Source organism: Mesocricetus auratus, unplaced genomic scaffold, assembly GCF_017639785.1.
Source record: "Mesocricetus auratus isolate SY011 unplaced genomic scaffold, BCM_Maur_2.0 Super-Scaffold_100003, whole genome shotgun sequence".
Taxonomy (NCBI): Eukaryota; Metazoa; Chordata; class Mammalia; order Rodentia; family Cricetidae; genus Mesocricetus; species Mesocricetus auratus.
The window spans coordinates 88,563,479-88,634,843 of record NW_024429188.1 but is presented as its reverse complement, the minus strand read 5'-3'; the positions used below and the strand labels follow the sequence as shown (position 1 = coordinate 88,634,843).

General features: G+C 43.2%; 2 protein-coding genes and 1 long non-coding RNA gene across 6 annotated transcripts; 1 reads left to right on the top strand and 2 right to left on the bottom strand.

Moving 5' to 3' along the window:
- Nucleotides 1-14,524: 14,524 nt before the first annotated feature.
- Slc25a5 (solute carrier family 25 member 5) lies at nucleotides 14,525-18,191 on the bottom strand. Its single transcript, XM_040744550.1, has 4 exons — nucleotides 17,978-18,191; nucleotides 16,502-16,988; nucleotides 15,463-15,603; nucleotides 14,525-14,941 (listed from the first exon to the last, which is right to left on the bottom strand). Exons 1-4 carry the CDS (start codon nucleotides 18,086-18,088, stop codon nucleotides 14,784-14,786), a joined length of 897 nt encoding a protein of 298 aa, XP_040600484.1. The 5' UTR covers nucleotides 18,089-18,191; the 3' UTR covers nucleotides 14,525-14,783.
- Nucleotides 17,437-49,440, top strand: LOC110343396. Of its 3 annotated transcripts, XR_005876853.1 has the most exons (5): nucleotides 17,437-17,637; nucleotides 21,230-21,300; nucleotides 39,857-39,936; nucleotides 48,015-48,135; nucleotides 48,997-49,440. It is a non-coding gene; the product is annotated as an uncharacterized LOC110343396 (long non-coding RNA). The 3 variants fall into 3 exon arrangements; XR_005876851.1 differs by lacking the exon at nucleotides 39,857-39,936; XR_005876852.1 differs by lacking the exons at nucleotides 39,857-39,936; nucleotides 48,015-48,135; nucleotides 48,997-49,440 and adding an exon at nucleotides 21,785-22,084.
- Nucleotides 27,749-61,775, bottom strand: Slc25a43 (solute carrier family 25 member 43). 2 transcript variants are annotated; one of them, XM_040744548.1, is made up of 5 exons: nucleotides 61,415-61,775; nucleotides 54,296-54,537; nucleotides 49,032-49,204; nucleotides 30,516-30,650; nucleotides 27,749-29,042 (listed from the first exon to the last, which is right to left on the bottom strand). In XM_040744548.1, exons 1-5 carry the CDS (start codon nucleotides 61,687-61,689, stop codon nucleotides 28,860-28,862), a joined length of 1,008 nt encoding a protein of 335 aa, XP_040600482.1. In that variant the 5' UTR covers nucleotides 61,690-61,775; the 3' UTR covers nucleotides 27,749-28,859. The 2 variants fall into 2 exon arrangements, with proteins under 2 accessions (XP_040600482.1, XP_040600483.1); XM_040744549.1 differs by having other exon boundaries at nucleotides 27,749-28,933.
- Nucleotides 61,776-71,365: the final 9,590 nt, after the last annotated feature.

Below are 71,365 nucleotides of genomic sequence, written 5' to 3'. Positions count from 1 at the left end.
CCAGCACTCACATGGCCACTAATAAGTGAACTTCAGTTCCAGGGGATTGGACACTGTATTCTGGACTTCATGGGCACTGCATGCATGTATTGCACTGACATATATGCAGGCAAACACCCATACACATAACATCAATGCACCAAGCAATGAATGAATGAATACTGAGGCTAGAGAGGCTACTCCATCCAAGCCACCCTTTCTTTCCAATCACTTCACTCACTTCTTAGTGTTTTGAAATGAGCAAGGCAATCTCCTGACAAAACCTGACTGGTCCTGGGCTGGACTTGGATGGCCAGACATCTGCTCAGTCCCATGACAATAGACTCTGTCCTTGTTGACAGTGTATATTCACCAGGGCCAGCCCAGTAGACACTCGCCATTCCTTCAGCATGCCCACTTTCCCTCTGCCTGGAATGCATTCCCTTCTCGGCTTTCCCAACTTCAGCTCCTCCATTTTCACCAGCTCTGGGTAGCCTCCACTCCCCCGCCTTTTGTACCTTCCAATTGTTCCACATTCAACATATTCAGCAGAACCGCATTGCTTTGTTCTAACTGCCAACAAGAACAAAAATCCCTACTGGCGGTTCCTAAGGCTGACTGTGTGGAAGGCATGATCTCATCTCTGCACGATCTCGTTGACGATTCACAACCACCCTCCTGAGATGACTACTAGTATTATTCTCCCCATTTTACCAATGAGAAACTGTGGCTCGGGAGGGCAATGAGCTCAGATGGCGAAGTGGGATCTGAACCCAGGTCTCTTTGACCCCAGAGCTGTGCTCTGAACTCTCATAGGCTTGTCTTTTCTTTATTGCCCATTCAGTTCATTAAGAAAGCCTCCATTTCTTCTGGATTTTTCAGAACACTGTAGCCTGGGCTTTATTTGCAAGGGGCAAATGCCTGAAGGATCTGTTTGTAGGAGTTTTGCTTGCACTATCCTCAGGTTCACTGGGCATCACTCTGTCCCCTTCTAGCCTTGCTCGAGAGATGTAGGCAACTGAGCAACTGTGTGCTAAAGACAGGAGGAAGACTAATTCATCAATAATCCAATGGCCTCACACACCAGCCAGGGCTTTCCCAGTGCTAAGCTCATTGACACATCTCAACTCAAATGCCTCTGTGACTCACGTCCCTTTTAATAGGGAGAAGGAATGTCTTCAATGTCCATTTTTGTGCTTGTTCAGATAGCTAGAATAGCTGAGGGAAGAGCGCCTTGTAAACATCACTGAACTGTTGCTGAAACTGGACTTAGCCAGACATCATCTGCCCCCTTGTGGACGGTGCTTTCCTGACACTTTGAGGAAAGGCAGAGGAAATATATTCAAGCTTTGAAATTGCCCAGCAAGTATCATTGTCAACAATCTTGCAAAATCTGGGGATTGGCTACTCTGACTTTACTGACCCGCCCCCAGAATGTCCCATGTTTCTTTAGTCTGTAACAGGGGTGTTGTAGCTGGCACTCAACACTTGACTCTGGTAGTAAATTACACTTAGCAGGTGGCAGCATTCTAGCTCCTTTTCTTAATTTTCAGCCATGCCCTTAGAAACAAACAAACAAACAAACAAACATAAAACCCTGTTCTATTGATTCCCTCTTTCCTGCCTTTCCTTTCTTGCCAACTTTATGGCCACCATCCCTCCTGGAGCAAATCCTCTGACTGTTGCCTTGGTACTCCTGCCCAGACTCTACTTCAACCCATGTCTTATGATACACTACCTTTGTGTTAGACATCCAACTCTCTGTTTCGAATGTCAAGCTCTCACTGACTACAGGGAGTTAAAGTTCAAGGTCCCCACCTACCTGTCAGACAATAAATGCCATCTAGCTGCCTGCTTTATACAAAATATTCCACAGGAGTCTGTTCCCATTCCAGCCAAAAAGGTGTGATGGAAATGGTTGTTGTGCATGATTGGCTTTTTGTTTGTTTTTGTTTTGTTTTGTCAACTTACACAGATTAGAGTCATCTGGAAAGAAGGAATCTCCATTGAGAAAATGCCTGCCCTCATCAGATTGACCTGTGGGCATTTTCATGATTGCTGTGGGAAGGTTCAGCCTGTGGTGGGCAGTCCCACACTTGGGCAGGTGGGCTGTATAAAAAGTAAGCTGAGTGAGCCATGGAAAGCAAGTCATTAAGCAACACTCCTCCATAGTTTTTGCTTCAGTTTCTGCCTCCAGGTTCCTGCCCTACTTGAGTTCATGTCTTGGCTTCCCTTCAATGATGAACTGTGATAGGCATGTAGAAAACAAGTAAACCCTTTCTTCTCCAGGTTGCTTTTGATCATGGTCTTTTTTGTTGTTGTTGTTGTTGAGACAGGGTTTCTCTGTTAAAGAGTCCTGGCTGTCCTAGAACTCACTCTGTAGACCAGGCTGGCCTAGACCTCACAGAGATCCACCTGCCTCTGCCTTCTGAGTGCTGGGATTAAAGGCATGCGCCACCATCATGGTCTTTAACACAGCAATAGAAAACCAACTAAAACCACCATCCACTCTCATCAAGAGTTTCGTGTTATGTTCATTCATCTTCAGGATAATTCTGATATGGATATTATTTTTGGAAAGGGAAATGAGGCTTAGGGATATTAAGCAGCTTGCCTGAGAGTACACAGGTAATAAATAACAACCACGTCTTAAACTTAGGGCCTTTGAACTCCAGAGTCTGCCTTTGCCACCATTGCCACATTCACTTACTCCATCAGATAGTTTTCCTAGAACTTTCTCTGTATGATGGCTACTGTTCTTTTTTAACGTTTTATTAGCATATATGAATTATTTGTAATAATATATTTCGTGATGACATTTTCATCTATCTGCATAATGTATTTCAATCATATTCACCCCATTACTCTCTCTTGTCCCCATTCCATTAATCATTTTACCAACTACCCCACACACATGCACACTCCTTTCGTCTCTCTCTTTCTTTGGTGCTGGCTACTGTTCTTTATGCTAAAGATGTAGGAATGAACAAACCAGGCATGTCTCTGGTCTCTTCTTTTAGAACATCTAATCTCATGGGAGAGGAGCTATTTTTACTTAAGTAGCTATATTCTCCTAGTTTCTGCTGGTCTGCTTGTCCCAACTCTCAGAATTTGTAGGAAGCTTTGATTTCAATTAGCCAAATTCATTCTTTCCCCTCCTTCCCAGCATCCTTTTTGTCCTCCCTCCCTTTTTCCTTGATTACAGAAACACGCACTGAGGACCCACTATATGCCAGGGATGATAATAGGCACAGGGCAGAACCTTTTAAACATTAGAAGCTGTGGCTGGTGGCTCTTTCGATTCACAGCTCTTTGTGTCATCCTGCCTCTGCCTCATCAGCCCTGTCATGCCTTGAGTTTCTCATTGTCTTCAGGCTCCTGTGCCCAAATTCAAGCCAGTTTCCCGAGCCCATCTCAAATCTTGCCTCCATGGTGGAGTTCCCCTTGACCCCTGGCCACAGTTTTCTTCCACCCACTGAATTTTACTGAATACTTGGGCAACTCAAGTGTCTGGATAATGCATTTAGCACACACACACACACACACACACACACATTTGGTTTTCTCAATCCATAACTCTCCAATCTATATATGGATCTTATCTCTTGACCCACGAAACATTTACTGAGTGTTTATTATGGATTTCAACAGCGGGAAAAGTGGCAAACCTTTGTAGGGGCTCTCTCAGTTAACAAAGAGCCATCGGAGCTGTTTTATCATATGATTGTCACAAAAGCCACTTGCATTTTATCTCTCAACTAGAAAATTGTAATTCAAATTACTTCCTGAATATAGTCTCATCAGGAAAGTGAAAGGATGACAGACCTAACTACTGTATTCTTTGATCAGCACCGCTCCCATTCCAGACTCTAAGACAGAGAGGCAGAAAATTAGGCTCAGAGACAAGACACGGTGTTCCCAAGGTCATACTTAGCGCTCATGGGGGGGGGGGTTCAGACTCGGTCTCTTGCAGTTCTCATTTTCCCTGGGGCTGACTTCCAGAGGATAAGAATTTATTTGGGGTTCTACATTAAAACTGGGGCTCAGCAAATATTTTTGTTGGTTGTGGTGGTGGTTTATTTTGTTTCTTAAAACAGTGAACTCCCCTGCATGTAGTTTTGTTTTGCACGAGCGATTGCCCTCTGTGGTGGGTTACACTGACCTCCATCTGATCAGGGAAGGCTCCAAGGGGCAATTGAGGTCATTCAGGCATCCTTGTATGTGTCTCTTTTTATCACCTCGAGGCACTGTGTCATTGGGACCCTGAAAGTCTCCTTTAGCAGCTTCTATAGCAAGTTGAGACGCGCCAAGCATTTGTTGAACACGTGCCATTGAAGTAAATACTAGGTATGCTATTGTTCAGGAGCTAAGACTTGCCTAACACAACCCACACACCTAGCTGACCAGCCAGCACATGCCCAAATTCTAAATTATACAGTGCTGATGACGTTTTTGAGGGTTCAGGAGAACAAGCGAATTACTGGAGCGGTATTGGGAAGGCTTCTTGGAGGAGGTGGGTCAGACAGCAATAGTTGGCAGGCAGCTGTGCGGGGAACAGGCTGCGTGGCTAAAAAGCGCGCCCTCTGCAGGTAACGTCAGGAAGGGCGGCTAGGAATCCACCAGGAGATGGCTGAAGGGAGGCGGAAGTGACGGGTTTTCAGCTGCCACCGCTCCTAAGGCTGCACCACGCTGTGCTACCGCCCCCTTTCTTTGCTTTTCTCTAGTCCAGTCCGGCGCCAAGCGGCTTCCGATCCCCTTTAGGCCAGAAGCACGTGTGATTTCCGCTCAAGGCGTTCCCAGCTTTCTCCCCTATTCGTCCTTGAATCTAGGCGTGGCGAGCAGGGCGTTTCCTTCAACTGCTCGCCACTTTCCCAGAGGCGACCTTGTCTGCCACCACGCTGAAAGAGCCCTGAAAAACTTTCCCAGGGAAAGTCCCGGCATCTGAAGAGACCGGATGGGCAGTTACTGAAGGGACACTTAAAGCACTTCGTCTTTTAACATGCTTCTGGCAAAATACTAACTTGTTTAATCCTCTTCATAACGCTAGACAGGTGGCAATCGCCATTTTACAGCAGAAGAAACGGAAGTGCTGAGAGTTTAGTGTCTTTCCCAGAGTCTCACATCTGGAAAGGGGCAGAACCACTGCACACTCACCTCGCCATAAGGGATCCTGATGTATGTTGGGTCAGTACCCAAACAGGCTCATGTTTTGTGGTCTGAGCCACTTTCACTTTTAAGTCCTCCAAGTTATTTTCCAGACACCACCCCATCCCTCTTGAAGTGGAAAAATGTGTGTTGATTTGTTTTGTCACTTTGACACAAGCTAGCATCATTGAAGTGGAGGGAACCTCAATTGAGAAACCGCTCTCATCAGATTGGCCTTGTATGCAAGCCTGTGGGGTATTTTTTAAATTGGTGATTGATATGGAAGGGCCTGTCCCACCATGGATGGTTCCATGCCTGGGCAGTGGTCCTAGGGTGTATAATAAAGCAAACAGAGCTAGCCAGTAAGCAGCACCTTCCCTCTATAGCCTCCTGCATCAGTTCCTGCCTTGAGTTCCTATGCCTGACTTCACCATGGACTAAAACTGTAAACTGAAATAAACCCTTTCAGAAGGTGTGTGTGTGTGTGTGTGTGTGTGTGTGTGTGTGTGTGTGTAGTGATACTTTATTGCAGCAGCAAACCTGACAAATACAGTTTGCTTTCAGATTTCCAGCTGCAGGTGTTATATATGTTACCAGCTACCTCAGTTTCCCCATCTGGCAAATGATGAACACATCTGCATTGTAAGGCTCAGGTGCAGGGGTTAAATAGAAGCCACATGCAATTAGAGGAAGGTCTGTCCTACAGCAAAAGCTGGAGAAATGACGAGGTGCATCATTGTGAGAGGGAACAGCATAGAAGAAAGAACAGACCCTGCTGGCTTTTTAAGCAGCTCAGAGGCTCATCCACTCTAGGTTTTCATCTGCTTTCTGTGACCGGGCTTCAGAGTAGGCACTTTAGACTCAGGCCTAGGAACATGTCCTGTCTAATAAGCCCTAGTTAGTCACGTGGGTGTGCATTTGGTATAGCTCTAATGGCAGTGTCCCCAGGTGCTCCAATAATATGATTGCTCTTCTCCCCTTGGAGTGGCTTGAATCATCTTATGTGACAGCCAGTGTTCATTACTGTAGCCATCACAGCCAGATGCCCATCAAGTACTACATGGAGGGCTCTGTGTTAGAAGTTCATGAAGGAATAGCCATCACATGTTCAGAGGGTGGTAAAAGCATTTGAAGTGGAGTCATCTGTGGTTTACACAAGGTATGGGAGGAGGTTGTTTCATGCCCCTGCCTCTCACATTATCTAGCTTGTACAATGTAACAATGGGACAGAAACCATTCCCAAATTCCTTTTGTATCCAGGTCTTCCCTTTAAGCACTCTGCTTAAAAAATAAATAGATGTAAGCCAGAAAGGTTCTGAACATTTCATTGCAGCAGGACTCTTTCCAGATATCGAGGGGCTGGATACTGCCAAAACTCATTCATGCCAATCAATAACCAAAGGAACAAACCCTGTATTATGTCATGTCATTCATTCATTCATTCATTCATTCATTCATCCATTTCTTTCTCCAGGGAGCACTTATCACACATCTACTGTGTGTGTTAGCTTCTATGCACAATTTGAAGACTGTAAAGAGGAACAAGACAGAACATTTAATAGAGATAGACAAGGAAATCTACCATACAAGGAAACAGTTACCATAATTGATTAGTTGAACAAATGTTTCTTAAATATCTACTACTTGCTAAGTACTGTACTTCCTAGGCACTGAGGATACAACTATGAATGAAACAGACAAAATCTCTACCCTCGTGGAGCTGACATAAATAGATTGCTTTGGAAATCTGGAGGAAAGATCTGTGATTAGTGACTGGAAGAATGCAGGGAAGCTGTAGAGGAGGTGTGGCTTGAGCTGGAACTTGAAGGCCTGTTCCCTTCCTGGTAAAGAGGCAGAGAAAGGCATGCTAGGGAATTGACCTTGAAAGTAAGCTTATAGAAACAAGAATGGACAATGTGATTGGAGAATGGCAAGTGCGCATGTGCACAAGTCACAGAGCAGAAGGGGTGTGCTACAGTCTCTCGATCTGGTGTTGGAGAGATGGCTGTGTGGATAAAGGCACTTGCCCCCCCCCACCATGAAATGACTCTCATTTGGGGTGGTTAAGGGAGAGAACTGAGACAACTACAAGTCCTCTACAACTGTAAGTTGTCCTCTGGTTTCCACAGGTACACAGTGGCATGCATGCACCCCCCCGCAAATAAAAATAAATAAATAGACGCTAAAAAGAAGAGCTACGGTCAGACAAAATAGTCCAAAGCCAAAGCCTTAGCATTTCTTTTGAGTGCCACCCTGGCTAGAAGTGAAGGGTACCCAATGTCATTTGCTCATGCCCTAGTACTTGTTAATTGGGGCCTCACCCAATAGGCTCATCACTCTGGCCTCAGGCTTGTATCTCCCCCAACCCCCATCAAGAGGGGTGTAAAATTCTGGATTAAGACCCTTCATTTAAAAAGCAAGCCTGTGGGCAAAGGTGCTCATCAGCCAAGCCTGTTGACCTGAGTTCCATCCTGGCCACTTGCCCACATGCCACTAAATTTTCTTTAAAGGAGAGCCTGTTTTGGAGACTGAAGAAATTCGAATAAAATAAAACTTAAATCTAGAACTTTAGGCTTGAGCATTTTGTGCAACGATGATTCCTACATTGGTTAAAATAGAAAACTACCCACATACTAAGAATGGATTCTGGAAGCAATGCTTTTTATGATTAAAATTTCTATTTGGGACAGGCAGTGGTGGCACACGCTTTTAATCCCAGCACTCAGGAGGCAGAGGCAGGAGGATCTCTGTGAGTTCGAGGTCAGCCTGGTCTACAGAGCTAGTTCTAGGACAGGCTCCAAAACAATACAGAGAGAAACCCTGTCTCGAAAAACCAAAAAAAATTCTACTTGGTATCTGTCAAAAAGACTTTGTTGGTGGATACTAAAACTATCTGGCTTTCATTGTTATTTTATTTTGACAGGCTTTCTGTATGTAACCTAGGCTGGCCTTGAACTCAAGATCCTCCTGACTCTTTGAGTTCAGGCATTACAGGCACACCACCATGCCTTGCAGGCTTTCAGGATTCCATACATTTGATGGCTCATCCCTGACAGATAACCTTGAAGTTCTCCTTGAACTCTTCTGATGAGTCAGTACAGAGCACATTCCTGTACCTTGCTACACCTTGGCTTTATCAGCTGTTAAATGGAGCAAATAATAGCACCTATATCTCAGGGCTGCTGAGGTGAATTCATGTAAAGTGTACTTAGTGAAACACCTGCCATAGGAGAGGTCAAAATAATGGGCCATGATCCTGCTTCTGTAGCTTGGAAGGAATCCCTGGTATGTAGTAGGAGCAATTTCATCACCAGAAGCACATTTTCTTAATTCAATCTGTCTTGTTGTAGAAACCCCAAAAGGACTATAGCCCCATTTAAGAAATGAGCTGGTACATGCCTGTATTCCCCCCCCCCCAGCACTCAGAAGGTTGAGACAGGAGAATCACTAAGATTGTCAATTCTAAATTAACCTGGGGTACATACCAAGACCTGGCTCAACCAATTGAGTAGTCAATCAATTGATCAACCAATATAAACTTTGCTTCCCTGGAAAAAAGTTGCTTTCTTGGGTGTAAACACACACACACACACACACACACACACACACACACACACACACATATGGGCACAAAGTTGTTCCCAATTTTCTTTTCTTGATGGAAATACTGATGGAATGTGAAATGATTCAAGACAGACATGGGGCTGAGGTAGGATTAGAATTTCTGTGACTATTTGTCTAACTAGGGTGCTTTTGCCTATAAGCCTGAGGGCTGTCTATCCTGACCTTCACTTCTAGACTGAAACTACTTACTACAGGGCTTTTAAAAACTATTTTGCAGTGCTGAAGATTTAATCCTGGCTTGGGCTAATAGGGCAAGCACTCTACCCACTGAGCTACATTCCCACCTCGTCCAGCTTTACAGCTCACTTTTTACAATGAATGGACTCCTGAACCCTGAGCTTACTTGCAAAAGTGAAAGGAGACCATTGCCTTTAAAGATCTCAGGGGGTTGTGTCTTTGCAGTGGTTTCTTTCCTTGGGGAGTGAAATCACAGGATTGGGCAATCAGGTTAGGGCCTCAGATTCCTTGAAATACTTCGAGAGCAAAGGGAGCTACAAGGGCCCCGGTGATTGCACAGGGTTGCCTGGCTGAGTAACACACACTGCTTGGGAGGCAGGCCGGATATAATTTTGGCCTTTGGTCCCTTTCATAATCAGTGTTGTAAAATGAAACCACATGTGCCCGTTGTTCAGTACATTACAGGAGTGTCCTTTTCTTTCTTTGCAATCTTTGTCTGATTCACTTTCTATTAAACACATGTGGAATTTTCCTAAGACTGATCTTTAAACAAGAGCAAATCAGGCTGGCAATAAAGCTAGTAGAATTCTTACTTGCCATGCACAGAAACCCTAAGTTCCTCTCCAATACTTCCGCAAAAGAAAAATGTACAAATCAAGAATACATCATTTATGCTAGCTTCCCATCAGTGATATGAAAATAAAATATCTTGATAAAGCAATTAACAGTTATAATATTAAAATTGTATGGAGGCTTAGAAGTACAACCTAGTTATGTAACATGTGCCTAGCAGAAGTGAGACCTTGGTTCTGATCCCCAGCATAAATAAATAAATAGACAAATGAACAACAACCACAAAAAACAAAACAAGGTTTTCAAAAATATTCTACATGTTAATCCCTTTAATCGCTACATATTTTTCCCCTGAGGTAAGTTACATCATCATTCTTGTGCTCCAGATGGAGAAACTGAGGCAATAAAGCAGCTAGGTAAAACCCAAAACCACCGGTGGGTGGTGGCACACGTCTTTAATCCCAGCACTCAGGAGGCAGAGGCAGGTGGATCTATGTGAGTTCAAGACCAGCCTGGTCTACAAAAGCTAGTTCCAGGACAGGCTCCAAAGCCACAGAGAAACCCTGAAGCCCTGTCTTGAAAAGAAAAAAAAAAAAGAGCCCAAAACCTTGTAAGCAGTCCTGAGCTGGAGTTTGGCTCCGGGAAAGATCAAGCAATAAGGAAGTCCCAAGCTTACATCTGCCACTGCTCTGGAATATTGCTTTGGCTCTAAACCCCTTCATCTCCTCCAACTCCACAACAGGAATGAATCCAGGTCTTACAAAAATATTATCTTATGGGATTTAAGAGCCAGTTTTAAAAAAAAACCTTATGAAAATTTTACCAAACTATCTGAACACATGAATGCATTGCAGACATTTCTAGATGCATCTGTAGCTTCTTCTCGTCGGCCTGCGCCACTAACATGTCTCCCCCCTTCTCTGCAGTCAGCCATTGGCGTTCACTCAGACAGAAAGAGTTTTCTTTTTACTCCCGAAACTGGGGTCCTTGGAAGCTGACCTCTCAAGAGCTATTTAGAAGAGACATTGCTTTGGGTATGTCCATTCTGGGAGTAAAAAGAGAGGCAGTGCAATGCTTTTAATATGATCAGGTTCTAAATCTCACAGTGCTAAATGTCTTCCCTAGGTCGGTAAATGGCCTAAGGAATCAGCGCCTCTGCCCCAATCCCAGGATGGATGTTCCAGACCTGCTTCCATTGCCCACTCCGTTGACAGTCATGGGGGAAACCACAGATTAATAGGCTCCTTTAATTCAACTCAGTTTTGTCTCCGAAAAGGGTCCAGCCAAAGCAACCGCCCAATCTGTCACTTGGACAGTGTTTATATCTGTTGCTGGGATACCGAAGGCTCCTTTGAGCCTTTGGCTAAGAGGGGCACCACGGCTCTGACCTTGTTCACCTGCACACACACAGCAAATAATGGCCAAAATGATAGGAAAGCGCCTCCAAACATTTGGAGTGTAGCACAAGGCATTTCCAAATTGCAGCATCCAGTATTTGTTGTTAAAATACATTTCAACCTGCATACAGAAGTGCGCATTACACATAATAAGACAAGGCTTTGAAAAGACAGATGTTAATTATTTGTAGGTAAATAGGATCACCTCTGACCTACAACCTTGAGCTGTAATTTTGCGGCTCTGCTTCTTAGTCCTGAAATTGATGTAAATCTTTGCATTTATAATTTTACGTACCCACCCACACAGTCTGTAAATGACTGCTGTGAGTCAGAATTCATGCCGTTCCAATTGTGCTAGGTATTTGCAACTGTGCTCTGCTCTGGGAGGATTAAATCACCTAATTCAAGTCCTTTCATTGCTTCTGCATCCTATGCAAAAATGATGGAGCTGGAGGATATCTAAACTGGAAGGGATTTTAGAGTTTGTCTTCTCCCCAGACTCTCTCTTTCGCGGATGACAAACTAAGGCTCCGATGTTAGAATGGTTTGGTGTTGCCCCTTGTTGCTCAGTGATCATGACTAAAACCCCAAAAGAAAGTACTATTTTGGGGTGCTAATAAAGGGCCACACTCAGAAAATGTGCTCACAGTCTAGAAGCTACCTCTTCCCTGCCGTTTTGCCTCCGACAACATCTGTGAGTCTTGGCTCTGGCTGAATGACACTCATAAAAAAAAAAGACATTTTAAAATCCAACTCGTGAGAACATGGTTCCGACAAATCAGCTACTGTTGTAACAATAAGCATCAATTTGATGAGGATGGATAGATAGACCAGAAACTGCCAATAATGGTGACTTTTGAGGAGGGACACTAGGCATGGAAGAGGCAGATGAATGGAGAGATCTTTACTTTGCATTTTTTACCTTGTCTTTACGATTTGGCTTTGATTACGATGTGCAAACAACTATATTGAAAAACTAAAGGGCAACTTACAAACACCATACCCATAAATATCAAAGGAGACATAGAATGCACCCTAGCAACACTGATGCCTGAAAAGCTATTGTACGGTCCACAAATACTTTGAAAATACATTTTTTTTCTCCCAAAGTATCCGTAACGGCAGAGGAGACTGAATGAAGTGCCAGCAATGGTCCTTGTTTACAAGAACTCACTTTGCAGTTTAGGTTTTAAAAATACTTTCTAATTAATAAACCCCTAGTCTAGCACATCTGCATTTCTTTTAATACAAAAAATAATGGCTTAAATGACTTACCCTCCACGAAAGCTGTCCCTCTGGGAAGCCACCCCTTGTCTTTCCCGGAGGTCTGGAGCACCCGCAGCACACTGCTTCCAGAGGCAGAGTGGAGAGGCCCTCTGGAATAGGAAGTGCGCTGTGCAGGAGCTGACCTGTATTCTGGCTCTCTCACCTGGAATCAGGCTCCACGGATCCTGTTATGCATTGAATAGTAACAAAACAACAGCATAAATTAGGGTGTTGCTAAGATTGTGTACCATCAACGTTTGCATGAGCATAATGGGCATAATGAATTCTATAGCACTATCCTGCACAGCTTGGAGAGATTAAAATCACTTTGTCTTTAAATTAAATTTCAAAAATCATTGAACAACAAGAATAGCAAGAACAACAACAGAACCCCCGCACCTCATCTGTGTCAGGCACCCAATGACAGGAGGTACCACTTCTTGCTTTCTGATCATTAATGCCCAGTCCTACGTTTATTTAATAGCTGGCAGTTCGGTGAGCACACATCTATTGTAATAACCATAAAGGGGGCTTGGGTCCTCTTGTATTGTGTTTGCAACCCTAAGTGGAGAGCCTCTTATTCCCTTTCAGGAACAAAATCTATAACTGAAAGGCCTGTGCTGAAGTTTATTTTTTATCAATGCTTCGCAATATGGTATGTCTAATTTGTTTTTTTAAAGGTGGGCTTGAATTTATTCATAAATACTGCTGTACTCTGTTCAATAGAAATGGGTGCTGAATGGTGAAACAAAACCCCACATTGGGGTGTTGATTAGACACCATGTATCATACCTACTACTCAACAGGGCTCTTCATCATCACAACGCCCTACAAGAAGTATGGCTAGCATCACTATCTTGCCGTTTTACCAGTGAGGTAACTGAGGCTCTAGGAGGTTAACTGACTTGCCTGAGGTCATACCGTATGAAAATCCAACTGCTTCTTCTGATCATAGAACTCAGGAAGCTCAACTACCTCCTGATGATCACAAGTACCATTTAGGGAGTGCTTATTACATATGTTCTGGGGCATCTGGTTCCCATACACAATTTAGTCTTTGCAACTACCCCTGAGACAGGTGTCATTATCCTCATCACATGCATAAGAAAACAGAGGCTTGGAGAAATGAAGTGACTTGTCAAATCTAGACTGCAGATTTTAGCCCAGATCTCTGATACCAGAATGATATTGCTTTTAAAACACTTTCCTCAAGAAACATCTCAGCTGATGCTTTTCATCTTCCATGCCTGAACAAAGAACCACCACTGGAGATGAATGAATTGAGGCAAAGCAACACCAAGTGTTAGCTTTGCACAGGAGAATGCTGTCGCCTCCTTGTCAGCAATACAGAGCTCTTAACTAAGCTATCCTGTAACTCGGGTGCTTGGCCAGTAGGTGCATAGCAAAAACCCTAGCCATCTCCCAGGCATTATTAATAGGTCCCATTATTTGTCTGTGAACAGCTTGAACGGGACGTTTCTGAGCTTTATCTGTGCGCATGACCACCCATCTTACTTCCTATCCATGTTGAGACTTGACGGAATGGGATACTTTATTCTTCACGTAAATCTCATGGTACTGGCAAAATCCACTGGATTTCTGAGCCCCAATGAAGAGCTTCTGAACATGGTTCCCTGTGGACCCCAAATAAGACTTTATTCAATAGAAACGAACATCTCCTCACCCCAGGGCTGTTAGCATGTCAGGCAAGATGCAGGTGCTGTTTCTCCTTTGTAAAAGGAGTTCGGAGGTTGGGGCTGTGTTGAACAGCACTGAAATCTCAGCACTAAGGAGCAGCACCAGCCCTAATCCTCGGCTTTGAATGAGATTAAAACCGGCTGGAGCCAGGTGGAGATGAAAGGCAATTGAATGAAAACTGAACTGTGATTACCGTATATTTAAAGAAATCATGTAAATGAGGTGATATTCATTTGAAATTTAACTTGGCTTATGATTCTTGTTTAATAACCACAGGAGTAGGAAAAGCAGGTACATGATACTTTTGTGAAAGAGTTCATGCAGTTTTGACAGGTCACAACGGACCAAAGTGTTCAGATACGCTGGTGCCAAATTTTATTCTGTTTGTCAGTTGGGAATATTGACTGGTACATATCCCAAGTTATTCCTTGAAAAGATGGCTGACAACTAATTGGTTTTACAAATTCATCTCAGCTGGGTGGTGGCGGTGCACACTTTTAACCTCAGCACTCTGAGGCAGAGAAAAGCAAATCCCAGAGTTCAAGGCCAGGGCTACACAGAGAAACGCGGTCTCAAAAAAACCCAGAAAACCTCACCTTTATTCAAATGTAGTATTTACCCACACACAAAGCAGATTTTTATATGGAAAGAAACAACAAACAAAATTGTCTTAGATATTTTTATTTCTTCAATTTTTATTATCAGGAGTGACTGAAATAAAAAATATAATTGAGTCCCATCATTATTGTCATTATGGAAATGGCTTTAAGAGAAAACTGGTCAGATGAATATTATTGCTTCCCACTTTTCAACTGGTAAATAGTTGCCATTGATAACAGACAAGCCCAGAGAATCTGTCCAGAATGTTCAAGATATGGTGTATTATACAACATGCCTGGTCTTGGGGAGACACCTAAGACATAATTATGTGTACTTCTTGATCTCATCGTACAAGACAAGCACAAAGGCACCACCCATGCCCCTGAGAACGTTGGACCATGCACCCTTGAAAAAAGCCTTGCTTCCTTCATCACGAGCAATCTTCCTCCAGCAGTCAATTGTGCCTGTATACATGATGTCAGCTGCAAAGAATAAAGACACGGATTGATGACTAAACGAACACCCCCATATTCAAAACATTACCGAAACAGCCTGCCTTTAAAAAGTAATTTCAGTTTTTTTTCTGAGGGGGTGGGTTATGCTGAGGATGGAACCCTGGCCCTTATGCATGCTAGGAAAGCTACTACTGAGCTAGTATTCCCAAGCACTTAATGTCAGTTTTAAATCCAGTTTATACATTAGCACAATTTGTAAGTATTAATGTTGTGACGGGAGAACAGGGCTGACTTCTTAACATAAGCATCCCAACTCATAGGCATCTAAAAGGCCACTTGCTCACAAGGCAGTCGAGCAGCCTTGTGGATGTTGTCAACTTTATCCCTACACTGTCTACAGTGTTCTATGGCACTGGAGACTGAACGCAGGGCCTTGAGTATGGTGGGCTACCCCCAGCCTGCCGTTTTTAAAGGCAGCCATTACTAGTTTGTGGCCATAATTTGCCCCATGCCCATTGACTTTTAGCTTATTCACAAGCAGAACATACTTCCTTTGCGTCCAGACTGCATCATCATACGACGACGAACCGTGTCAAAGGGATAGGAAGTCAGGCCAGCAACTGCAGTGACAGACTGTGCAATCATCCAGCTGATGAAGATATGGGTATTCTTGGGATCTGGAAGCATTCCTGAAAATAAAGACACATATACTTAATCAAAATGCAGTTTTGTCAACCTATTTTCTACTACACAGAAGCATCATTTTAATCTACCTCATGTTTTATATTGGAAGAATTTGCTTTCCTTCAGCAATTAAAAACAAACAAATGTTGGCCTTCTGGAATGTTAGGTAGGCACCTTTAATCTTAGCACTCGGGAGGCAGAGGCCAGCCTGGTCTACAAAAGCTAGTTCCAGGATAGCCAGAACCAAAGAGAAATCCTGTCTCAAAAAAACAAAAAGCAACCCCCCCAAAAAACCCCCAGCTTGTGTATGATACAATCATACAAGCCTGTAATCAATATCAGGTATTTGGGAACCTGAAGCAGGAGGACCTTGAATCTAAGGTCAGCCTGGGCTACCTAGAGACCTCACCTAAGAAATCAGGGGTTTAGCGGGGCGTTGGTGGCACAAGCCTTTAATCCCAGCTCTCAGGTGGCAGAGGTAGTCGGATCTCTGAGTTCGAGGCCAGTTTGGCCTACAGAGTGAGTTCCAGGACAGCCTCCAAAACAATACAGAGAAACCCTGTCTCGTAAAACCAAAAAACAAATAAAGAAAAAAGAAATCGGGCTGGGTGTGGCAGCAGCACACAACTTTAATCCTAGCTCTCAGGAGTCAGAGGCAGGTGGATGGCTGTGAGTTGGAAGCCAGCCTGGTCTACAGAGTGAGTTCCACGACAGCCAGGGATATACAGTGAGACTGTCTCAGAGGAGGAGAGAGGGAGAGAGGAGGGAGGGAAGAGACCAACCAGGGCTTGGGGATACACCTCAGTACTCAGCACTGGATTAGCATACACAAGGCCCTTAGGTTGAGTTCCCAGCAGTGCAAACACCCAAAGCCCACAACCCCTAAGCATATAGTATACTCACCCTTTGCAGTGTCATAGATACCAAAGTAGGCAGCTCGGTAGATGATAATGCCCTGTACTGACACATTAAAGCCTTGGTACAGGCCCCTAATCCCATCAGATTTGTAGATCTTAACCAGGCAGTCACCAAGGCCTTTGAATTCCCTTTCAGCTCCAGCTTTGCCCACATCAGCTGCTAGACGGGTACGGGCAAAATCAAGAGGATACACAAAGCACAAGGATGTGGCCCCAGCGGCACCACCCGATGCCAGGTTCCCCGCAAAGTAGCGCCAAAACTGGGTCCTCTTGTCCACACCACCCAAAAAGATCTGCTTGTATTTATCTTTGAAGGCAAAGTTGAGAGCCTGGGTGGGGAAGTATCTGATGACATTGGCCAGGTTACCACGCCAGAAGGACAGGACTCCCTGTTCCTTGGGGATACGAACCACGCAGTCTATAATGCCCTTGTATTGCTTATCTGCCGTGATTTGCTTGCTGGCATGCTGCACCTGATGGACAGGAAAAAAGGCAATAGGGACAGTTACAACTACAGAGAAGGGAAAAGGGAAGAACATACACATATAACCTTTAAAGTTGGTTCCCCTTTCTCCAAATCTAGCTTTCAGAATCACACGAGCTGGCCACTCCTAGGTGCTGACGCGATCACTGGGCTAAGAATTGATCTGCACCGTCAGAAGCGGTAAGCCTCCACCTCTGTGAATGGGGCACCCCCAAATGGACCTATGACCTTTAGACCTGGAAGAAAGGTCACTCCCTCCAGTCAGGTTCCGCGGCATTAGGGTGGGACGTGCATAGGACACGGTCACCTTGGAGACCACGGTCAACTTCTCAGGTCTCCTGAACCGCTTCCTTTCCACCCCACCCCCACTTTTGTTCTGGGAGGGGGAAGGGTGGCTAAACTTTCGCTCGCGAGTGCCCTCTAGAGGCGCAGCGCGGCGAGCGCGTGCGCGCCGCAGGAAGGCCGGCGAGGGGCTGCGCGGGGGCGGACGTAGCAGGCACATGCTCTTCCTGGCGTCCACTTCCGGCCTGCCGGCCGGCGAGGTTAGACCGCGTTGTTCACAGGCGGCGCGACGGCGGAACCGGTCCGCGTGGCCTACCCAAAGCTGTAATCTCCTTGCCGTGACCTTGAGGTTCTCGGTAAGGCCAGGTGTTGTTTTCCAGCGCCTTCTTTCAGGCCTATTGCCCTTAACCCTGAAGCCGGGGTAGACGGTGTCTCTCGGGCTGCCCTGTCCTAGTTCTCTGTGCTGGGGATGGCCCCAAGCGTTTCAGCTCCCTCGCCCCGATCACTTGTGACACTCAAACTCTAGGTCCTTAAAGGCGCCTTCCTCCAGTTTGCCTTTTGGTCTGACTTTGTGGCCCGGCCCGGCCTTCACCTTGCCCCAGATCTAAAGATTGAGTCCCACTCTCCCGATAGGGTACCCCCCTTTCTGTGCGGCTCCCCCATTTCCTGCTTGGGCCCCTCGATCCCAGGACGTACCTGCAGCAGCAGCTTGACCCGCTCGATGGGCGCTACCGCCGTTTTGGAGATGGCCGCAGCCACTCCACCTGCCAAGAAGTCCTTGGCGAAGGACACAGCTGCATCTGTCATGTTGAAAGAAAGAGAAAAGGCAGACAAGCGCGGGACAGGACTGGGTTGACAACCGGCTTTGACTCCCGGACTCTAGGGCGGAGCAAAGCAAATGGCCGATTTATATAGTGGCAGCCAGGCGCTGAGCTGCCGGCGTAAGGGGCGGGCCGAGACCGGCGCCCGGCACAGGCGCGCAGAATGGCTAAGCCCCTGAGTGGCTCGGGACCTGCGGGAGGAGCCCGGGAGGTTGTCCTCCCAGTCTAGCCTGCCCTTGGCACCTGATTAGGCCCGACTAAGGGGCGGCCGCATGTAGTACCGACTATTAGTGCGCTGGACCCTGAGAGGGGTCAGTGGATGGTGAAGAAGGGTGAAAATAAGTGTGCCCAAAGGGGAAAAAACAAAACAAAAACCCAGGCCTAGGGCGGACCCTCTAGACAGAGAAAACCTCCCCCAAACCTCAGGGATCCAGATAAATATCTAATGGAATATTAAAAGCCTTCATTCAGACTGCAGGCCACTCCCCAGTTTTTGTAAAGAAAGTTATTTGGAGACCCAGGACTGGAATTATAGTGAGGCACATGAATCAAGGTCATGCTAGTACAGGATGGGAACCTGTCTTTGTAAAGTTCTGAACATTCATAATCTAAGGAGTCTTGCAATGTTTTTTATTTTTTTTTAAAACATTGCACTGAGATTCATTTATCTGGATTGCAGAGTTGTTCTGTGTCAAGTTCTGTGAACTTCACCCTAGAAGTGGCGCTACTCTGAAGCTTTGTCCACAAAGCCAGAGAATACTGAGGTACCAGCAGGGTGCGATCCTGTCTACAGGCCACAGACTCATTTGCAAATAGTGTAACAGAAAGTTCTCAGGGACTTGGCCTAGGAGAGTCCAAAGGATTAGACTCAAGGTGAGGAAATGCTTTGAACCGGAAGCCAAGTAAAGAGTATCCAGAAGGGTAAGAGACTTAAAAGGTTAAGAATGCAATTGACTTTTGACTCTGAACTCCAGGTAAAGTGCTCTTGGATTGAATAGAGGGCTGAACTCCATCTGTAGTGCCAATGGACCGGTGTTCCCTGAGCCCCTTAATCCCTGAACTGAGTAAATATTTGCCACAAATGACCTTATGATCAGCCGGGCGTTGGTGGCGCACGCCTTTAATCCCAGCACTCGGGAGGCAGAGGCAGGCGGATTTCGGTGAGTTCGAGGCCAGCCTGGTCTACAGAGCGAGTTCCAGGACAGCCTCCAAAGCCACAGAGAAACCCTGTCTCGAAAAACCAAAAAAAAAAAAAAAAAAAAAAAAAAAAGATCAGAAGCAGTCCCTCAGGTTCAGAACGGCAGCGGATAATATGATCACAAGCCCACTTCTAAACAGTCATTATTTATAGAAATAGAGGTGACAGTAGAAAACTTCACTGCATCCAAACCTTAGGGGTTCAGCCTTCAGAATTCCCAAAGGCAAAATGCCAGCAGGCCTGTCTACACTTAAGGCATACAGGGCATTTAATTAGGGTTTATATTTCTGTGATAAAACACGGTGACCAAAAGCAACTTGAGGAGGAAGGGTTTATTTCATCTTACAGCTTGGAATCCATCATCCAAGAGAGTGAGGACAGGAACTCAAACAGGGCAGGAACCTGGAGGCAGGAAATGATACAAAAGCCTTGGAGGAGTGTAGATTACTGGCTTGCTCATCATTGGCTGGCTCAGCCAGTTTTTCTTTCTTTCTTTTTTATTAGGGGGGTGTTTCTAGACAGGGTTTCTCTGTAGCTTTGGAGGCTGTCCTGGAACTCTCTGTAGACCAGGGTGGCTTCAAACTCACAGAGATCTGCCTGCCTCTGCCTCCCAAGTGCTGGGATTAAAGGTGGTCGCCACCAACGCCCAGCTTCAGCCTGTTTTCTTACAGAACCCAGGACCACCGGCCTAGTGCTGGCTCCATCCACAATGAGCTGGCATCTTCCCCATCAATTGTCAAACAAGAAAGTGCACCATAGGTTTATCTTGAAGCCAATCTTGTGTGGGCGTTTTCTCAACTGATATTTCCTCTTCTCAAATGAATCCAGCTTGTGACAAGTTGACATAAATGGACATGCCACTTATTTTCTTGTCTTCTCCCACCTTGTCTATATCTGTCTAGTACAGCTTCCTCCAGGGGTTTTAGGCCTTCCTTCCTTTCTTTTTTTCTGTTTTGTTTTTTCGAGACAGGGTTTATCTGTGTAGCTTTGGAGTCTGTCCTGGAACTCACTCTGTAGACCAGGCTGGTCTCAAACTCACAGAGATCCGCCTGCCTCTGCCTCCCGAGTGCTGGGATTAAAGGCATGCGCTGCCACCACCAGCACCACCTGGCCTGGTTTTAGGTCTTTCTGTGAGTATAGTTTCTTAATTGTTAGCTCCAAAAAGCTCAGCAATGCAAAATGATGGGTACAAACTGTAGTTATTTGAAAGAGCATTGTGGTTTTTTTCTTAAAAGTTTCAGTGATCTACCTTATTTGGACCAGTATATCTATCGTACACATGTGAGACATTTGCTCTACTGCTAAGCTAGAAAGCCAGCCCTTAGATTTTTATTTGTACATTATTAATGGAATACAAAATGAGTTTCTTTATCATGTCTTTACACATGCCTATCATCTCTCATATATTTGGTCATTACTCTTTTACCCCCTCATCCCTTCACTGGTCCTTACCATCTTCCTTTATATATTTGTGCCATATATGTGCAAGTGCACACACAAACACATACACACACAGACTGAAAGCCAGATTCTGCATATAACAGAAAACTGCAATATTTATATTTTTGAGTCTGCCTTGTCTCACTTAACAAGATGACCTTAGAGTCCATCTGTTTTCCTGCAAATAACATAATTGTGTTCTTCTTTATGGCATGCTAACACTCCATTGTCAGAAATATAGCTGGCGGAGACTTGCTCCCATTCTGTAGGCTGGCTCTTCACTCTATAAGTTGCTTCCTTTGCTGCAAAGAAGCGTTTGAACTTTATGCAAACTCATTTGTGAATTCTTGATTCTATGTTATTAGCTATTGGGGTCCTTTTCAGAAAGTTCTTGCCTGTGTTTATATCTTGAGGTATTCTCCTCTAGCAGTTTTAGAATTTCCATATAATGTAATGTCTTTGATTCATTTTGAATTGTCTTTTGTACAGGTGAGAAAGGTGAATCTAATTCCATTCTTCTACCTGTGGACATCCAGTTTTTCGAAGAAACTATTCTGAAGGTTTGTTTTAGTTCCTGCATTTTTATACATCACTTGGCTGTAGATGTGTGGTTTGATTTTTGAATCCTCTAGTCTATCCCATTGGCATATGTGCCTGTTTTTGTACCAGTACCATGGTTGTTTTAAAAGTTACTGTGGCTCTGTAGTATAACTTAAAATCTGTGACCCCTCCAGCATTTATTTATTGCTTTGGGCACTTGGAATCTTTTGGGCACCCATACAAATTTTAGGATTCTTGGAAGAAATGACACATGAATCATCATAGGGCTTGTTTTGAAGACAGTTATCTTTACAGTGTTAATCCTGGTGATCTGTAGCATGGGAGGGCTTTCCGTCTCTTAAAGTCTTCAAAAATATGCCTTTAGCATTTTAATATTTTGATTATAGTTTTCCCCTCCTTAGTATATCTAGAAAGATACACATTTTTTCCTATGAAGTTTATTTATTTATTTTTAATTAATTTTTTTTTGTTTTTTCGAGACAGGGTTTCTCTGTATTGTTTTGGAGGCTGTCCTGGAACTTGCTGTGTAGACCAGGCTGGCCTCGAACTCACAGAGATCCACCTGCCTCTGCCTTCCTGAGTGCTGGGATTAAAGGAGTGGGCCACCAACACCCCGCTACAAAAGAGAACAAAGACTGGTGAGGAAGTGGAGAAAAGGGAATCTTTGCATGCCATTGAAAAGGATGTAAATCCAGTTCCTCCTGGTGTGGTGACCCCCAGCCATGATATTATGTTGCTACTTCATAACTGTGATTTTGTTACTTTTTGTTTTTTTGTTTTTCGATACAGGGTTTCTTTGTGGCTTTGGAGGCTGTCGTGGAACTCACTTTGTAGACCAGGCTGGCCTCCAACTCACAGAGATCCTCCTGCCTCTGCCTCGGATTAAAGGCCTGTGCCCCCAACGCCCGGCTTTTGTTACTGTTTTGAATTGCAATATACATATCTGATATGCAGAATAGCTGATATGCAACACCAAAGGGGCCATGATCCACATGCCGAAAACCATTGCCCTAAAGCAAGTTGGTCAGATAGACTAGCCACGTCAGGGAGTTCTGGGTTTAAATAAGAGACCCTGCCTCAATATAGAAGCAACTGAGGAAGTCACACAACATCAATCTCAGGCCTCCACACACATGTGCACATATATGCACCTTCACACACAGGGTACACACACAATGCACACACATACAGGAGAGGAGAGGAGAGGAGAGGAGAGAGGAGAGAGAGAGAGAGAGAGAGAGAGAGAGAGAGAGAGAGAGAGAGAGAGAGAGAGAGAGAGAGAGAGAGAGAGAGAGCTTTTCTATATAGTAATAGCAAACAAAGAACTCAGGGGCCAGGGATTCCACTGGTGATAGCCTCAAAAATATAAGGCTAGGGCCTCAGGGGGGAAAATGCTTTCCAAACAAGCATAAGGACTAGAGACAGACTCACCATTGACCCACAGAAATGAAGCATTCAGGAAACACAGACAGGAGATCTCATAGGTAGATGAGCCAATTCAGTGATCTTGGTTCATGTGAGACCCTGCCTCAATATAAAAGCTGGAAATCAGCCAGGTGGTGGTGGCTCGTGCCTTTAGTCCCAGAACTCGGGAGGCACAGTAGGGATTGGGGGGGGGATTGGGGGGCTGGTGGGGGCAGGGGAGGAGGGGAGGGAGAGGGATATGGGATTGACATGTGAAGCAACCTTGTTTCTTTTTCTTTTTGGGGGGGTTCCAGACATAGTGTCTCTGTATTGTTTTGAAGGCTGTCCTGGAACTCGCTCTGGATACGAGGCTGGCCTCAAACTCACAGAGATCCACCTGCCTCTGTCTCCCGAGTGCTGAGATTAAAGGCATGCGCCACCGCCCATTGCAAGCTTGTTTCTAATTTAAATAAAAAAAAAAGGATCAGAGTATAATTCCTAGCACCTACACTGGGAGGCTCACAACTGCCAGTAACTCCAGCTCCAGAGGAATCTGGCATGTCTGGCCTCCAGGAGCATCTACATTCACATGCACATACTCACAAACCACAAACACAAACAAAACATAATAAAAATAGGTGCTGGGTGCTGAACAAATGAATAAAAGCATGGGCTGCTCTTCCAGAGGACCCAGGCTCCTTTCTCAGCATCCACATGTGGTTCGCAATCAGTTGTAACTCCATCCCCAGGGTAGACCTAACCCTCTGCTGCCCTTGAGCATGCATGTGGTGTACAGGCAAAACACCCAAACACAGAAAATTAAAGTAATTTTGTAAAAAGAAAAATAATGTTAAGACTTATTTTGCAGTTGGACTTAACAAGATTTGCTAAACAATGGAATGCAGGAAGTAAAAGGGGGCATTGAGGTTGAGACCTAAGGTTTTGGCTTTTAATTTAACAAATCAGGTGATGTTGTCATTTGCAGATATAGGAACAATGGAGGAGGATCAGAGTTTTGCCAGAGAAGGAATTAAAAATTCTATTGGTAATACGTTAAATTCAAACTCTCCATAATAAATCCAAGTGAAGAGATAGTTAGCTAGAGCCTAAATTAGTAGATGGAATAATAACCCCAAATTACCCACCCATACACTAATTGCCAGAACCTTTTAATGTATTCTGCTACACACAAAAAATAAATTTGGGGGCTTTTTTTTTGAGACAGGGTCTTCCCATTGTAACCGATATCAACCCTCATGCCTCGGAGAAAGACAATTCATGAGAGAGAGGAATCCAAAGAGAAAATTCAGATTTATACAATTTTGAAAAAAGTTCTGATGAGAAATTAAAAAGGGAAAGATAGCTGGTAAATTACAATGTCCACTCCCTCATGAATTGTCTTTCTCTTTTAGTATTTGATGTACCTGTACACACACACACACACACACACATACACACACACACACACACACACACACACACACACACACACACAAAACAAGTTCTTTTTTAAGGGGTCCTCACTATGTGGATCAGGCTGGCCTTGAGTGCTCAGATCCAACTGACTCTGCCTTCCGAGTACTGGAATTAAAGTTGCACATCACTGAATCCAGCTAAAATTAATTCCTGAAAAAAGTTACTAAGAATTTCATCCTGGAGGTTGTAATCTCAGCATTCAGAAGGTCGAGGCAGGAAGACTGCAATTTCAGGCTAGTTTTTGGTAAATAGTAAATTTCAGGCCATCATGGGCTACACTGGGAAACCTTCCACCCCCCAAAACCACCACAAAACTAGAACAAAAGAATGAAAGGGAGATATGAAAATGTAGATGTAGATATATGTGACATTGCTCAGCTAGATAAAATATATGAATAATACTGCATATAGCTACCTTTTAGAGGCAAGACATTGTGACAACAAATAGACCACCCAAATATTTGCTGGACATTTCATTATTTAGATAGCAGCATATCAGAATTTAATTGCATTTATTTATTCATCGTATGTGTGTGGGGCATGTATGTGCTGTGATGCATGTGTGTAGAGTTCAGAGGACAGCTTGCCAGATGCTCTTCTCTCCACCATGTACACCATGTAATTAAAGTCAGATCATCACCTTTACGTGGCCCACATCTGCTAAATTCCTGACCCTTTCCTTGATAATACTTCTCATACTAATGATAAGCAATGAGGTATGCTGCTAGGCTGGACTTAATGCTGACTGAGTAAGGAAGTGTGAGTGTTAAGAATCTGGAAGAATGTGACTGTGCCATGGGGGATCTCCAGAGTTTGTCATTTCATCCAGGGCAGGGCCTAGGCCCTCTCCCATGTGTCCAGGCTGAGAGAGCATCCCTCCATGTGGAATGGGCTCCCAGAGTCTATTTGTATGCCAGGGATAAATACTGATCTCCTATCCAAGGCCCCATAGATTACCTAGGCCTCCTCACTGACACCCAAATTTAGGGGGTCTGGATCAGTCTCATGTTTGACTCTCACCATCAGTCTGGGGTCCATGTGCTCCCCCTTGTTCAGGTCAGCTGTTTCTGTGGGTCTCTCCAGCCTGGTCTTGACCCCTTTGCTCATCACTCCTTCCTCTCTGCAACTGGATTCCAGGAGTTCAGGTCAGTGTTTAGCTGTTACACTCCGATCCTTTAGCAGGACAGTATATGCTTTAATCATTGAGCCATCGCTCCAGCCCTTGAACCAATTTTTGTTTTTGCCACCATTCTAGATGAAGCTACCATTTCTTGCTTATAATTCTGGAGTCAGATTTTATTTAGTCTTCTCACTTCTAACCATGCATCCCTCTCCTCTATCCTCTCCATAACAACCAGAATTGTAATTTAAAATTGAAAACCAGATTGTATCATTCTTTTTACAAAAGTCTCCAGTACTTCTCATTATACTTAGACTAAAATTGAAGTTCTTGATGTGGCCTGTGTGACCATATAAGATTTGGCTTTTAGAGCTGAGGATGTAGCTCAGTGGCAGTGGGCCTGCCTGACCTGTGCAAAGCCCTGGATTTTATCTCCAGTATTACAGTCAAACAGATGGAAATGCCCTGCCTCTCAGCGTCTCATACTCCTTCAGTCAGTGACCACACTCTGGCTGCATTCCCGTCCTTTCTGTTCACTGAGTTGTTTTTGGACAACGAGACATTTTCACTTGTTCTTTTCACTGCTGGAGACGTTCTTCCTGGTTCTCTATGTGGTTGGCTCATTCTTGCCTTTTAGGTCTTATCTGCAATGCCACCTCTCAGAATGGCCGTCCCTGAATCCTGAATTGAAAGATTTTTCACTTTCCCCCACAGGAAACCCTGTTTACAAAACCCCAAAACCCTAAACCTTAATTCAAGACACATTACCTCAGAGCCCCTACTTATTATAGCCCCCATCCCCTGTGCTGAGCCTTTTAGCCACTTATTCAGCACTCCTAGATTGAGCCCCATGGCAATCTTGGCAGTAGGAAACACTACTCTGTCATACTGTGCTAGTGTTTGCTTTGTAATCCTAGTCATTCATGGATGCAGGTGTGTTTTATTCCTTAACTTACTCCTGGGTGGATATCATAACACACTTCCCTATAATTCTTCTAAAGTTCCTAGTCCTGTGTGGTACACATTGGTAACCAGAAGTTAGGAAGGCAGAGCATCTTGTCCCACCTCTAAGGAAATAAAAATAGCTCCAAGTTCACTTTAGCAACAGAATTAGAATTTTAAGGAGTTGTTCTGAAACTACAGGAAACTGAGACATATTCTTGATTTTATTGGAAGAAATCATAAGTCAGTGAGGCTGGAGAAATAGCTCAACTAGGAAGCACATATACTGATATAGAATAGGACCTGAATCTGGTTCCCCACAACCATGGCCAGCAGCAAATAACCACCTGTAACTCCAGATCCAAAGGGATCTGATGCCCCTGGTCTCCACAGGCACCTGCACTCACATACACATATCCTTATTCCAACCATGAATAACTAAAAATACCTCTTTAAAAAACAAAACCAAGCCAGGCAGTGGTGGTGTTCACCTTTAATCCCAGCAATCAGGAGGCAGAGGTAGGTGATCTCTGAGTTCAAGGCCAGCCTGGTCTACATAGTGAGTTCCAGAACAGGCTCCAAAACTACACAGAGAAACCCTGTCTCAAAACACCCTCTCCAAAAACAAAAAAACAAAAAACAAAACAAAAAGCAAACAAACCAAAAAACCCTCAAAAACTAAAACACCAAACCAAGTCAAAACAACAACCAAAAACCAAACCAACCAACCAAACAACAACAAAACCTTGCAGCTCACAGAATACCTCTGTGCCAAATGGCATCTATATTATATTTGTGGAAGAATGTACAGAAGAAATACTAACGTGTGAATAATCTAAGGTTAGATTACAACTTCTGTCAAAAAATACACTTATAGAATTCAGCATTTTCTGAAATTTCGTTTTGTCCTTTAAAGAAAATAGCAATGGACAAGCATGGAATATTGACTGGATGCAGTATTTGCCTCCCGCAAACACTAACAAATCAGGCTAAACATGTCAGCCTCACTCCCTACAAAACAGTCTGCTACAGGACTTGGAAAAATGAGTTATTTTGTGTATTTAAACCAGACAAAGGTCTGAGAACTTAACTACAATTTTATAACTTTGATTAGGAGTAACTGACATTTTTCTCCCTTTTAAAAAATTAAAGAAAAAATTTTAGACTTAAACCTTCATATATATGGTAGAGGGAAGTAACAGAAAATATATGTGAATTCATATGAGAATATACATTTATTTACTTATTGTTTTATGACAGAAGATTTCACTTGAACTTACTTATGTAGCTAAGGCTCACCTTGAACTCATGGTCTTCCTGCCTTAGCCTTCTAAGGGCTGTGATTGCAGATGGGGAATACCACATCTTGTTAGATAGTAATACATTTTAAAGTGCATAGATTGGTACTATTTGAAAAGTGAAATTGTAGTTATATGAATTTTACACATAATCCTCATTCGATTACATTAAAATAAAAACCAAATAAAAGCCTTTCCAATGGGTGATTAGCCTAAAGGACTTTTATTTCATGGTAATATGGGGGAATATTGTGTCATATGTTCTATCTATCCTTTCTAGGCAACTAGGACATATTGTGAGAATAAGGAAGATGGCTGAATAATTTATTTTCAGAGTAGGCTTACAAAGCAAGGTAAAAGGCAGATAATTAAGGCCGCTGGAACCATGCATGACGAGTCAGGGTGGCAGTGCATCTTTCAGAAGTCATGGGGAAACTGCCTTCTTGAAGCTTCCAAGTTTGGGGTGCTTGATGCAATAAGGAATGAGGGTTCTAGAGATGAGCATTGCAGCACACACTTGCATTCTCCACTGTCTGGGAGGCTAGGCAGGAAGATCATGTCTCTGTGGGTAGCCTGGATTTTGGAGCAACACCTCTTGGGAAAAAAAAGTTTTCATTTGGGGTTTTTGATAAGGCCTAACCTACACGGTGGTTAGGAGTTGAAGAAGTCTGTGTAGGGAAGCCACAGGTCAAAGTGAGAGAAACTTGACCTCTCTCACCTGGACTCTCGTGACTGGGCTTGTGACATGCTGTCTGCTCTGCTACTTTAGTTACAAGATGCTCTGAAGTGTAGCAGCAATGCTGCCTCCCAGGGTGTTCCTCCTCAGACGGTGTATTGTACATCTGATTGCCAATAGCCCTCCTTATAAAGTCTGCTGCCATGCCATTGTGACAGAGCAGCGTTAGAAAAGCTTTTCTTTCTTTTTTTAAAGGTTAATTTTTTAAAAAAGATTTATTTATTTATTTATTATGCATACAGTATTCAGCCTGCATGTATGTCTGCAGGCCAGAAGAGTGTACAAGATCTCATCATAGATGGTTGTGAGCCACCATGTGGTTGCTGGGAATTGAACTCAGGACCTTTGGAAGGGCAAGTCAGTGCTCTTAAACTCTGAGCCATCTCTCCAGCCCCAGAAAAGCTTTTCAAGGTACAGGTATCCACAGAGAAAATTTGGGGTTCTGAAGTGATGTATGGCCTAGTGGTCTCATTTCCAAGAGCAGCAGGCAAAAGTACACTTCCATTCCTCCTGATGTTCACATGTTCATCTGTGACTGCCGCAACACCGGAAGTTCCAGCAGCTTTACAGAGTTGGGTTTTTTTATTCCAGTTTTCTGTGTTTGAAGAACTTCTTTAATTCCCGTAACTCTTGGGGCTTCAAACTTTGGTCCACCCCTGGAGTCAATTTATAGGTCAGTGGGGACAGGATGTAACCATTTTGATAAAGAAAAATTCTCTTACAGAACTCAAACATGCTAAACATAACTCCAAAATATGGAACTACCTGTTAAACAGAAAATGAAAATTGTGTTAAATTATGTTTTAAAAAAGATGTACTTTTATTTATGTTTCTGTGTGTCTGTGTAGGGGTGGGTACCCATAGGGTCCAGAACAGGTTATTGGATCCCTAGGAGATGCAATTATGTAGGGTTGTGAGCCTCTCAGCATGGGTGCAGGAAACTGAACTCAGGTTCTCTGGAAGAGCAGCGAACACTCAATCACTGAGCTCTCTCTCCAGTCTACATGTTAAATAACTTTTTAAATTAAAAAATTAATTTTAGCCGGGCGTTGGTGGCGCACGCCTTTAATCCCAGCACTTGGGAGGCAGAGGCAGGCGGATCTCTGTGAGTTTGAGACCAGCCTGGACTACCAAGCGAGTTCCAGGACAGCCTCCAAAAGCCACAGAGAAACCCTGTCTCGAAAAACCAAAAAAAAATTAATTTTAATTTAATTTTTGTTTTGTTTTTGGAGACAGGGTTTCTCTGTATAGCCTTTAATCCCAGCACTCGGGAGGCAGAGGCAGGCGGATCTCTGTGAGTTTGAGGCCAGCCTGGTCTACAAGAGCTAGTTCCAGGACAGCCTCCAAAGCCACAGAGAAACCCTGTCTCAAAAAACAAAACAAGAAAAAAAGAGAAAAAAAAGAAAAACAGAAAAGAAAGAAAAAGGAAAACTGGTGCAGTGTAGGAGGGGAGGAAGGATGTCACAGCCTCTGAAGGGCATGTCCCGGGCAAGCACTGGGTCTACATTAATATGCATGTAGTTGATCTGCCACTGCTCATCACTGTATGCTGGTCTTGATTGGATATTTACATGTGAACTAGCTAGTCCAGGTTTTGTTTCACTTTCTTTCTTTCTTTCTTTCTTTCTTTCTTTCTTTCTTTCTTTCTTTCTTTCTTTCTTTCTTTCTTTTCCTTCCTTCCTTCCTTCCTTCCTTCCTTCCTTCCTTCCTTCCTTCCTTCCTTCCTTCTTTCTTTCTTTCTTTCTTTCTTTCTTTCTTTCTTTCTTTCTGTTTTCTGAGACAGGGTTTCTCTGTACCTTTGGAGACTATCCTGGAACTCATTCTGTAGACCAGGCTGACCTCGAACTCACAGAGATCCACCTGCCTCTGCCTCCCGAGTGTTGGGATTAAAGGTGTGCACCTCCACTGCCTGGCCCTTGTTCTCAACTCTGGTTATGGAAGTCTATAGAAATATGATGCATTCATGTATTGTATTTATATTTCTGCAGACAATTTTAGATGGGGTCTGTGTTCTCCTTAGCGGTCCATGTGTTCCACTGTTGGAAAATTCTAATTGAGACTAAATGCTCAACTCTTCTATGATGGGGTATTAGATTCTCCACCACTGCATTCATCAGGGTTGATGGGCAATGTCCATCAGTGGTAGATGGGATGTTTTCATGTAAATTGTAGTGAGGTGATAAGGAAGGGAAAGAACTGGAAGAGGCAGAGAAGCAGGAAACTGGCCACCCTTCTCACCTTTAGTAAGTTAGCTGTCAGGCCGCTCCAGAGCCCCAGTGCCCCATGGGTCTTCACTATCTGCCGGAAGCAGTCCACTGCTCCTGTGAAATGGACATCTACTCCTCCACAGTAGGGAAGATAAGGACTTTGAGCCTGGCAGCAAACAGAAGGTATGAGGAAGTGATTTAAGTAGGTGGAAGTTTATGTCCTACACAAAATAAGCAGGGTCTCAGGTTTGAATTCTGGATGTTCTGTGCCAAGATGGTGGCAAAAAATAGTAGCTTCAGAGTTCATTTTCTTCCATGGTCTTAGAATAAAAAACACATTTTTCTGAGACAGGGTTTCTCCATGTAATAGCGTTGGTTGTCCTGGAACTCTCTCTGTAGGCCAGGCTGGCCTTGAGCTCACAGAGGTCTGCCTGCCTCTGATTCCAGAGTGCTGGGATTAAAGCCACCACTGCCCAGATAGAATAAATTTTTTTTGAGACAAGTTATTTCTTATGTAGCCCAGATTGGCTGGGATTTCACCAAACTTCTATTTCAGCGTCTTGAATACTGAGATAACAGGTGTGACTCACCATGCCTAACTTAGAACAAATACTGATTTGCTATATAACCATGCATGATGCCTTGTTCACATATTTGTGGTGTATTTTTCTTTAAAGAAAGTATGCATTTTAGATAGACTCAATTTCATACTTACATTCCATCCTACCCTATGCCCAGTAGACCTGTTATATACTTTTATGCCTTTACCCTCTTTTTGAAATTTATTTATTTTTATTTTACCTATATGGGAGATTTGTCTGCGTGTATCTGTGTACCATGTACATGTGAGAGCATCAGATCCCCTTTGAACTGGAGTTATAGATGGTTGTTAGCTGCAAGGTAAGTACTAGGAATAGAACCTGGGTCTTCTGGAAGAGCAGCCAGTGCTCTTAACCACTAAGCCATCTTTCTAGCCCCAGACTTTAACCTTTTTTGTTGCCCTCCTGACTTCTTATCTTAACTGATCCCTCTCCTGGGAAACCACCAAGTAGGGGTTTGTTTTCCCACAGCACAAATGTCACACGGTTGAGAACAGAGTGGTTGGGGCATTCTTCTGGTTGCCTATTGCTGTCTGTTTCAGTGTCATGTCAAAAGTGCTCATCTGGGGCTCAAGCTACTCCATATCCTTGTCCTGTTGTCATCTATGAACCTCCTGACCACCATTCTACATTTACTGGAGACTGACACCTGGTGGTTCAGTTTAGCCAAGCCTCACCATCATCTTAGGTAATTTTAAAAAGAAAAGGAAAAAAAGAAATAGAAATGATAAAAGAAGACAGTAAGTTGGGGAGGGGAGATACGCTGTGGGGATGGCCCAGGAGGAGTTGGAAGAAGAGAATGGGGGTGGATATGACTAAGATACTTGTATATGTGTATAAACTTTTCAAAGAATAAAAGAATGCAAAAAAGGACAGTCTGTGCCAGTCTCAGTCTGGCCCACATCCTCAGGGATCCTCACTTTTACACCTTTGGTCCCCATGGACTTCATAACCACCCAGAACTACTGATAAAACTCTGTCATCATCAAATGCTCAATCTCAGCAAGTCGTTAGTCACAGTAGTTATGAGGCTGAGCAGGTACCCCCACACATGTGTGTATACCCACCCCCATATAATTTAAATTAAAACAAGTCTGTAGGAAAAAGAAAGAACAAGCTGGGGACTGGAGATATAGCTGAGTGGTTAAGAGCACTTGCTGCTCTTGCAGAGGGCTAAGTTCCTAGAACCTACATTGTAGCTCACAACTGCCTGTAACTCCAACTCCAGGAAAATTCAATACCCTCTTCTGATCTCTGTAGGCATCCACACTCACACATACATAGTCACACATAGACATATACACATGCATATAATTAAGTATAAATCTCAAAAATAGATATAACGAGCTGTCGCTGAATACAACAGCATGAATAAAGTTCAGAGGCACTACACGGAGTGAGCTTTTTCAGAAGATAACACTACGGGCATGGAGAACACATGAAATGTTACCCTCTTAGGAGTGCTCTTAGAGGCCTTGACTGCAAAGGAGTGCATGAGAATTTGGGGATTGACAGAACAGATCTGTCTTGATTGTGGTGGTAGTCACACAAATCTATACATCCATCCAAAACCCCTAGAACTGCACAAAGCAAGCTAATTTGACTGTTTAGATTTGGGGATAAAAGAGTGGGCAATGTTTTGAAAGGCCAAGTTAGGATTAGAGGAAGAAACTGTGTTTTACATGGGTGGGACTTGAGTTTATTCATCTGTTAAGGAGGAAAGGTGCCCAAGATGAACTTGAGGTGTGACACCCAGGGCACCACCATGAAGGAGGGATATCATGTAAAGAAGCAAAAGGTTGAGTCACTTTATCACACTATTTTCCCCATGAAAGAGCAAGCCAGGTTACCTGCCTAGGGAGGAGGTGATGGGTATGCAGTGAGGAGGCAATGGGTGTGCAGTGAGGAGGCGATGGGTGTGCAGTGAGGAGGCGATGGGTGTGCAGTGAGGAGGCGATGGGTGTGCAGTGAGGTTTGAAAAAGGTGTTATGAAGGATGAGCCATGGACACTCTGAAGACTAGCTTTGCAGGCTGAGGAGGAGTGCAGGTTTTAGGCCATGAAATTTCTGTGCCCGCCCCCAGCTGCCTTTCCATGTATTCATCCTCAGCATTATGAATCAAAGGAAGTTTGTGGGTTCAGGAAAAGCTGAGGGACAAGTGACATGGATTACAGAACGGGAGTCAAAAGTCACAAGAAATGAAAGGCAAGGGTCCTGGAGTTGTAGCTCAGTAGGTGTGTAGTGGTTGGAGTGCTTGTTTAGCCATCTAACAAAGCCCTGGTCTCCATTACCAGCACTACATGAACTGGGCATGGTGATACATGTGTGTAATTCTAGCACTGGGGAGGTGAAGACAGCAGTATCAAAACTTCAAGGTCATCCTCAGCTAACACCAAGTTCAAAGCCAGTCTGGAATATGTGAGACCCTGTCTCAGAGAAAAGAATGAAGAGGGGCCAGAGATAGAGTACAAGCGGTAAGATGCCTGTTCTGCAAGATGCCTAGTGCGAGGTCCCAATGAGAGACTCTAAAAAAACAAGGTGGAAGGCTTCTGAGGAACAACACTCATTGTTGACCCCTGCCTCCACACACATGTGCAGACATGTGACATGCATCAACCCAGACTAACTCACAGAGTGGGGGAAGAGGGAGGGAGGGAGGGACAGGGAGAACATGGGATAAAGGAACATGAAGCCAACAGGATGCTGGTGGTCTAGACATAGATGAGCAGGCAAGTGACCAGAGGCATTTGATTTGAGGGACTGTGATGGACAGGACCATAAGGTGTCTTTGTCCTTGATATGGTCTTATGTTGATTCTGTGGTACTCTTTTTCCTGTGGTGCTGGAGATTCAGGACCCTGTATATACTAAGCAAGTCCTCTTCTGGATTCCTTCAGCGCTCTTTTGTGTTTCAGTAAAGAACTTACACTTGATTTCATTCAGCTTTACTGTCCCATGCATTCCCTCAAGGAAATCCGACTGTGCCTCCCCACAGGGCTTGCTACTTTCATGTTTACACCAGGCAGTGGAGCTAGACAGCTTGTAATAACTCACTAGCCTGTGACCTTCAGCAAATGCCTTGATCTGCCTGAGCCCCCTTTCTCCCCATAAAATGGAGTAATAATAACATGTACCTTATAGGATTGTTGTTCACATTAAATAATTTAGTACACGCAGAGTGCTTAAAACGCTACTTGATATAGAGCAAGCACTAAATAAGTAACCACCATCACTAAGGTCATTATTACAATTATCTAAACTTGGAGAAGAGACAAGTATGCTGAAGACCAAACCAACCTGCTAGACTGGAATGCTAGACTGCTGTGTCCTTAAATTGTAGCTTACTAGCAAAGAGAAATAGAACATAGTAGATGGCTAGACACAAGGGCCTGCATGTAAGGTTTATTCTACACAAACCCAGGCAACTTTGTAGGCTACTAAAATGTAGCCACCTGCTTCCAATCCCCAGCCCGCAGGAGGAGCACGTTAGATCTTGCAGTATAACATCACTGAAAAGAAATCAGGAGAACTGGGCCTGGTTCTGTCACTATCAGTGTAACCTTGACTAAGTCTTTGGACCTTAGTTTCCTCACATGTGTACTAAGGAGACTGAAATGAAATGACCTTGAAGACCCTTCCCAGCTTATACAATCCTTGCAGCTGGCACAACTCCATGTGCCTTCCTACCTCTAGGACTTGAAACCTGCCACATTCTCTGTCTTGCCATGTTTGTTATAATGATCAGAAGAAATAGCATCTTCTCAGGGAAATCTTCTTAGATCCTAGACTAAGCTCATCAAACACTTTTAGTTACCATGTTCTTCATGGCACTTGATAAGAATTTCATAATGATTTGACGTGTATAATTATTTCTTGCTTGTGTTCTCTTTCTAGCCCCTATCCTGCTGGAACTGAAAATACCACAGGGCCAGTGACCACATCTGTCTTGACATGGGTCTTTCCCAAAAAACTACTAACATTTCTTTCACATTGTAGGCGCTTACTATGTATTGAGAGAAAGGAAATAAAAAAACACTTCAAAGTTAAGCATTTGAAAGTTTCAAAAAACTTCCCAGGCCTTTCAGAAGAGGTAGCGTTTGCTAAATATTCTTTCTATGAATACTGACATAGGTAAACAACAAACAAACAAACACACACACACACACACACACACACACACACACACACATATATATATATTCTTAGAGGTTTATTGCTGTGAAGAGACACCATGACCACAGCAGTTCTTATAAAGGAAAACATTTCACTGGGACTGGTTTACAGTTCAGAGGTTTAGTCCATTATCAAGGCAGGAAGTAGGGTGGCATGCAGGCAGACATGGTGCTGTCTCAAGGAGCTGAGAGTTCTACATTTGGATCTGCAGGTGGCGGAAAGTGACAGTAGCCACACTAGGCCTGGCTTGAACATCAGAGACCTCAAAGCCAACTCCTTACTGACACATTTCCTCCAACAAGGTCACACCCCCTAATAGTGCCACTCCCTAAGAGCCTATGGGGGCCATTTTCTTTCAAACTACCACATATACTTGCATATTTTTTGATGACATGGTCTCATGTAATCCAAGCTACTCTTGAACTCACTATATAGTTGAGGATGACCTTGAACTTCTGATTCTTCTGTCTCCACTACCTGAGTGCTGCGATTACAAGTATGTACTACCAAATGCAGTTTATTCAGTGCTAGGATGGAACCTAGGGCTTTATGCATGTCAAAAAGGACTCCTTTGTATGACACCAAAAAGCTTGGAGGAACAATGTATAGAGTAAAGAAACAGTATTTTAGAACTATGACTAACTATTTGATTCACTTAGGTGACGAAACCCAAAGGTCTAAGAATCAGAAGGGATGGCTCAGAGGTTGAGAGCATTTGTTGCTCCCCTTTTGGTCAAAATACTCCTACCTCAAGGAATTTACTCTGGATATATCTGCATATATATGAAACAATATTACAAGTATATTTGCTACCGAAGTGTTAGTAACACCAAAGATAGAGATAACCCTCTAGGGACAGTCCTGTTTCCCTGATCAACAAGAAGTGAGTCCTCAAAGGGGCCAGCTGTCAGTGAGACTGAAACAAAGGGAAAAGTCACAGTCTCCGTCACCACCCTGAAGCTGTACTTCAGGACAGGTCAGTGGTCTCCTTCTTATTAAGAATAGATGCTCTGCCATCCAGGAGATGTTCAAGTAGGCAGAACCATTAAACTCCATTAGCATTCTCTACTAGTGGCCAGGACAGCAATTTCCTTACCTTTCCTGGGGTCTCGCTTCTGCTCCCTCCATGCTTCTAAGAACTTCCTTCCTAGTCCTCTGACCAGCCATGATCAGTCTGCGACTGGCCAAAGGCTCATGGTAGCTTAATGATCTGTCTTTGTGCTCTGTTCCTTTTTACAATTGTTAAGGCTACCAATGGGGCTTCCAGTGCCAGGCTGCTGATACCAATGTCCAGAATAGTATAGTTTTCATAAGAATTTCCCCCCCCCCCCGCCAGGCAGTGGTGATGCACGCCTTTAATCCCAGCATTGGGGAGGCAGAGGCAGGTGGATCTCTGTGAGTTTGAGGCCAGCCTGGTCTACAGAGTGAGTTCTAGGACAGCCTCAAAAACAATATAGAGAAACCCTGTCTTGAACCCCCACCCCCCAAAAAATTTTTTCCCATTTTAATTAGAGGTAACCAGCTCTGGCTAAAACAAGGTTTATTATATCCAAAACTTTGTGCTTCCTTCCAATTTCTGTGTTGACACCCTGACACCATGTAATGTTTCAGGAGGTGAAGCCTTGGGGAGGCAGTAAGATCACGAAGCCAGAGCCCTCAGGAATGAGATTAGTGAAAGCCACGCCAGGAGTTGTCCTGCTTCTTCCACCACAGAAGAATACAACACGAAGGTGCCATCTAAGAATGAGAAGTGGGCACTCACCGGATGTCAAATTTGCCTTGACTTTGAACTTCCCAGCCTCCAGAACTATGAGAAACCCATTTTCATTGTTCAGAAGCCACCTGTCTACTATGCTAGAGCAGCTTGAATGGATTAAGGCTTCTGTCTGTCAGTTTCTGCACCTTGTCACATTGTTATTTTTCTCAATTGTTTGGGCACTGAAATCTCAAGCTGCCAGTTCTTAAGGTTCAGCTTCCCCCTTCTCAGTAGAGTAGAAGCAAGGGAACTAAAGTCTAAATTAGGTAATTACCTAGCATTTAGGAAAGAGCACTGAACTTCTTGGTAGACAAAGGAAATCTCCGAGGAAGGAGAGGGCCAGCTTTAGCATATACTAGCTGTGTGACTGACTCCTGGGCCAGCAGCTTCCCCTTTCTGGACCTCATTGCCCCGCCCATGAAACAAGAATCATGATAGTACTTATTCTGGAGGTCGATAAAGAGGATTAAATGAGTTAAGAATCTGCCTTGTACATATTATCTGACCAGAAAATGGTAGTATGTCCTTACAGTTCCTAAATCCAGGGCAGGCTTTTTACTGTTATTATCTCCTCTGACCCCCCCCATGCACAGGTTCATGCACATCCTTACATTTCCCAAAAGCAGTCACCTAAGGACTATCAATTGTGATAGGTCAACTGCCTTCAGGCCCATGCAAAGTGATGGGAGTTCGGAATGCATGGAGAGTGTGCGAATGAAAGCATCCTAGAGATTTTTCCTGTATCTTTTCTTATTTGGCTGAAATGGCCTGACTAAATTGCCCAGACTAGCTTTGAACTTGTTTTATAGCCCGGGCAGGTCTGAAAACTTTGATCCTGAAAGTTTTTTCCTCCTGCTTCAGCCTCCCAGATGTTGGGATTATAAGCTTTTGACCCAAGCCTAGCACGTTCTTGTCCTTTTAGCATATTCACCAGTCTTGACCAGTTAACAGCTTTTGGCCCTGGATGGCACAGGGTAGGAGACTACATTCTCAGAACAACACACGAAGGTAGTATTAGGGGATGAGAAGAGGTTTCTTTAGGGAAGCAGTCTGGGAAGAGGGCAGACTTGGGTGTTCTTACCTTCAGCTGTGTAGGGACAAGCACTCAGACTTGAGGTTCACTCAGTGGCATAAGGGTTCAACTCTGTACTCACAGGGAGATTTCCTAAGCCTGCCGTGAACAGCATTCATTTTTAAACAAGTATCAAGTGCCTGTTATGTGAGACTACATGTTACAGGGATATACAAAAGTATAACATATAGTCCCCATAGGCAACTTGGAGAAAGGAAACATATTTATAATATAAGGGATCCTATGCCATGGTCCCTAGGAGAGCTACATAGGTTGAATATCCTTTATCTAAAAATGATTGGGATAAGAAGTGCCTAAAATTTTGAATATTTCTTTTTTTTTTTTGGTTTTTCAAGATAGGTTTCTCTGTATTGTTTTGGAGGCTGTCCTGGAACTCGCTCAGTAGACCAGGCTGGCCTCGAACTCACAGAGATCCGCCTGTCTCTGCCTCCCGAGTGCTGGGATTAAAGGCGTGCGCCACCAACACCCCGCCTTTTTTTTTTTAAGTTTTTTGGTTTTTTTGTTTATTTTTTTTTAATATTTTTTTTTGGTTTTTTCGAGACAGGGTTTCTCTGTGGCTTTTTGAATATTTCTTAAATGTGGAATATTTGTTCATAATGGGAGATCTTTGAATGGAAGCAAAATTTAAGCATGAAATTGACTATGTTTCATATAACCTTGTTAGCATGAGGGTAACTTTATGCAGTCTTATACGATTTTTATTTTAGCTATTAAATTTTAAGTTTTATTATTATTATTATATATCTATGTATATGTATATGGTGTATGTGTGCAAGTACATGTATACCTTGGCTTATGTGTGGAGGTGAGAGGAAAATCTCAGATATGATCCTTGTTTCCTATTTTTTTTGAGATAGCCTCTCTGTTTACTGATGTGCATGCCAGGCTATCCAGGCCATGAGTTTCTGGAGATTCTTTTAATTCTGTCATCCATCACAACATAGGAGTGCTGGAATTATAGATGTACAGTACTATGCCTAGCTTTATATGGGCTTGGAGAATTCAAACTGAGGCCCTTGTGTATATGTAGTAACTATCTCTCCAGCCCCATCTACAATCTTTTTGGTGTGCCTGTATTTTGTTTGCAGCCCTTTACATGAGGTCAGTTGTGGAATTTTCCAACATGTGGATGTTCAACATTTCTGACTCTAGAGCATTTTGCATTTCTGAGTTCCAGTGTAGGGACCCTCAAAGTTAAGTGAACTAAAGATACTGGGATTGAGGGAGACTGCTTGGGAAAATAAGAGGCAGTATCAGGAGGTAGCTTTGACAGGGAAGGGACACCAGAGCAATGATATTGAGATAAAAATGGTGAGATAGGAGCAAATGCTATGGAAAGGAAATTGTCAGAATCAGACAACCCATGGATAGGATAACAACATCCTTTAAGAGGAGTTTTTCAACAGAGAAACCCTGCCTCAAAAAAACAAAACAAATCAAAAAACCAAAACAACAACAAAAAAGAATTTGGGGGGCATTGGTGGTACACACCTTTAATCCCAGCACTGGGGGGGGCAGAGGCAGGCAGATCTCTGTGAGTTCAAGGCCAGCCTGGTCTACAAGAGCAAGTTCCAGGACAACCATACAGAGAAACCCTGTCTTGGAAAAAAAAGAGGAGTTATTCCCTCACAAACTTCTTGGAATACAACTACTATGCCCCAGGAAATGGGGAAAGAAGTGGGAGTCAGTGAAAAACAGCATCTACCTTTTCAGAGAAGGTACCCTATCGTTAATTCAGTTTCTTCTCCCCCAGAATGCCCTCCCGAGTGGTCTGGAGTACCTGCACTGTGGTTCTCAAAGGGTCAAATATCTGCCTTTACCCGTTATCTGAAAGTAAGTGCTTAGGGGTGGGAAAAACGGCAAACAAAAGCAACAGATACTACTACCAAGGCAAGCTCAGTTGAACCTCTACAGACCCAGAAGTGAAGCTGAGGCAGAGGTAGCTGCAGGAACAAAGGCCTGTTGACCGGAATATAAAATACATTTGGTCTTCAGGGCTTGGGGGAGGGGAACCTCTTCACTATTGTAACTGGATGCATGAATTAAGCAGAGGCCAAAAGAAGGCATGTTTTGCTTTGCCAAGTCAGTACCTTTTTAAATGTGCAACCTTGAAAATTATAAACATTTGATATCGAAATCTGGATTTAGGGGCTCCCCTGAAAACTGGGTGTGCATTTCTAAATGACAACCACCCTTTGGAGAAGAGTTTGCAGCTTAGCTACAGCAGGCACTAGCTCATTTCACTCTTTTCTGGTATGCATATTTAAATGCTAATCACATTCTTTGAGCACAGAGTTTAGCTCTCCAGACTGCTTTCAAAAGACACGATGGCTTAGAATGTATTTGAAGGCTTATTGTTTGGGGCTGAGTGCCTGTTATCTGGGTTTCCCTAGCTCTCCTGTCCACACTGCTTCTGAATTCCTACAGACATTTCATTTTGCAACTCCCTATACAAAGGGCCTCTCTACAAAAGAACAGCGAAGCTGGTGAGGGAAACATGCCAGACTAATGGGCCGTCCTTTATACTCTAAAGGTGATAGAGAAGGAGCAACACAGATAGGGCTAAAGAACATTTGTTCTGCAAGAAACCCACGGGATAGGCTGCTGGGACTGAAATGAGTGCCGATCTTGGAGGCAAACTGCCTGGCCTTTATCCCAGTTCAGTTACTTGAAGGTGGGCTTGTAAGCTACAGAACCTTTGAGTGCCTCGGTTTCCTCATCTCCATCAGCAAGACGGCTGGCTCAGCAGGTAAAAGTGCTTGCTGCCAAGACTGATAACTTGAGTTTAAGCTCCAGAACCTGCCTGGTGGACAGAGAGAGAGCACTGACTCCCTCAAGTTGTGTGAGTGCACTGTGGCATGTAATAAAACAGGCTTAGTAATAGCAGAGCTCACTTGGCACTTTGTAAATTGTTGTAAGGATCAGATGACATAATGAACGTACAGTTGGCCCAGTGCTTGCTGTATCTTCCTGCTCAGTGCTGATGAGCTTCCAGAATCAATCCTAGAGTCCAGTATGTGCTGCAGTATGAGCTGAAAGTCCTTGATTGGAAGCAGGGCAGGAAGAAAAAGGACCCATGGGGTTGAGTTAGGAATGCAGAAGCAATTGGGCTTTGGATTGGTTGGTTGCGGGGACATACAGTAGAGCCAATCCTAACTTCTGATGCTTAGCTTGGCTGTCTGGGACAATGATGACCCTGAAAAGGAAAACCCTCAGAAGACAGTTTTGGGGGAAGAATATCAACTTTGATATACAGTGGGTTGGAATTGATAGGAAGATGTCATAGCTAATGGCACTGACCACCAGGCTGTGAGAACCATGGGCCCAGGACTGAGGAGGGGGCTGAGGCTGAGGCTGAAGATCCAGCGTGGAACATGAGAACATGAGTGAATGAATGAAGTGACTGTGTCCTACTCAGCACAGGTTGCTCAAGCTGGTGACCCTCTCGGTCAGACTGGAGTCTGTTTGAACAGGCTGGGGCCTCTGTTTATTCACTGAGCATGTGTGCTCTGCTCAGTCAGCTGTGCCACCTGGGTCCCACCTTTGTCCTTCATTTCATGCACTTTCAGTTCAAATGCTGACCTGGCCCAATCCTGCTTACCTTGTGAGCTGTGGTTGGGGCAAAGTCCACTGGGATATAAACCAGCAGGCTGACACATGGGTTTGTATCTGATGATATGGAGATACCAAGTATGACGATGAGAGTGGGTATCTGGCAGAGTGGAGAGGGAGGTGGTACACATGGACCGAGTTCCTGTCTCTTTCAGACTCCAGGTCCCATGCTACCAGCTACTCTGCAGACTCCCAGGACAGGGTCCCCAGCCTGTCTTATCCTCTCACACACACCTGCCTGTGGAACTGTTATATGGTTTTAGGAGTCTTTGGTCCCTAATAGGGGCTTACAGATTAACCACATAAATTAATTTTTGTCAACACCTCTCTCATCTTTTCTCTTTTCTTGAATCCTTCCCCTTTCTTTTCTCCTTTTTTTTGAGAGAAAGTCTCACTGTGTAGCTCTGGCTAGTTTTGAAACTGCTTTGTAGACCAGACTATCCTCAAACTCACAGAGATTCACCTGTCCTTGCTTCCCAAGTACTGCAATTGAAGGGCCATGTCACTATGCCCAGTGTATTGTTTCTTCAATACACTTAGTAATACCAGTATCTTCTCTTGGCCAGGTATGGAGATACAGACAGAAGGGCCAGGCTATATCTGGAAAAGCTTGGGTTAACATACCCCGAAGTGTGGAGAAGATTTCAGGCAGGGTGGTATTATGGTCTGTGAAAACATCAGGTAGAGATATGTTTTCTTGGGCACGCAGCTGACCCTTCTCCCCACCAGAAACAGTCTCTCAAAACATGCACATGCGTATTAAAATTATTTACCTCTCCATCCTCTAGCCTGCCAAGCCAGAAAAGGAAAAACAGAGTAAAGTGAGTGTAAGCTTGGTGAAGGAAGGGCTCAGGTGGTTAAACAAGACTTCTGATTATTGTCATTAATGTTCAGAAGAGTTCCAACCTGGTATGGTATTAAACAGACAGACTGTATGCACGGATGTCTGGATAAAAGCCTACTACGACAAGCAGGCACTGAGACAAAGGCACCAGCCACTGTGGGTGTTGGGAAAATTCCCTTTTTAGTTGGCTATCCACCAGACACCTGTTGTTGATTTGCTTCATGTTGGGCAGTGCCATGAAGAAAACCAATGGAATGCAAATGTTACCATTAACTGTGTTCAGGTCACAACAGCTAGGTTGGTAAACCCTGCCTAATCCAGTGGGGGTAAATGGTTTTTATGACACTCTCTTCTTGATGAATTTTGCACTGTGTGCTTTACAAGAAAAAAACTTTAGGTGTTTCCTGTTGCCTCTGGCCCCTTACCCTCCTAACTGAAAATGATTTTCAGCTGGTATTGTGCAGTTGGTGTCTCTACCTTTCCACGGCTCAGAAACCATGCATTTACTGCAGTGACACCTAGTGGCCACAGAAGGTAATGTCATGTTTGCATTTAAACGAACCTAGCACTGTCCTGGGTGTTAATTTAAAAAAATATAGTATGGACAAGTTATTATGTTTATTTTATTTTTTCTCAGTCTTAAGTTATTATGTTTATTAACCCATGAACATAACATTCTTGCTAATATACCTATTAATTGACTTACTATATTTTCAGATGGCATTTATGATGTTATTCATAATTATATGCCACTGTTGTTTTGTAGCTTGATTACATTGCATTTTTTTTAAACAGCCACTATGACTTTTGTTTGTTTTTTTTTGAGACAGGGTTTCTCCGTATTGCTTTGGAGGCTGTCCTGGAACTCCAGGCTGGTCTCGAACTCACAGAGATCTGCCTGCCTCTGCCTCCTGAGTGCTGGGATTAAAGGTGTGCGCCACTATGACTTTGCATTTATCTGAAAGCTATTTTCTGTGTTTTTGTTGTTTTCTTGAGGCTATATAGATGAGGATGACCTTGAAGTTTTGGTCTTTTTGGTTCTATCTTCTAAGTACTGAGATTACAGAGACAGGTCACCATACTCAGCTCCGAATGCAGTATCTTGAAGCTCTGTGTATGTATGCATTATCTAGAAGGTTCCTATACAAAGGTAAAAACGGTTAGGATTACACTCAAATTCTAACTCCCAAATGTATTTTACCCTTGTTAATGGCAGACTGTTAAGGGTATATTCCAGTACGGAATGAAGTACTGACCAGAGTCTTGTACTGGCTAGTTTTGTGTGTCAACCTGACACACACTGGAGTCATCAGAGAAGAAGCCTCAGTCAAGGAAAGGCCTCCATGAGATCCAGCTGTAGGACATTGTCTTAATTAGCAATTGGTGTGAGAGGGCTCACCCCATGGTGGGTTGGGCCACCTCTGGGCTGGTGGTCCTGGGTCCTCCTGTAAGGAAGCAGGCTGAGCAAGCCACGGGAAGCAAGCCAGTAAGCAGCACCCTCAGTGGCTTCTGCATCAGCTCCTGCCTTCAGGTTCCTGTCCTGACTTCCTGCAGTGATAAACAGCAACTCAGTATCCAAAGTACTCCCTCAAAACAAGGACAGGCATTTCATTTCTCTAAAAAGACATTTGAAAAGATACAAATTTAGAGGTTAGTTCATGAGTCAAAGTATCCTGAACTCCAGGCATGTGTTTAAAACTCTAGTCCTCTACCTGGGTATGACATGCCTGCTGGAAGTGTGAGTCAAGTAAACCGTTTCCTCCCAATTTGCTTTTAGTCATGATGTTTGTCGGAGCAATAGAAACCCTAACTAAGACAAGTCTCCTAGAGGCAGTCATTATTTTAGCTCCTAGAAAGAGAAAGAAGTAAAAGCTGAAGGTTTATGGAGAAGACTGTAATCTCACCTCTTCATATCCAGATGTTACTGAACTTCACCTGAAACCTTTTCTAATGAATAGTCCTAGTCCTAGGTCTCAAGGTTCTGGATTTAGTAGGTCCATTAGAGGTAGATCATCAAACTTTACATAAGCTACGCTAAAATCACAATTGTAAGAGGTGAGAAAGTACTGAAAATGCCTCTGGAAGTAAGAGAGATTCTTTTTGTTTTGTTTTGTTTTGTTTTGAGACTGGGTTTCTCTGCATAGCCCTGGCCACCCTGGAACTAAAACTCTGTAGACCATGCTGACCATGAACTGTTTTTTTCCAAGACAGGGTTTCTCTGTGTAGTTCAGCCTGTCATTGAACTCAATCTGTAGACCACGCAGGCCTCAAACTCAAGAGATCTGTCTGCCTCTGCCTCGAGTGCTGGGATTGACGGCAGGAGTTGCTACTACCACCTGTGAGAGAGATTCCTTTTGTTTGCTTTTCTTTTTTTAAAACATTTTCACTTATTTTACATACCCACCAGTTTCCCCTCCCTCTTCTCCTCAATCCCCTTACTGGTCCATCTACTTGCCCCATCCACCCCTCCTCTCTGTCCATTCGGAAAGGAGCAGGCCTCCCATGGGCTTGCACAAAGCATGCTACATCAAATTGTGGCAGGACCAAGCTCCTCCCTTTACATCAAGGCAGGGTCAGGTAATCCAGCCCCCCCTCAGTGTGTGTGTGTGTGTGTGTGTGTGTGTGTAGCTACAGACTGAACCCAGATCTGCACACATTAGGCAAGTGTTTTATTTTATCACTTAACCTCATCCTTAGCCCTAGATCTAGGATTTTTAACAATGAGTAAAATCTTAGGCTATCGTCATACTTTCCATACTCGCTCAGTACTTCTCTGGAGCGCTTTACAAACGTTTAAAAAGGTGTATTTTATAGTTTTGTGTGTATGGCTGCTTTGGCGGCATATATGTGCACCTCGTGGGTGCTTGGTAGCCAAGGAGATAAAAAGAGGGATCTGGCAAGTCTCCAGCACTCCTCTGAAGCTTTTAGAAGTATCTTTTGAGCTGTAACTCAGTGGTAGCACATCCAGCTAGCATGCGTGAGGCCTGAGAGTTCATCCTCAGCACTGCAAAAAGGAAGCTTTTCTAGAAAGAATATGAAGATTTTTGGGAAGAAAGTTACTTTTCTGAAACCTCTGGTTACTATTTGAATATGTTAAAGAGGTTGGATAGTGGTGATCTTATATGATTAAACCGAAAAGGAAAGAGAACTGAAACTGAAGGAGGGGACAGATTGTGGTCCTCAAGAAAAGATGGACTGTATTACACAAACCACTGTAAATTTGCACTGTACTGTCATTCCAACCCTCAGCACAAGGCAGATTTGAAGTTTATCAGGGAGGCAAACGACTTAGAGAAACCAAGGCGGTGTTCTGAAGATCAGTCAAGTTCGAGGGTGTTACAAAGGTGTGAGAGCCAAAGGAGGATGGTGCTGAGATTAGAACGCTCAGCCCAGACACAGAGAACCTAGGAAAACATGTACTTACTATGTGGTGAAAGTCATATCACAAAGTAGTTGAGAAAACAAAGACTATTTTAAAATGGTTCATAAGCAATTGGCAAACTACAAATTCTAAATGTATTAAAGTGCTAAGCGTTAAAGTTATAGTAAAATGTATTTAAGGAACAAACTGGTGAATAACCATAGAGTTGGGGGTTAGGGATGTAATTCATTAGTAGAGCCCTTGCCTAGCATGTGTGAGATTCTCTATTCTGTAAGCACTGACTAAAAAGGATTGTATGGGTAGATCTTTAAAACACAGAAGTAAAGTTACAGACAAAAAAGCAAGAGCAAAAGTACATAGTTACATAAAATTTCAAAATATATACACCATAACATATAAACAGAGATGAGAGAGGTGGTGTATGCCTGTAATCTCAGCAATTAGGGGCGGAGAAGAAAGACTGCCACAAGTTTTATGCCAGCCTGGCTACATAGTGACTCCAGACCAGCCTGGGTTATACTGTGAGACTGTAACTCAAAAACTTCCCACATAAGCAGCATTAAGTTAAATGTTAGAAGATATGACATGGAAGAGAATGTGCAATGCATGACAAAGGTTAATACCTTTAATATGTAAAATTCTTTTACCAATCAATAGGAAAGTCTATATAACCCCCCAAATTGGCAAAGGGCATATAAAATTATAAAGAAATGCAAGGGGCAACTGTGAAAAATGTACAGCCTCACCTATAATCAATGAATTCAGATTAAAGCAATGTAAGCACATTTTCAGCTATTGAATTCACAATGACGTGAGAAATGATAGTTGATGTCAGTGACAGGAGTTAGACCACTCTCCCTTACTGCTGGTGCAAATGAAAGCCTCTAACTTTTTGAAGTGTAAATTTCATTACGAGCCTGGGAATGGTGGTGCACACCTTTAATCCCAGCACTTGGGAGGCAGAGGCAGGCGGATCTCTGTGAGTTCGAGGCCAGCCTGGTCTACAGGACAGTCAGGACTACATAGAGAGACCCTGTTTAAAAACAAATAAAAAACCAGTAAACCAGGTGGGTGGGGGAGAGACTCCTCTCTCTCTCTCTCTCTCTCTCTCTCTCTCTCTCTCTCTCTCTCTCTCTCTCTCTCTCTCTCTCTCTCTCTCTGTGTGTGTGTGTGTGTGTGTAGCTTATACTTAAAATGCCAGTACCCTAGACCCTGGAGGCTGAGGCAGGGAGTCTCAAATAGTTTGAAGCCTTTCCTGGGTTACCTGGGAAGATTAAGGCCAGCCCTAGCAACTTACGGAGATCTTTTTTTTTTTTTTTTTGGTTTTTCGAGACAGGGTTTCTCTGTATTATCTTGGAAGCTGTCCTGGAACTCGCTTTGTAGACCAGACTGGCCTCGAACTCACAGAGATCCACCTGTCTCTGCCGCCCGAGTGCTGGGATTAAAGGCGTGCGCCACCAACGCCCGGCTAACTTATGGAGATCCTAGTACACACAAAAATGTAAGGGCAGGGGATGTAGCTCAGTAGAAGTAGAATGCTTTAGACTTATTTAGGTCTTATGACCTGTATGTCAATTTCTAGGGATATAACGGGTAAAACACAAGAGATTTCATTACAGTGTTGTTGTATTTAAGAATTAGTATTAGCATCATTATTTAAAAACTTAGAAATTTTAACTATTTCTAATTCATTCATATGGTGAAATAATATTTCATAATTAAACACTTAATGGCCTGGAGCTGTATCTGCTATGTGATAGGTGAAAAAAGCAGATTACTAACTTTTATTTATAGTCTGAACACAATTTCCCTATAAAATCATAGATACCAATATATGAACATACATAGAAGAAAAACTAGTAACTTACAATCTATGCATGTTGGCCTAAGAATAATTAATTATTTTCCTATTTTTCCAAAAACATGTATATTACTTTTTTATTTCGGTCAAACATACACACTGTGAGATCAACCATCTTAACCATGTTTTAATATGTGCATTATTTTTTAAACCAGAAGTTATGTTCATTTTAAGTAGTACTAAGGAGACTTAATTTTGTACCTGCACTACAGTCACACCAACGTGGCAGTGGTTCATCTGGACAAGGACAGGAAAAAGGCAACCCAGACAGATGAGATGTTTTGTGGATCGGAGTAGCAGAGAGGAGTGTCGTCATATCTGAAGACAGCATTGGTAAGTCAAGTACCTTCAGGTTTTTTGGTACTGACCAGACTGGTCAAAGAATACTGTAGCAGGGAAACAGGAAGTGGGGAGGAGCATTGAGAAGCTGGAGGGACAAGTTGAGTCACATGGAGAAACCAACTAGGGGGACTACTCATTTCAAGTTGCACATGCAAATGACCCCAAATTAATTTCGACCCAGAGCTTCAGGGACACAAAGATCATATAACAGAGGCTAAGGAGGCAGACATTAGGAGGAGGCACAAAACCAACAGTCTTTCTTGGATTCTGATTACCCACATGTGGCTGTAATCAAGGCCCTCATGTTATATCAACTGATCATTAGGCTAAGCTACTTCTTCATTTTGCAGTCTTTACTGTCTGCTTTTGCCTTTGTGCTCTATAGTGAACATGTTTCCCAGGGTAATTGTTAGGACAGTGCATGGCCAGTTGCACTAAGATAGCACCTGTTTGAAATGCAGTTTCTTCCTGAGAACCCTTGCTGTTCCATGCTTGGCTCTTGGTTTATTTGAGTTCCAGCCAGTCAGTTTTACTATGGGAAGACACGGTGACAAGAAAGAGTGCTATGTCTTCCATGTGGTGGCATCAAAAGGGCACGTTAGCAGGTTGCATTCTGCAATGTCCTTTTCTGGCGTTGCAGGAAGGAGAACTGTAAGTGATGTATTCAGGGGCCAGGAAAGGAAAGGGAGACTTATATGGAAGTTTTCTAGAAGATAGCTAGGTTAGCAGAAGTGTTGAGCCTGCACAGTATTTGTCTAAGCAGCCCTGAGCTCTGTAGAAACATAGCATCAGTGGTGGGCTGTAGGGCAGAATGGGGATGGGTAGACTCTAACGTTCTTTGTGGTTACCTAGCGGCAAATGCTTCACCCACCCCCTGTGCTCCGCACCTGCATCTTTCTCTTCACGGTGTCAAAGGGAAAGGAAAGAGTCTGGCTCACAGCAGCAGCCATGCAGCCATTGGCAAAGTTCTGCAGGTGAGAGAAGCGGTCCCGAGGTCCATTCCAGATTTTCTCCAGGTTCATGTAAACTAGAAGTGAGCCAGCAGAGAAGGGAACAGCACCTGGGAATCAAGTACAAGGAGAGGTTGTTGTCTGGAGGAACCACTGTCTGGAGCAAAGGAATGCCTATGGGGAATGTACAAGGGGAATAGGAGGGTCTGGAGCTGCTGAAAGCCCTCTAGGCTAAGGAGCAAGAGGGCATGTTCTGGGGGTGGGGTGACAACAACATATCGTCAAGATGCCTGAACTGGTTCATTCAAAGTTGGTGCAGTTTCCTGTCAATAAATTGTACATAAAAGAACGCTAAGCAAATCTTGAGAGCTGAGTGTGGTGACACATACCTATAATTCCAGCAGCAAGGAAGTGGAGGGAGGAGGATCAGTAGTTTAAGTTCATCCTTACCTACATAGCAATGTTAATGCCAGCATGGGCTACTTCACTGCATGAGACACTGCTTCAGCAAGAAAAAACCCTCCAACCAGATGCTGAACTTGGGTTTGGGATACAGATGCTGGAGAGTTTAGGGGTAAAGTGCACTGGTGTTTGCAACTTTCATTAAAATCACCAAAGAAACCAGGTCGTGGTGGCACAAGCCTTTGATCCCAGTACTTGGGAGGCAGAGACAGGGGGAATCTCTGTGAGTTCAAAGCCAGCCTGATCAACAGAGAGAGTTCCAAGACAGCCAGGGCCACACAGTGAAACCTGGTCTCAAAAAAAAAATTTCACCAAAGAAAAAGATGGACTGAGGAATGGCTCTGAGGGATGCATAGACATGTAACAAAGTAAAAAATATTAACTAAGGTCTTCAGTGTATATAGTTATTTTCAATTTTAGAACTTTCCAGTTTGTTTGAAATACAAAAGGAGAAAAGAATGAACAGAAACGTGGGATTATTTCCATAGTGCTGAAGAGAGAGCTAGATGGCTCATAAGGTAAGAGCACCTACTCTTCTTGCAGAGGATCACCTACAGCAGGAGTCCCACAAACACCTGTGACTCCAGCTCCTGGGAATTTGATACCATCCTCCAGACTCCACAGGCACCAGCACTAATTGCACACACCCACCCACCTACCCATCCCCCAATTACAAAGAAAATAGAAATCTCTAAAAAAATCACTTCCATAAAAGAAGTTAATAGGCAGTACTTGATCCAGTTTGGGAGGCTAGAAAGGGGCTGTTCTGTAGCGCAGAAGGAAGCATTCTGTGATAACTGTGGTCATGGAGGTTACCTGACCTTGCTTGGATGTCTAAGGGCTCAATTAGCATTATACACTGTGGTATCCTCACCTTCCTAGGAACTAAGATGGTGAGTAAATATCACACTATTTGGAACTCTCACAAATTTCCAGAAACTTTCAGAGCCATCTTTGGTTTACAGATGGACTGATTTGTCTCTCAAAAATGAGATCTGGGCTAGAGAGATGGCTCAGTGGTTCAGAGCACTGGCCATTCTTCCAGAGCATTGCAATTCAATTCCCAGCACCAACACTGTGGCTCAGGACCACTTGTAACTCCAGTTTCAGAGGATCTGCCACCCTCCTCTGGCCTCCATGGGTACTGTACACATGTGATAGACAGGCATGCAGGCAAACACTCCTGTACATAAAGTAAAAAGTGAAAATACAAAAAGAGATCTACTAGATGGGATGGATACGTCTGAGGATGGATCTCAGTGGTAGAGTACTTGCAAAGCTCTAGGTTCCATCCCTAGCAATGCAAAAAAGGGAGACGGAATCCAAGTAGGATATGGTTTATCTTTAGGCAAAGGTACTGTTTAATAAACATATACTATACATATATTAAAAAGGACTCCCTAGTTTTTTGTTTTTATTCAGAAACATTTGGAGACGCACCAGAGAGGCTGAGGCTGACAATCAGGAGTTAAAGGCTAGCCTTGCCTACATAGTGAGCTCAAGCCTAGCCTACACTACATTAGACCCTGTCTCAAAATAGGAATTGAAGGATGCTTTGCCGTGTGTTTGGCCCTATGCCAGGTTCTGGGACTACAACTCAGAGCAAGCTAATTTCTGGAGATATTTACCATCAAGTCCAGGAGATAGCTAGGGAATGCTATTTATGACACTCCTGATATGTATATATATAGTACATATCATATATGTACATATAGTTATATAAGTTTCTTTATATACTTAAGCATCAGAGTGATTAATTTTGCCCAAAAGAGCCAGGAAAGAATTGGCAGAAGCCTGGCGTTGGTGGTTCACGCCTTTAATCCCAGCACTCGGGAGGCAGAAGCAGGCAGATCTCTGTGAGTTCAAGGCCAGCCTGGTCAACAGAGTGAGTTTCAGGACAGCCTCCAAAACAATACAGAGAAACCCTGTCTCGAAAAACCAAAAAAAAGACAAAAAAGAGAATTATCTCTGCCTCTCTGTTATGTTAGGGATTGAATTTAGAGCTCCAACCCCACTTTACCTACCCTTACCCTTTTAACTCTTTGATGTGGGTCTCAGCAAATTGCCCAAATTTATTTGAATTCTAAAGCTCAGGTGGGCCTTGAACTTTCACTTCCTCCTTGAACCTCCCCCTCTTAAAGCTAAGGGGGGATTACAGGCCCAACACAGCATGCCTATAGTAGCCAAGATAAGCCTGGAACTTGATTCACCTGCCATAACCTCTAGAGCACTGAGATTGTATTATATGCATGAATCACCACACTTGGCTTAGAACAGAGAACTTTTGAAGTGGGTCTTGAGCAAACAGTAGGTCCATCGGACACTGAGAGAGTGGAAAGGCAGTCCAGGCAAAGGCTGTATGTATTATCTGTACAATGAATGTGTGTCTCTAGGAAGTACGTGGATTTCTACATGACTTGAACATGAAAGCAGGTAGGGGCATGCTACAGGCTAGGCTTCAGGTAGGGCAGACTGGCAGGACTCAGAATGCCATAGGAGTTCTGGATTTCCCCCCTTAGCTTTTAAGGATTGCAGTGAAATGAGGGCAGAACATTTAGAAGGATCATTCTAGCCAGGCAGCAGTACACAGGGCCACCTGACAAAGGGCCAGATAGGAACATGAGTCTTCAGGAGAGTCTGATTCTCTAGAATTAGTAAGAAAGATGACAGTGGCATGAGCTAAGGCAGAAGAGGGTACAGACTTGTGCATTAAGAGGTCAAAGTGACAAGGCTTAGTGACGTTAGTGGGCGGAGGAACCAAGGTGATTCCTGAGTTTCTTCGAGCTTGGGCTACTGGGAGAAAGGAAGGAAGGCAGTCTTATTTACTAAGGCATGCATAAAGAAAAGTAAGTTTGACACTAGTGAGGACATCAGATTTTGCACCCAGGGAACATGGAGGTCGGCATTTCCAATAGAGGTATGGTTCCACTAGGAACTGGTATTAAGTAGCTAAGGAGAAGGTCCCAGAATCATAGTGTATCCCACTGCCTGTGTGACCTTGGGCCAGTCATGTAGCTTTCCAAAGTACCCACTTTCTCATTTGTAAAATGATGTCTAAGAGGCTGTTCAACAGGCAAAAAGTTAGACAGCCCTGGTAAGGTGGCACACATCTGTAATTCTAGCACTGAGGAAGCTGAGGCAGGAGGATCAAGGGTTAAAGGGCATCCTGGATAGCATAGCAAGTTCCAGGCCAGTCTAGGTTACCTAATGAGTGAAATGCTAGATATGAAGAATAAGTGACTGTGTTCTATTGCTCAACATGGTAACTATAGTTAATAACTGCATTGTACAGTTCAGAGTATCTAGAAAAGAGATTCTTAATAGAATCGGGGAACTCATAACAGAGAAATGATAAATGTTTGAGGTGATAGATATGCTAAGTGCTCTGATTTGATCATTATGGAATATATGTGTGTATCGAAATATCAAACATAGCCCATAAATATATACAAGTATATATCAATTAAAGAGGTCTTGAGAGATGGCTCAGCAGTTAGTGTCCTATGTTCTTGCAGAGGACATGAGTTTGGTTCTCAGCATCCATGTGAGAACATGCATCCAATGTTCTATTCTAAACATACTTCTTCATACAGATATAGATATATATGTGTGATTCATATATAATAAAAGTAAACTTTATGGGGGAGGGAGAGTTATATGTCTTCAAGAGTGTGGCCCTGGTAGGTTGACCATGATCCTGTGGACAGCCTTATACCCATAAGTTTATATTTGGGTAGTACAGATTGGACTGGGTAGGTTATTAACAAAGAAGACATGAAGTTGAGAAGGGGTTAGGGAAATAAGTGGGGAGATCTTGGAGGAGGTAGGGGAGGAGTAGCGGTATGATCAAAGTACATGAAATTATATGAAATTCTCAAAGATTTAAAAATTATATTAAAACTTAAGAATAAAGATAAAAAATTGAATGAGAAATTATAGTCAGAGCTTTTACCCAGTGAGTACCCCTAAAAATGTTAGCATTGCTATTAAAGATTTTAGAAGTCAAAATATACTCATGCTTGTTGAAACTACTAGCTTAGGACAGAGTAATCTAGAGAGGGTATGTAAGGTAAGAAAGCCAATGTAGAAGCCTGGGTATGGTGATATGTGCTTATAATCTTACTACTCAGGAGGCTGAGTTAGAGTCTAGCCTGGTCTACATAGCAAGTTCAAGGTCAACCAAAGCTACAGAGTAAGACCCTTTCTCTTAACAAACAAATAAATAAACATAAACACCAACAAAAAGAAAGCCAATATAGAGGGTAAAAATAAAGCTGAGGGAGGAGCCTGGGGACCAAACATAAGCAAGCTGACAGTGTCAGATGACTCAAATGGGCCAGGTATATTGGATAAGAGAGATCTGCTGGAGAAGTGAAGACACCCAGGAGACAGTGGCACCCTAAAAGTCAAGTCTCCAGAGGACAGGGTGAATAAACTCATCTAGTACTACATAGGTGGACTAAATCCTACTGGATTTGGCAAACAGAAGCTCTGTATATGTATAGCTCTGTAAAAGGCTATAGATATCACTGAAATCCTGTTGTGCCTGATGGTGGATATACGCACTGAAGATGTTTGTCAGCTTGGCAGTTTTGAGGGTGGCATTGAAAGCCAGACTTTTCTGAGTCACTAGAATTGTTTGGCCTACAATCTTGAGGCCTCTAAAATTGATTTAAGTATTCATGAAGGTATATAATACCTTTACATGTGTCAAGAAGTGGTGTCAAGTTTCACCTTACCTAAAACACTGAGGGACACCCCTCGATAAAGGGCCAGGAACCCTTCTTGATGATAAATAGTAGAAAAAGCATGGATAAGCCCTCTGTAAGATGGGTCCAGCATGTTCTGCACAATCAGCCGGGTTTTGATGAGGTCTGTAGGGTATGTGACAATCATGGAAACCATGCCTGCCAGACTTCCGGCCACAATGGAGCTCCACTGGGAAATATGGCCCAGGTCATCCATGAACAGCACAACAAACCTGGCGGGGGAGAAACAGAAAGTTCTCAAGATATGAGTTTTGGACTATGCTGGCATGCTTTACACCACTTCAAATATTTCCTAGCATTTGGAAATGCTTTGGAATGTGAAAAATATAGAATTATACTGGGATTACTGAATAATAAAATTAGATTCTACTATCCTCATATAATGCTAGTTAGCCATAAAGAAGAACTGTCCAGCTTCTGATCTGTATCTTCCCCCAAATTCTTCCTACTTCATTTTCAGCATTTTACCCTTTTATCCGCGTAACCATCTAACTTGCCAGTGGGCTGTAAAGGCACAGAAGCAATTGCTACACCGGAATGTAGTCTTTCCATATTCTTGAAATTTAAAGGGGATAGAATTTCTTGGAATAATTGCAAAATCCAGAAATTTCACTCTTCTCCAGCACTGGGAATGGAATCCAAAGTCTCCCACACATTAGGTATACCCTTCTGTTACCGAGCTTCATGCCAAGTCCAGCATCCCAGAAATTGAGTTCTGAGGCCCAAAATCCATGCTAATATCAACTTTAATCATAGCCACAGGGCTTTGGCTTCCCGCAGAAGGCCCTACATCCAGCTAGCTGATTAGGTTAGAATGATTAACTAGCTAGCCTACAGTGAATCAGCTGATTGGATGACAAGGCTGCCACCAATTAAGCTGTTTTCTTTTTTTGGTTTTTCGAGACAGGGTTTCTCTGTATTGTTTTGGAGACTGTCCTGGAATTCTCTTGGTAGAGTGGGCTGGTCTTGAACTCACAGAGATCCGCCTGCCTCTGCTTCCCAAGTGCTGGGATTAAAGGTGTGCGCCACCAACGCCCGGCTGGCTCAATTAAGCTGTTTTCAATACCTTGCATCCCTCCTCTCCCTCAGAAATGCTATCTGACTGTCATGTGGTGGGTTGAACTTCTTGGAAACTCCTTGGTTCTGGGAGGTGTCTTATTGGAGAATTGTGTTTTGTTTTATTTTGTTCAAATAAGCTCTGCTAGACTTTGTATAAAGAATTCATTTCCTTTATAATAGTAATTACAAGTGGAGCTGCTGTCTTACTAGTTATCAGAAAAATGACAAAAACATGACAAGGCCAGGGCGTTGGTGGCGCACGCCTTTAATCCTAGCACTCGGGAATCAGAGGCAGGTGGATCTGTGAGTTCAAGGCCAGCCTGGTCTACAGAGTGAGTGCCAGTATGGCTCCAGAGCATTACAGAGAAACCCTGTCTTGAAAAACCAAAACAACAACAAAACAAAACAAAAACCCATGACAAAACAGCCTCTTCTCATCCAGCAGACTGGCATCATGTCAAATGATGGAGAGAATGTGTGCAAACTGACACCCTCACCCTTTGCTGGAAGGAATATAAAATTGGTAGAATCACTTTGTAGTATCTAGTAAATATGAAGAAACACATGTTTTTACCCTGTAATTCCATTTTCCAGTTCATAGTCTAGAGGAACTCTTACAGATCTACATGTGAAGACACACTACAAACATGTCTTATAGGAATGAAAAGTTACAACAATTAAATGTCAAAATGTAGGGGAATGCAAAAACGATGGCATTGTCATTCCACCTCTCAACGTCAACAAAGATATTTTGGGTTTGGTGGTATGGGCCTGTAATCCTAGCATTTGGGAGATTAAGACAGGAGAATCTTGAGTTTGAGACCAGTCTGGGCAACAGAATAAGCTAAAGGCCAATCTGGAATACAAAGAGCGACTCTGTTTAAAAATAGTATGTAAATTGTGGATGGTAGGTATATGAGTGTTTGACAAACTATTCTTTGTATTTCTCAGTAGTTTTACAATTTAGTTTAAACCACTTTGCATGGACTTTTCTAAACGCAAACTATAAACTACCTGTTATAAGCCTTTTTATGGGGGCAGGGAGCAGGGCATCCCCAGTCATGAGTGCCTACCCAGAAGAAATATTTACAAGGGTACTTCTACATAGCACACCAGGCTACAAAAAGCAAGTTAATTTCTTAGTGATGAGACTGGGAAACTAGGAAAAATATTACTTCCTGCCATAGAATGGTACAAGGAGAATACCGAGAGTTTGGAATAAAAGTAAGTGAACAGAGTTGGGCTAAAATACTTTTAACTTTTTTTAAAATGAAAGTATCTTTGGCTCTCAAACTTGTAGTGGAGGTAGGTTTCCTGTTGTTCAGATGACAGCTGGCCTGATGAATAATGAGTGGGCTTTCAAGTGAAACCATTTGAAGTTCATTCATAACATCTCCTTCAAGGGGTTATTGGTGCATCTCAATTGGAGCCCTGGCTATGCTCCCAGCATTGAAGGGAATGATATACAGACAATTAAAGCTGGCATTCACCAATGGGCCACTGACCTCTGTATTAATGCCGGCATACTGCTTCTGTCCTCTGGCCAAGCAAGATGGAGGGACAGGAGATACACAAAATGAAATGATTGTCTGATTGTCTGCAGCAAGCTGGCAAAAACCCTACTTGGAGTTTAGTATACAAGAAGCAGCTCCATTCTTTCTCATTGTCCCATTCTTATTCCCTATCCTATTCAGCCATTCTAGGACATAGGCTAATTTATTGCCCATTTGTTGACTAACCATAATGCACCAGATACTGTGCTAGTTCTCAGCATATATCACATAGGAGAACTCAGCAGTCCTAACAAGGAAATGACTGATTGCTAGAGGCATCTACGTGGAAACAGGTCCTTGGCTTGCTAAAGTACTTGAACTAGGAAGAGGAACCCTAGCTTGTTATGTTGGTTTGTTGTCTTAACTATCAAATGTAGAAAATGAAAAAGAACTTCTTTCTTCTAAGACTCCTAACCTCTAATCTTCCCTTAGAATAGCAAAGTCAAGGGGCTAGAGAGATGACTCAGTGGTTAAGCGCAGTGGCTGTTCCTCCTGCAGAGGACCAGGGTTTGGTCTGCACATGGTAGTTTGGTTCCACATGGCAGTTCACAACCATCCGGTGCCCTATTCTGACCCCTTTTGGTACTAGGCATGCACATGGTGCACATATGTACACGTAGAGAAACACTCATAACACATCTGAAAAAACAGAGTCAATGTAGATAACCTTGTTAGGCTACCAAGGACATCATTGTGGTCCCTATCTCTTAAAACTGTGTCTGACTGGCTGGGGAGGCAGTGTTCCATTTTTGATCTTCTTCATGTACATACCAGCATAGAAGCTTTATTCAGTGACACTGAGACTGAATGCACTGGTGATCTGCAGGAACCCCTTTCTTTCAGCTCATTCAGATTCTACACACACCCTAGATATATATGACCAGTACTTCCAATGCTAACACTGCTAGCAGCTCAAACATCTTAACACAAGCTCATTGGTTATGAAATGAGGAAATGGGGGTGGCTCTAAACAATTCACAACTGCAGGGACCCAAACTAATATATATTCAGACAAACAAACTCTTGTGCAATAAAGTTGGAGAACTTTCTTTTTAATGCATTTGAAAGCCATCCATTATATCAGCCATTAGTTGCTTGTGAAACACAGCACCCACCACTCTAAGCAGTCATCTCCTTTCATTGTCAATCCAATTAAGCAGACATTTTTAGCTCTGTAGTAGTGGACAGAACCCTGGACCAAGGAGCCAGAGAATGTTTTCAAGTTCTAGCTCTGTCATTGGAATTACGGATAATTTTTTCAACTATTCCATTCACTGAATATGCTGAATGTTTTGTTTCAACCCATGATCAGAGAGTGTACTGTTATTCAGTGCCACCTGTTTTGAAAATTCATGAATTGGTAGAATGAATGATAAGCCATGACTACCATCTTTATGGAGGAAGGATGGCTTCACAACTGATCAACCTTTCTAACTATAACTTGTCATTCACTAGAATGCTTCCTTTTAGTTTTCAGAAAGAAAATAATCTGCCAGAAAAATATTAGCAAAGCTAGTCTGTGTAATCCTCTGCTCTTTTCTTCTTTTCTGTCACCAACCCATTGCAGATACTCTCAGCGCCTTATGGTGTGACAAGCTCCTAGCTGCTATTACCACCCACAGTCTTTCTCCTCTTCCATCCTATCCTGCCATCACGAGACAATCATCCCCCTTGAATTTCTAATCACTCCCCCCCATAAACATTTCCCATTGCCACCCTCACATACCAAGTCTGATTTTCAGGATCTCATTCCAACCTGCTTTTCCAGCTGTTTGTGCTGCATGCCTTTCTTCTCCTAGGCCTGTGTTGACATTACCTGCAATGACCTCATCTCTGCCCATGAAACTCCTACTCATTCTCCCAAGGCCAAACTAGATAGTTTGTTCTCCTCTGTGAAACCTTCCCATCTTCTCATCCCTCACCCTAAATGTGCATTTCTATAGCACTTGATCCTCTGGCAATTTATATTAATTAAATACATTGTATGTTTGTGGACTGAGATATACCAGTCCTTTTTTTAAGCTACTTTATAAATTGAGGCAGGGGAACCTGTTGCTTTCATTCTTGCCCTGTCTCCAGCATCATGTGCATGGTGGTTGCTTCTGGGTCCTAACTAATGTCAAATGAAGGCAGAAAGAAAAGTGGCATGGTGGTATAAGGCTTGGAATCAGAAGGCCAATTGATAGTACTGCCACTGACTAGGAGTGCTCCAATGTGAGCTTAGTTCTTTTTTTTTTTTTTTTTGGTTTTTCGAGACAGGGTTTCTCTGTGGCTTTGGAGGCTGTCCTGGAACTCGCTTGGTAGTCCAGGCTGGTCTCGAACTCACAGAGATCTGCCTGCCTCTGCCTCCCGAGTGCTGGGATTAAAGGCGTGTGCCACCAACGCCCGGCGAGCTTAGTTCTTTATTATTGAAAATGGACATAGTACTTTCTGTCCTATGAACTGTTTCAGGCAGGAAGCAGAAGTTGTGGAGGCCAAACGATTTATATGTATAGAAAAGCCATGCCATTAGAATCAGGCTTTGAAAATCTGTCCCCTCCTCCTGTTCCTTTGTACACATTCTGTCTTATCCAAGGAAAGATTTCCCTACCACTTTGCAGAGAAGAGAATAAAGTAGGAAAAATTGAGTCATTAAAACTCAAGAAGACAGATCAGGCACCAGTGTGACCTCTAGTGATCTAAAGGGATAACACCAACTGGCAAGCTAAGCAATAGTGGAGAGACCCCCTCGAATGCCCATTCCTGATAATGAACTTGATGTCTATAACCATCCGGGAGCCTTCATCCTGTGACTGATGGAAGCAGAGGCAAACACACAATTAATCACTGAACTGAACCCAAGGAACCCAGTGACAGCGAGAGAGGAGCGATGAGCAAATTGGCAATGAATGGGCTGGCAAAACCAGCAGAGACAGCTGATCTGAACAGGGGAGAGCTCTTGGACCCCAGACTGACAGCGGAGAGGCCAGCATGGGCCTGATCCGGACCCCCGAATGTGAGTGTCAGTGAGGAGGCCTGGGCAACCTATGGGGCCCTGAGCAGTGGATCAGTGTTTATCCCTGGCATACAAACGGACTTCGTGTGTCCATAACACAAAGAGGGATGCTCTCTCAGCCTGGACTCTTAGGGAAGTGCCTGTACCCTACCCTGAGTGAAATGACAGACTCTAGATATCCCCTATGTGGAAGGAATTGGCAATAGGGTGGGAGGCTGGGGGGTGTTGGGGGATGCGGGAGGAGGAGAGGGAGAGAGAACTGGGATTGACATGTAAAACAAGTTATTTAAAATTAAAATAAAATAAAATTAAAAAAATTCAAGACTGCATGCCATATGTTGCTGGGGTAACAGCAGAAGCCAGGAAGCCACAGAAGATGGCCTGGAGCACCCAAAGATAAGGGTGAGCCCATTCAGAATGCCAACTGCTGGGCAAGCCTCCCAGCTCTGGCCTTCCACGTAACAGTGTCAAGATAAAACCTCTTGATTCTCTTCCAAGAGTGAACTATGTGGTTAAGACTGATTAGTTTGTGGGGCTGGGGATATAGTGGCAGAATACCTCACTCACTGGCTTCAAGGCCTGGGGTTTCACCTCCAGCCCTGGAAACAAAACAAAAAGTAGCCTGTTCAGCTCCTGTCTGTAGGCTGTTTGTCTAATTTAGAGCCAAGGCCAGCCTTTAGAGCTGACACTGTGCCTTCCTAATGAGGAATGCAGGGACTGTTGTCCCCAACAGAGAAATAGTCCCTCCTCTAGAGTTGCCATCACTGGCTTCCTTCTTTTTGGCTTCCTTTCCAGCTCCCATGCAAGTACTCTTGAGTTCTTGTTAGGATCACTCACATGCACCTCCATTTGCATCTCTAGATCTTTCCCTGAGTAGCTGTGGTTGAGAAGGTGAGAAAAGTTCACAGGATGAGATCAGTGGGTGGCTGGGGGCGGGGAAACGTTAGGCTGAGAAGACAGGTCCCTGCTGGGGAAAAGGAAGCTATAGGCCCCGTTGGATCCTAAAGCCAAGTTAGGCTGGGCAGTGGGCAGGACTCTTTCTGAGACTGGTCCTTCTTCCTGTACTGAGCACTTAGTCCTGGGTACACTGGTCTCTCCTAAGCCAGCGGAAGCAAACATTTCCAAGTTGCTGGACATTGGGAATGGTCAGACCTCACTTCCTTGGGAAGCCTTTTTTGTTTCTTTACCCCCAGATATCATTTGCCAATTCTGTCTTCTCTCCTTGTACCTCCCAGAAAGACTAAAGATTTCACAAAACTGCAGCCCACAGGGCAGGAATCTCAAAAGCATGTGAAAAACTGGTACTGTGCTTTAGAGGCCACACATCCGGCCTTGTGACCCCAAGGCCCCAAGAAACACCTCCCCTCTGTTATTAGGAAGGAATGGAGGCTGGGACATCTTAGGATTCCCAGTGCTAGTACATCAGGGTGGTGGCTCTGCCACCCGAGTCCGACCTCCCGACCCCTCCCTCCAGACTCTTACTTTCTGTAGGCAGTCAGCTGCACCATGCTGCAGGGGAAGAGACGCAGGCACGCCACGCCATTCCCCTTCCACAGTGCTCTGGGCCCCTCAGTCAGCCATACTTGGCGTCCCGCGGCCCACAGCCCTTGGGTGTGGCCTCGCACCATGCCGACCTGGGCGAGCACGGTGGCGAGCTCCAGGGGCGCGGTGACGCTGAGGCTGAACGCCCCCGCCAGCCCTGCACACAGGAGCCGCTGGCTGCCGGTTAGCCGGCCATCCCGCCTCCACGTAGCCATCGACACCCAGCCCCTCGCAGGCCACCTCGTGGCTGGTGCCCGGGGCTCGCGGGCCACCGGCAGAGAAGTCCGGCCAGGCCCCGCCCGGCGTGGGGCGGACTTTCGAGATGAACTCGGGAAGCTGCGCCCACGCCCGAGCAGCGCCTCCCGGCTAGGGTGGGATCGAAGGCGACTTTCTCAGGTATCTGAGGCATGCCCAGTCAGCATGTATTTTCAATGCAATTGGCAACACTGGGGCTTCCATTTTCTGCGGCGAATAGTCACCCTGTTCTCTCAAGACCAAGCCAGCAACACTTGTTTCTAGGTATTCACAGGTCCCTCTACCTTGCTGTTTCTCAGCCCCTTTCTCACATTCTATCTCCCCCTCCCCCGACTATCTTCTCTTCCATCAACCTCTTTTATTTAAAAACCCTACTAAAAGGTTGTGCAGACTGCAGAAAGGACAGAGCTTGTATAACAATCACAGCTGCTACCCAATAGACACTTGCCAAAAACTCAGTCGTGCATTCAAACCCACTTTTAGCAGATAGGGCCTCATTTGCAGAGGCTGAGGGTGTGGTTAGAACACAGGCTCTGGAACCTACCTGCCTTAGAATCCTTGGCCCTGTTGATGACCAGTCATATGACGGTAGGGAAGTCACTGGATCTCTTTGTGCCTGGGTTGCTTCACCTGTACTATGGAGATGGTACTTTCTTTCCTTTTCTTTTCTTTTCTTTTTCTTTTTCGTTTTTTTTTTTGTTTTTTTTTGTTTTTGTTTTTGTTTTTTTTTTGGTTTTTCGAAGCAGGGTTTCTCTGTATTGTTTTGGAGGCTGTCCTGGAACTCACTCTGTAGACCAGGCTGGCTTTGAACTCACAGAGATCTGCCTGCCTCTGCCTCCAAAGTGCTGGAGATGGTACTTTCTAGGAGTTGTTGTGGGGATTAAATGAATACTGACTGGAACAGTAGCCAGGTCTGTCTGTGTTGCTTACGAGGTTATGATTAGATATTACCTTATAGAAGAGGAAACTAAGACATAGAGATGCTTACTCAAGGCTGAGTGTCTGCTGTAAGGCAGACGCAGGGTTCATATGTAGGTCGATTTTAGGCCTACATCTACTAAAGTTCACACACTAGGATTTCATTGTATAACTGACTGCAGTGTGGACATTCAGTGATTCTGTTAAGTAAGGAATAGGACAATAAAGGTAAAAAGGTGCTAACTGTGACTTGGCCAGAATCTAAGAAGGATTTTAATGAATTAAAAGCTTTCTACTTTTATTTCTGTTTTTAAAAAGGCACAACAATAATAATTACAGGGAAGGTGACAGTTAGCAAGCACTGTTAGTGTAAGACATCCCAGGTTGGTAGTTGCCTTTAGGTTTGCATCTTATTTTCTATATTGCTTGTCATGATGCTAATGGAACTTTTCCTTTTAAGTTAGACATATTCATCTAAGCTGGCACATACTTAATATATTCATGGGACACAGTATGATATCTAAACATACGCCATAGGAATTTCAAGTTTTTTTTTAAAGAGAACTCTTTTTTTTTTTCATTTTTCGAGACAGGGTTTCTCTATGGCTTTGGAGGCTGTCCTGGAACTCTTGTTCTTGTAGACCAGGCTGGTCTCGAACTCACAGAGATCCACCTGCCTCTGCCTCCCGAGTGCTGGGATTAAAGGCGTGTGCCACCACTGCCCGGTGAATTTCAGGTTCTTGACTCAGCTCACTACTAAGAAACTAGGGACATGGCTCAGTGGGCAAGCATGAGCACCTCTGTCATCCATGTAAAAGCTGGGCACAGCGACCTGCTCGTGTCTGTCTGAAACAGTGAACTCCTGGTTTGGTGAGAGAACTTGCCTCAAAAATTAAGGTGGTGGTGTCAGAGAAGATAGGCAGGAGAAAATGTCAGAATGAAACCAAATGATGTGTATGTTAATTTTAAATTTAAAATAAATAAGTAAAAGCAATACATTGAACAATAATTAAGTCAATGATTGGGGAAGACACTGGATGTCAGCCTCTGGCCTCCACATTACAAGCGTGCATAAGCTTGCTCCCCATCCCTCCTCTTGTTCCCCCTTCCCCCCCTCTTTGCATACATACGTACTAAAATAAGTGAAGGGTTTATTTTGTTTTGGCCAGAACTAAGCAAACAGAAATTGTGAATCCCTCTCAGCTTTGTCTATGCCAGTGTTACAATTTATACAAGGTGAAGAAACAGGGTTGAAATAATGTGCATATGAATTTAGCAGTGAGACCAAGTTATTAGAAGCCAGAGATAAATCTTTTCTTGTGAGAAACCAGTTTATCTTCTGGTACCAGGGCTCATGTGGGTGACTTAGCCTCACCCAAGCATGGATTTTTCCCCTGGGAAATTCTAATCCTTAGGGCCCCTGTTACATAGATACAATGTACAGCAACCAAATCAAGGCAATTAGCATGTCCATCACTTTAAACATTTGCAATAATATACTGTAGATTTCAAAATAACCAAAAAGAGGATTTTTTTTTGGTTTTTATGAGACAACTCTGTATTGTTTTCGAGGCTGTCACAAAAAGAGGATTTTTGAATGTTTCCCACACACAGACAAAGAAACTTCCTAAAAAAAGAACCATTTTAAGTCTTGTAAGCTATAAGGCTAAGAAAGATGAGGTCTATTTTAACATCTCAAGTATATTTTTTCCTATGCGGATACATAGAACATTAAAATGATTAGCAGCAAGACATGTACTCGATGCCTCCTGCGTTTTCATGATGAGGTGCTGACAAGACGAGTTCTTATTTTCCTCAGCTAGTGTCTTTCTCCTCTGATGAGCACTGGACATGGCAGGATTTCCACTCGAGCACTTATTTGCATTACAGAAGCCTTGTTCTGCTGTCAGCAGCTGGGGAATGCTTATTTGTCTTGCCTTCTGAGTTGTTGTGTCTTGCGGGAAGGGAATTTCCGAGCTGTGGAAAGTGGCAGAATGTAGCTTTGTAACTCTGAAGAGCAGATGTAGGTTGTAAAAGGGCATGAATTGGAATTTTGGATCATGGTGAGGATACCTTCAGGTACCAGTTCTGTTCTAAGCACTCTGCTGCCAGTGAGGCTGTCTCACTGGGACTGCAGCTGCTGCTGCCTTACCTTATTGCACAGAGAGTTGGTTCAGTTGAGCAGTGTCAACTAAAAAAGAAAGCCATTTTCTTTTGGTGCTGTGGAGTTGAACCCGTGGCCTTGTACATACAAGGCAAGCGCTTTACCATCGAGCAACGTCCCTAGCTCAGTTTTAGTTTTTTTTCAAGTCAGCTTGTGTGGGAACTTTAAATGCACCTTCTTGGGATTATGTACTCTCTTTTTTATTTCTTTTTCTTTATGCTTCTGTCATTAGCACAAACATGATGTTCAAATGAGCCAGAAATAGAACCACTTTACGTCTAGAAAGCTATAGACCAAGAAAGATAATGGGGTCTATTTTAACCTCGAAAGCATATTTTGGTATTTTTTTCTCAGCAGTTAATATTGAACAGTAAAAAGACTAGCAGCAAAGTGTGTATTTGATGCCTGCTGTGTTTTCATGATAATATGCTTACAAGATGGGCTCCTATTTTCCTGAGCTAGAGTCTAGCTCATCTGTTAAGCACTGGGCATGTGATGCATGTCAGTCTTTTTTTATATCATGTCCTGGGCATGGTGCCCAGGGTCTCACACATGCTAAGCAAACAGACTGTGATGTGTAGAGTCTAAATTTACTCGCTGTTTTTTCTTATATATTAAAAAAGACCTTTACAATGATCCTTGAGACCTCCAGCCTTGGGAAGTGTATAGCATGTGAAATTGAGATATTATGCTAAAAGCATATGTGTAGCAAAAAGAGAGGCAGTCAGTAAAAAGTTGTACAAGTAATACTGTGGCAAGAAGTACATGGGTGTTTGGTTAATATTGGCCAGTGTTAGCCTCCTGTCACCCCAGTCACTCCAACTGTCACCTTTTAGTTTCTCTTCTCACTAAAGAAGTCCTTCCTCAGCACATTCCCTTAGCTGCACTCACTAGAAGGTTCTTAGATGATTGTTTATCTTGGTGTTTGGACTAAAACTAGTTGATTCCTGTTCTCCTGTTTTTCCTCTTTCATTCTTTACTCTTGTGCAATTTTATCTTATAAATTGCAAAAGCAGTATAGAGCTACAGGGAAACTCTGTCTTGAAAAACCAAAACAACAACAACAACAACAAAAAAGAGGTGTGTATGTGAGCATGGGCACGTGCTTGCATGGGTCCCTGCATGTCTGTCTGTCTCTTGCTCTCTGTGCATCTTTCCTTGCCCTTTCTGTGCTCAAACATTCATTTATGTGGAGTTGTTTTCTTTGCTATCACCTCCTTCTCTCCATCCTGCCCTTTTATGTGCCACTCCATTCTTTCCCTTTATTTATTTATTTTTTTTGGGACAGGGTTTCTCTGTGTAGCTTTGGAGACTGTCCTGGAACTCAATCTGTAGACCAGGCCGGCCTCGAACTCACAGAGATCCACCTGCCTCTGCCTCCCGAGTGCTGGGATTAAAGGCATGCGCCACCAACGCCAGCCTCATTCTTTCCCTTTATGTCTTTAAATAGATATAAACTCAATACTCTGAAGTGTTTTTAAAAACCATTCTTCTATAATCAGGTTGTCTGTGGAGACGGAAACCTGTACACTAGAGAATAATTGAATATGAACTCGGTCCTTTCACACTATTTGCTTTTTCTCCTTTCTTTGCACCAGGGGCATGAATTACAAAAAATTCTCTCCACCAGTTTTCTTTGAGGCAGTCCCATCAGATGCAGTGTTTTCTGTAACACGATCTTGCCCTTGATGAGCTGATGAATTTTTAAATGTCAAACAATTCTCAATGAAGTTCTGAGTGAAACAAGATACAATCTTTCATAAACATGTGTGCTAACTGGTTTTATCAACTTGACACAATTTAGGATTGCCTAGGAAAAGAATCTCAAGTGGAATTGTCTAGATTAGGTTGATCTGTGAACATGCCTATGAGGGATTTTAAGTGGTTTAATTAAAGTGAGAAGACAAACCTTGAATGAGGGTGACACTTTTTTGTGGGAAAACTAACTCAGTGAGAGGAGAGAATGAGCGGAGCATTGTCTGTGCTCTTTGTTTCTGATTATGGATTTGATGTGACCAATCACCTCCTTTAAGCTTCTGTTTCTGTGACTTTCTACCTGTGGTGGACTGTAGCCTGGAACTGTGAGCCCAAAGAAATACTCTCTCCCCTAAATTGCTTTCTTTATTCTTTTAAAAATGTTTGGGCAGGTGAGATGATTTAGTGGATAATTGAACCTGCTAGCCAAGCCTGATGACCTGAATTTTATTTTTGGAAGCCATACAGTGGAAGGAGAGAACCAACTCCCAAAAGTTGTTTTCTGACCTCAACACATACCATGGCGTGAAGACTCTTTTTTTTAATTTAAATTAGAAACAATTTAAATTAGAAACAATCTTGCTTCACATGGCAATTCCAACTCCCTCTTCTTCCCCTCTTCTGCTGCTCACCACCAGCACCCACCATTTGTGCACATGAATGCAATTACCATAGAGGCTAGAAGAGGGCATCGGGACCCCTGGAGATGGAGTTACAAATGGTTGTGAGCTGCCCAGAATGGGTGCTACAAACCAAACTTGGGTCATCTGATTAAGCAGCAAGCACTGTTAACCTCGGAGCCATCGTTCTAGCTCCCCTGAATTGCAACAGTTGACAGACTAAGATAACACACTACTTACATTTCTGGAGAACACCGTGTACAAAAACACCCCGTAAGACTAGTTTTATCTTTATGAGCAAAGCAAACTGAAGTTTTTGACTCAGATCATTGTTCAACAGGTTTTCCTGTAGCTACATGGTCTGGTGGGATTTTTGAAAACCATGGTTATAGGACTGCCTTGTATGTTGCAGAAGGACAGCATCCTAGCCCTTTTCTAGTGAATGCTGGCATGATACCCTATTATGGCACCTCCCTTTGACTTTCTAAAATGTACCTTTGTGTGGCAGTGCCATTCCTGTTGAGAACTGCTGATCAAGCTGTTGGCTTTGCTGTGAATGCTCTGTCCACCCATGTTTGCAGAGTCTGTTTTTTCTTGCTTTTTTTAAGAGCTAAGTTTAAATGTCATCTCTTTTCAGAGGGTTTGACTGACCACAATCTATAAAGCACCCCCTCACTCTACTACATTATCCCCTTTAGCTCACTGCTTAGCTTTTAGTATACTCTACTTTTTTATTTCTTTCTTTTACGTTTTTTCTTTAATGAATTGTTCTAGTTTCATATAACTGGCACTCAGTTACCTTTCAAAATTGACTCCCAATGACCAAGAAGGAAAATCAGCCTTGAGCGTGTCTTTTCTTTGACAGCCTTTCTCTAAATTGTTGGTCTTCTTCCCTTGGTTAATCCTTTCTGCCCAGAAGCATTTCTTTTAGTTGATTCCAGATCCTGTCAACTTGACAATCAGAAAAACCATCATTTCCATTCATCTATTTTGTCTCTAAGGGCACCAGATACCATTTATGCTCCTGACTCACTGTGGGTCAAGCCTCATACTACTTCCTGCAGTGGTTTGAATGATGATGACCCTCTTAGGCTCATATATTTGAATACTTGGTTCCAGGTTGGTGAAACTCTTTGGGAAAGATGAGGAAGTATGTCCTTGTTGGAGGAGGTGTGTTACTGGGGGCGGGCCTTTCCATTCCCAGTTAGCTCTCTCTGAGTCATGGTTGTGTCTCAAGATGTAAGCTCTCAGTTACTGCTCTTGAAACATGCTTCCCTGCTGACTTCCATGCTCCCCCAAATATATCAGCCAATAACACTGCTGAGATGGTTCAGCAGGTAAAAGCACTTGCCACTAAGCCTGACGACCTGAATTTGATCTCCAGGATGGAAGGAAGGACCTGACTTCTCTGAGTTATTTTCTGATCTCCACACATTAATTAATAAATGTATGTAAAAAAGTAAATCAGCTAGTATATTGACAAATAAGCAAACCACTATCATCCCTAGGTCACTGGGCCTATAGGTAAATTCTATGAAACAATCAGGAAACAATTGTAATGCTGTATGTGCTATTCAGTTAAATATTCACCTCATAAAGCTACTATGAAAAAAGAAAATTACAGATTTCCTTTGTCATAATTGCACATGGAGAATTCCCAAATAAAATACTTGGAATAGAGTTGCATTTATCATAGTAATAAAACAAATTTAATATTAGAAAAAGCTATTAATTTAATGAACCTAATTAAATTAATTAATCTTAAAAGCTGTTAATTTAAGGAATCCAAACTAGCATCTCTTTTTATGTAACAACAATTAATGAAAAATAGGCTATGGATTTGAAAGAGAGTAAGAAGGAGTATATGGAAGGTTTGGAGGGAAAAAGGGAGGAGGAAAATGATAGAATTATGTTATAATCTCAAAAAAGAAAATTAATTTGAAAGATCTTATTTTATTATTTTAAGTGTGTGTGTATGTGCATATGAGTACAAGTGTTTTCAGAGGCCAGAAGAGCAGAAGAGAGTATCAGGTTCCTTGTAGCTAGAGTTACATACAGGTGGTCATGAGCTGCCTTGTGTGTGTTCTGGGACTTGAACATGGGTCTTCTGGAACAATAGTACATGCTTTTTAACCACTGAGCAATCTCTCCAGCCCCCTGGCACCTCTTTTCAATCTTTGTCTGTAATGAGGAGCAGTAATAAAATTGCAGCAAGAAGGGAAAATAGATAAAATGTAAGGATTGATTGAAATGCAAGTGATGTATTGTAACTTGAGGTTTTTTTTTTGGCCTGGCAGGTCCCTCGGCCCTTGAGCCCCAAATGAACACACACAGGATGCTATATTAATTATGAAACTGCTGGCCGATGATTAAGGTTTCTTATTGGCTTGCTCTGTTTTAATTACTAACCCATTTCTATTAACCTATGTATTTCCACATCATCTTATCTTACCAGCGAAAGATCCGGGGACCTCTTACTCCTCTGGTATCCTACATCTCAACTGCTGTCTGCCTACACATCCCAGAATCCTCCTCATCTTCTAGACCCACCTATCATACTGCCTCATTGGCCACAGTGCTTTATTCATCAACCAATAAGAGAAACATATGTACAGAAGACATCCCCATCAATGTATTGTCTATATAAAAAATACAAGAGAACATATATTAACAATTGAAAAAGAAAGACTATTTAACAAGGTTTGAAGATACATAAGTACAATATAAAATATTCAATACTGCAAAAATGTGAGCCTAGAATAGCCAAAAATTAAAAAAATATCCAGGAACAATCAGACAAAAGTTGTGCAGGTCCTAGATGCAAAAAAAAATACATTTGCTTTCTGAAAAACATTTGTATTTATTATTTTTTCATTGCTATGACAAAATACCCAACAGAATCAATTTAAGAGGGAAAAGCCATTTTCCTTCATGGTTTCAGATGTATTTCCATCCATTATGGTGGGGAAGAGCAGCTTCATGGTGATCAGAGTCTAAGATAGTGATTTGTTCACATTGCAGCAGGCAAGATTGGAATCAGAAACAGGTATAACTTTCAAATGCTATCTTGGAGTCATCTACTACTTCTACCCAGACTCCACTTCCTAAAGTCTTCACTGTTTTCAAAGTAGCACCATGGTCTGGGGACCAGTCATTCAAACCATGAGCCTGTGAGGGTCTGGGGACCAGTCATTCAAACCATGAGCCTGTGAGGGATGTTTCACATTCAAATCATAAGAATATTAAAGAAAATTTCAGTTAATGGAGGGATAAAACACGTTTATGTTTAGGGAAGGCTTACTAACATAATAGTATAAAACTATCTATATATTCATTTAGCTTTGTCCAAATGTCACCGCAGAGAATCCCTCTTTGAGCAGCCTGTTGACAATACTGCCATTGCTTCACTTTCTTCTCCTGCTTTGTCTCCATAGCCCTTCCTGTAACCTATTTGCTCTTTTATTTATTTACTGTCTGTCTCTTCATTAGAAATCATCCCCTTAAGAGTGAGGGCTTTGGCCGGGCGTTGGTGGCGCATGCCTTTAATCCCAGCACTTGGGAGGCAGAGGCAGGCAGATCTCTGTGAGTTTGAGGCCAGCCTGGTCTACAAGAGCTAGTTCCAGGACAGCCTCCAAAGCACAGAGAAACCCTGTCTCGAAAAACCAAAAAAAAAAAAAAAAAAAAAGAGTGAGGGCTTTGTTTTTCTGGCTGTCATACTCTTTGGTTCTCAAACAATGTTCAGCACATAGCATATACTAATGAAATACATACTTGTCATGAGAATGAATATATGAATATAAATGATAATGATCAGTATTCATAATATGTAAAGAGTCTATATCAATTAAAAGCTAACAAGTGCCTTAAGAGGAAAATTGTCAAGGTCTGTGGGCAAGCTGTTCATAGAAGAAGAAATCTGAAGGGTCAGTGAAAATATGGAAACATTTAATATAACATAATCAGGAAAAATGCAAAATTAATAATAATCACTAATGCATACCAATGAGATTGGTAAAAATTAAAGTCTGATAATGCTTGTTATCTGTAAGGACTTTAGGGAAAAGGGAACTGTTCCCCGTTAGGTGGAACATATATTGATATAGCTATCTTGGAGAAGAATTTGGTTGCATATAATAAATATGAACTTAGATATTTTCTTTTTTTTAAATTTTTCGAGAC

Coding starts and splice junctions, on each gene's coding strand:
- Slc25a5 (XM_040744550.1), bottom strand. CDS start 18,088: ATGACAGATGCAGCTGTGTCCTTCGCCAAGGACTTCTTGGCAGGTGGA. Junction 16,989..17,977: donor GGGTCAAGCTGCTGCTGCAG/GTACGTCCTGGG, acceptor CCTGTCCATCAG/GTGCAGCATGCCAGCAAGCA. Junction 15,604..16,501: donor TATCTATGACACTGCAAAGG/GTGAGTATACTA, acceptor CTTTATTTTCAG/GAATGCTTCCAGATCCCAAG.
- Slc25a43 (XM_040744548.1), bottom strand. CDS start 61,689: ATGGCTACGTGGAGGCGGGATGGCCGGCTAACCGGCAGCCAGCGGCTC. Junction 54,538..61,414: donor CAGCTGACTGCCTACAGAAA/GTAAGAGTCTGG, acceptor CTCCCCCGCCAG/GTTTGTTGTGCTGTTCATGG. Junction 30,651..49,031: donor CCGTGAAGAGAAAGATGCAG/GTGCGGAGCACA, acceptor GTTTGCTGCCAG/GCTCAAAGTCCTTATCTTCC.